Below are 61,788 nucleotides of genomic sequence, written 5' to 3' on the forward strand. Positions count from 1 at the left end.
GGGGAGCTTGGAAGCAGATCAGAAGCTGGTGGCCACCAGAGGGCTCAACCACACAATCAGTTCTGCACTACTGTGCCACACACCAGGACGGCACAGGCTGGGACAGTGGCACCGAACTCCCATGGGGACCTGCCACTCCTGCCATCTGGTGCCTGCAGGAGGGTCTGGCTCCCCTCCACCTGATGCAAGGCCTTAACCACAACTGCAGGGCTCTGGGCAGGAACTGAGGCCGAGGAGAGGCCAGCCAAAAGCTAGGAGGACAAGGGCCACCAGGCAGAGGGCCCAGGCACTCTGCTTGGGACGAGAAGCTGGGCAAAGGCCACATGCCCCCCATGCAAACACTGGGCAGTTGTCCTTGTTCAGGAAATCTGTGTCTGTGGCTGGGGTGCAGCTGGGGTGCAGCACCACGAGACCCTGAGCCCACCCCAGCCCCGCCAAGTAAACCAGAGGAATCTACATCTGATGGCCACCTGTCCTGAGCTAACAGGCCAGGATTTCACAGCCACCTGAGACTCAACCCACTCAGAAACATCACTGCAGGCAGAATGCACAGACGCGGGGGGATGCGGGACCTCCTTCCAGAACGTCCCACACGCCCCGTCTCCACAAAACACTGACAAGCACCCAGGGGCTTCCGCCGACACAAGGGCAGAGCTACTTGAAGTGTCCCTGAGGTAGACACAGGACCTCCGGTAGACCCTGTTCAGAACTCAGCATTCAGCCTGAAATGTGAAGTGGGGTGAGGGAAAGGCTGCTGGAGGGAAAGAGCAATGGAAAGCTACCAGCAGGTAACCAGAGTGTCCAAACCCACTGCCCTTGGGGGCTGGGGCTGAGGCTCAGTTGGCAGAGTGTTTGCCTTCCAGGCACAAGGCCCTGGGTTCCATCCCCAGCACCACAAAAAAAAAAAAAAAAAAATTAAATTAAATTAAAAAAAAAAAAAACTCACTGCACTTGACAAACTGTACCCTAAAACCCCCAGCCACTGAGCCAAGGAAGGGGGCAGCACAGGTACATCTAATGACCCAACAGGGGGCAGCAACACCCAGCCCCTCGGGAAGACTGTGTACCCCACAGTCTTCGGCCAGTGAGGAACCAGGGGATGGACTCTGGGCACAAAATGCAGACTGTCCCTGACCACCAGGTGCCCAACCCTGCAGGACTGTCCGTGGAAAGTCTTGCTTTCTCTGTGCTTCTGTCTCAGCCCGTCCTTTGGGTGAGCTTGTTTCTCACACGAAGGAAACCCTCAGAAGACAAGTCCCTGGGTAAGTCACCTGACCCGTGGCCAGAGCTGAAAGGACCCAGGACCATGTCTCCACCAGAGCAGAGCTGAATCCAGGAGGACAAATGACCCCAAATGAAAAACGTCCCTCAGCCAAGACGGGACCAGGGCATGGCCTGGTGGCCAGGCACAGTGGCCACACCAGCCCAGGAGAGGGGGCGCAGAGCACGTGGGCAGGGCGCGGGACGCAGCAACCTCCAGGCAGTTTGGTGAACTCAGCAAGCCACAGAGACACAGGTGACCAAACTGTCCAGACAAAGTCACGAGAACCTTAAGAGCAGCAAGAGGGACGCCCAAGTGCCCAGCGGACAAAGGCAAGGCCAGAGGCAGCAGGAAGGCTGGGGCAGAGGGCTGAAGGAGGCACCTGCTCGCAGCCTGGCACCTACCTGGCCTCGGTGACGTTGGCAGGGCTCCCCCTGCACACCCTCTCCAGCTGCACATAGACCGAGCAGTTGACCCGGCTCCAGTCTGGGTCGCAGACGGCCAAGAAGTTGGGGCGCAGACGGCCGATCATGTACTTGGCCAGGTCTGTCAAGGACTGGCTCACGGCCGCCCCGAACAAGAAGGTGCCCAGCACCTTGTAGAGGGCAGCCACGTAGTTGTTGAAGTCAGAGCGGGAATAGAGGCGATCGGTGTACACCAGGTAGGCTTCCCCAGCTGAGACCTGGCAGAGAGCAGATGAGGGCCACAGAGCCAGGTCTGGGCCAGCCCCAGGCACCCCACACCCTCAGGTGGCTCTGCTCAGCCCCACCCACTCCAGACCCTGCAGCCTTACCAGGATGACAGTGGCTGTGATGGTGACCCCGGCCATAAGCCCGTGGGTGATGGTGTCCGGGCGGTAGGGGTATCGGATGGAGTCATCTCCGCAGTAGAACCCTCGCTGGTACGGGGTATTCACCAGGGTCAGGATGGCGAAGGGCAGAGAGGCTGGAGAGGCCAGGGAGGGACGTGGAGCCCTGCCGTGGACACTGCTTGGGCCTCTCCACGACCCTCCAGTGGGACCCGGCACCACCAGAGTCCCGACTCTCCCTGGGCCACAGGCGGCCCTCTCAGTGCTCGTCCACCCCAGCTCTGCTGTCCACTGTCCACACATCCACCTGACTTAGCTGCCCTCCTGACCACCCACCCCTGGGTCACCGTCACAGGAGGAAACGCCCACTCTTCCCATTTCCTGTCCCCTGTGGAAGCAGTCATTTATGTGACACGAACACTGGACATCCCCATGTGCTGTGGTGTTCAGGGCTGGCTGTGGCCACGCAGGGCTGAAGAGCCACCACAGCCCAGGGACACAGCAAGCCAGGGGGCACAGCCCAGGCCCTTTGCCCAGCACCCATCCCTTCTCTACCTACAGGTCAGGCTGAGACCAAGACATACCCAGCTCTGTCCAGGAGGGCTAGTCCAACAGCCCAGGCCTCATCACAGTCGCCTGACCAGAGAGGGCCCCAAAGCCAAGGGAGGCCTGGAGACAGCAGCCGGCCACAGGGCTGGGCAGAGGGCAGCGCCCTCCCCCATGGCGCGGCTCCAGGGACAAGCCCAGGCAGGGTGCCCTTTGCCCCCAGCAGGGAGCTGGGTGTGAGTGGGTGCGGCTCTTCTGGGACTTGAATGCCAGAAGGCAGGAGCCACACTCCCCACAAGCCAACCTGGGGGACCTCCCTGGGGAAACACTCCAGGGAGGAGACCAGAGGTCCAGAGGCAGCCGCCCTGTGGGAAAGGGCAGTGTACCAGCTCATCAGGGAGGCCGGTGGGAGCCCAAGACAGGGTGGGGGCCCAGGGACCAGCACCCCAGGTCAGAGGCCCTGCCCAAGATCCAGTGGACCTGGGGTGAAGCCCAGACCAGCAGCCCTGCCCCAGCCCCTTCTGCTGGGGGATTCAAGAGCAGTACCCAGGGCTGGGTTCAGGGCACTGGAATCTGGCCCAGACAGGGCCTCCTCTTCATTTGGGCATCTCCAGAGCTGCTCTGTCCTCCTCTGCTCCATACCTCTACCACCTACACCTGTGCTGTCGGAACTGTTTACAAACTCAGGCTTCTCAGGAGGGAACTAACTACCTGGGCCACTGCTCTGGCACACTGCAGCAACGTACAACTGACTTTCAGCGCTGCCCTGCTGCTGTGTGACTCCACCAGGTGGTCCCACCTCTCTGGGCCCAGGCTGCTTGGTCGGAAAGGTGTAAATTATTTGCAGGTCCTTGATGCCTAACATACAGTAAGTACCACACATCTGTTTAAACAAACAACACAGGCACTCAGAAAACAGGACCCAAGGCTAGCAGATAAAGAGCCATCGGGACTTACTGCTGTTACCTGACCCACTCTAGAGAGGGTGGGCCCGGCCTCCCCAGCAGAATCAGAAGCCAGACAGGGGAAGGAAGACGGCCAATGAGGCCCAAGCGCCCGCCCCCGCGGGGGCAGCAGCATTCCGGGGCCATTGTCCACTGGGCCCCAGGGCAACACTCGGCCTTTGTTCCCAGGACCTGGGCCGGGGCGGGCGGGGCCTCGAGATGCGCCCTCCCCCAGCGCAGCCCGCAAACCGGCCCGGCAGGTTAGGCTCCGCGCGGGAGGCCCGGCCGCAGCGCGGCAGCCCGGGGCGGCTGGTCAGCCTCTGGGGCCCGAGGGCAAGAGCTAGGGATCTCGTCTGCATCAGGACGGCCAGGCTGGGCGGGTCCGGGGTCCCCCCGCCCGCCGGCGCCCCCTGGCCCCGCGCAGGATCTTGCGGCCGGGGGCGTGTCCGCCCGGGTCCCCACACCTGGGCCCGCGGCTCTTACCGACCAACACGCACAGCACGTCGAGCAGCACGAAGACCCACCTCCGCTCCATGTCGCCCCCGTCCGGGCCGTGCCCGCGACCCCCGGAGCGCGTCCCAGCGCGTCCCGTCGCGTCCCAGGGCCGCAGGGTCACATGGCCGCGGAGCCGCCCCGGCGGAGGGGAGGGGCGGGGGCGGGGCGGTGACGGGGGCGGAGCGGGGCGGTGACAGCAGGAGGGGCGGCGGGGTGGCCGGGGAATGCGGCAGTGCAGGGATGGGGGCACGCGTGCGGGGTGCGCGGGAGGGGAACAGGGTGAGGAGCGCAGAGCACAGGGATCTCCGAGCTGAGAAAGGCCGCTGGACGCTCAGGGACAGCGGGCTCGAGGACACGCAGGGTGTTCCCCAGGGCGTCCCCCAGGGCAAGGGCGGCGGAGTACGAGCAGGTGGCTATAGGCAGAGTTTGGGTGCACAGAGGCTGCAGATATGGGGTGTGGACAGCTTGGAGCCCACCCCGAAGGACACCTGCTCTGGGCTTGGCCAAGCGACACTTTACGGGGAAGGGCACCGGTGCTGGACACCCTGAGCCCTGCAAAACCAGGAAGTACTGGGTGGGTGGTGTTCTGGCTCAGTCTCAGATGTCACTTCTTTCTAAAACTATGATCCTGGAGTGCTTGGGATACCGGGCAGGTGGGAAGGTCCAGTTCCTCCAACACCCGGTTGTGTGGGTGGAAAGATCTGGATGCACCCCTTGGCACACTGTTGTCCCCACTCCACGGAAGGGCACAGAGAGATGCCCAGAGGTCAAAACTTTGATGAATGGAGCAGAGCCTGCCCTGCATCCACACAGATCCAGGGAACCCTGGGACATGGGTGCCTGGTGGGTGGTGGTCAAGGGCACCCTGATTGGGGAAAACCAAGGCCTGAGGGACCAGTGGCAAAAGCGTTCGGTGTCTAACATCCACATTGGATCCTTTTGTCTGGGACCATCTGGAAAGCTGACTTGACTCTTTCCAGCAGGTGAACCTGGTCACTTGATGCTCACAGTGAGAGTGCTAGGTCTGGGACTTGAATCCAGGGTGCTCTGCTGCCTTGACCACCAAGGTCATGCCCCTGAGCACCAGCAGTCCCCCCCGCCCCCCAACAATCTCAACAACCTCAAGCCAGCAGCCCAGGTCCAGAGGAGGGCAGCTTGGCCCAAGGTCAAGCAGCTGGGCTGGACTGCACTCAAGAGCCCCCTCAGCCCACTTCCTGCATATACCTGGGGTGCAGGTGGTCCTGGGGAATCCTGAGAGCACCCAGGTGGACAAGGCACAGCTGCCCTGTGGGGGTGAGGGAAGGTCCAGTGCCCAACTTTGCACAGGCAGTTTAACTGGGTCCACCAGCAGGGCAGGGTGAGTTTCAAGTGCCGCCCCAGCTCCAGGTTCTGCAGCATCTGGGGAGGCACGTAAGGGCACCCAGAGCCCCAGGCCCACTGCACACCAGGGCAGCCAGGTCTGACCCCCTGTGCATGAAGATATCCCTTGTTGCACGGTCGTCATGAGTGGGTTTCAGATTCAAGCCACCCAGGAGGGCTTGGGCTCTGCCCACCTGGCACAGGGCAGGGGGCCCCACCCCATCATGGCCCATTTGTCGGTCATGCCCACAGAGCCATGGATTCTATTGTGAGAATCTCCCCCAACGTGAAACCCTGGGCCAGGCATAACTGTGATGTCCATGTGGATGGCACCATTACGGCCCCCATCTCTGCTACCTAGGACAGGGCCCTCGGGATGTGTAGACGCCCCTCCACACTTCCTGCAGAGGGAAGGGGTAGCAGCTGCTCAGGGGCTGCTGGCAGAGGCTTCAGGGCAAGTGGGGCAGGGAGGGTAGACCACAAGTCCTTCCTCTTGGTTCAGGATTTGGGTCAGTCCTTAAAACCCTGGGCAGGGTCAGGATTAAAACCTGGTGGGGACAGCAAAAATCAGGATTAGGGTTTGGATTTGGGTCAAGGTTCCTACATCTGTTACCTGGGGTTGTCCACACCTTGAAGAGCTACTTCCTTAGAGTTCTCACATCCAGAACAGACTGCCAGCCCCAGCTGCCCATTCCCCCTCACAGGGGAGGCCCTGAGGGGAGACGACTGGGCTGGAAGTCCGCCCTCCCTCACCTGCAGATGGAGACCTGGAAGGGATGGACGGGTGCTGGGGTCCAAGAGAAGACTAGTTCCGGGGGCCTGGTGGTTCCCAAGCAATGGAGCTCAGTGCCACCTATGCCCACTCAGGGCCTCACTGTATCTTACAGCCTCCAGATGGCAGTGGGGATGGAAGTGCCCAGGCAGTGTGTGGAGGGCCTGGCACTCAGTAGGTGCCAACCAAGTACAGACCGCACTCTACCTGCACCCTCCTCTCTTGGTGAAGTTGCACACCAAAGTCAGGGTTACAAGATTCCCTACCTCCCAGGGCCATGGAGGCCACAGGTTAGAGCGGTGGGGAGGGGGGGGGGCTGCCAACAGGACTCAAAGACAGTTGGTGGGTAGGCAAAGCTCCGAGGAGCTGGTGTGGGAATAAGTCTCGGTGTGCTGGATCTCCTCTGCCCAACTTTAGACCCCATGGCTTGCAGCAGGCACACTGGGAAGCACTGTTGCAAGGCCCAGGAGGCAGACAACAGGGCTGGGGGATGTGCGGGACACCTTCAGAATGTCCTGCCTTCAGATCCAGGGTCCAGCGCCAGTGTCCTCGGGGTCCAAGAACCGCACAGTGGCACAATCCTTGGAGAGCCCCCTCATGTAGGACCACACCTCAGAGTCAGGGATGGGATGAGCTCCAGGGTCCTGGGTGAAGACACGCTGGCCACAGGCTTGCACCTGGGTCCCCTGTGGGCCCAGACACACCACCTAAGCTGTGCCTGTGCCCAACAGCACCAAGAGGGCAAGGCCAAACACAGCAGAGGCCTGGGAAGTGAGCAGCAGGAGCTGAATGGAGGCCTGGAGGCCCGGAGCCTGAGGCTGCAGGGCCACTGGACTGAGCCCTCACCAGACAAGACAGGAGCGCAAGGAGGTACCTCAGCAGTGTAGTGTCGGTCCAGTCCAGCCCATTCACACTCTCCAGGCCCACCCCTGCCGCAAGCTGAAACAGGGCAGCAGAAGCCATCGGCAAAGCACAACACAGGACCCACAGGCTGAAGACCCAGCTCTGAGGCCACTGTGCTCAAGGGTTAAGGGCCTAGGGCTGGGGATGTGGCTCAAGCGGTAGCGCGCTCGCCTGGCATGGCGTGCGGCCCAGGCTCCATCCTCAGCACCACATACCAACAAAGATGTTGTGTCCGCCGAGAACTAAAAAATAAATATTAAAAATTTTCTTTTTTTTTCTTTTTAAAAAAAGGGGCCTTCTGGTGACCCTCCTGGTGCCTCCCCAGGTGCCAGCTCCTCCAATGTGGGGACAATCCCCAGTGTGCCCTGTGGGCCTTGTTTCCAACTCTCCCCTGCACAGGAGTGACTCCTGGCTCTGCAGTCCCATGGGACACCTTGGGCCAGCTGTGACTGGAGCACCTGTGCCTGTAGGGCAGGACCAGGGACACCCTCTGCGGGAAACAGGCACTAACATTCCCAAGGCACTTGAAGATTCCCTAACATCCTCCTGAACAGCCCAAGAACGGTCTGTATTAAAAATACAGTATGGGGCTGGGGAGGTGGCTCAGAGGTAGGGTGCTCACCTAGCATGCATGAGGCCCTGGGTTCTATCCTCAGCACCACATTAAAAAATAAAATAAAGGTGTTGTGTCCACCTACAATTCAATAAATAAGTGTTGTTTTGTTTTAAATATAGTATGACAACACAAATCTGAATCCTAACAGGGCAACAACCATTTTTTAGTATACGTATATCCCAGATATTATATGGGATACACTTCTATCAGAATTATTTATCTGTACAGAACCAAACTGGGCACCCTGTTTTACCTGGCAGCTCTCCCTGGGAGTACCAACTAGGAAAACAAGAGCTGCATGGTCTCCAGGACGCGGTGGTCAGGTCAACGAGGCCAAGATCCTGGGGCAGTGGCCAGCCAGCACCACCAGCTCTGGAACACTGGCCACTGCTGAGAAGCCCTGGCTGTTGCCTTCATGGCAACCATCTGCACTTGTCCAGTGCAGGTTCTCACAGGGGTCATGAAAGGCCTCTCTTTGCCCACTAAAGACGACCCTGGAAAACCACACAAGGCTGAGGACAGAGGGCTGGACCTGAAAGCGCAGGGGCCAGGCCACCCCAATGACTGGATGCCAGATGGAGCTGGTCCCTAGGCACGCACCAGGGGCTGGCTGGAGGGCAGAGAAAGTGTGGTCAGCAGGAACAGCTCGGTGCCTCCCTCAGAGCTTGAAACCCGAGTTGAGCCCCAACTACAGGGGGGGGCCCTCCCAACCAGCCCGAAGGCACTGTACCCACCCTGGCCAAGACTACACTCATCACCCCCGCCCCCCCCCCCGTTTTTCCACATATGCCCAGAAAGCAATCAGAAACCCAGGACACCATCCGCAGGAACAGGAAACAGATGACACCCCAGTTTGGCACGGCCCTGCCCTCTCCAACCCACCCCACCCTAGGTCTTCAAGTTCCTCAGCCTGAGAGAAGTACCCCGATGCCTCTCACCCTCAGGGACAGGCACACCACACTACGACCTGTTGGGGCCTGCACTCCTGGCCCTGGCTGTTCCTTTCACCCCATGTCAGTTCCTGCTCCAAGGCCTGTCCTGCCACCTCAGGTAACAGAAAATCACTCTGCCTGGCAGCCACCTAGGGGCCCAGGAGTTATGCCTTCCACCAAGAGGGGCTGTAGTCTCGGCACCACCCCGGCCACAGAGGGAAGCAAGGCCCCAGGGATGAGCTCAGAACCACACGCCGCCCTCCCCACTGTGCCCCACCTCTGGGGCAGAGCCCTCTCCACCTGCTGCCGCCTCTGCCCTGGCCTCCTGCAGGGCTTGGCACAACCCACTTCCGGAGGTAGCCCCAGCCCTAACCCAGCACTATGCTGCAGTGTCCATCATGAGGACCACTCCACGGTCCCCATGTCTCCAGGCCACACCCCCTGCTGTCAAGGTCACCGGCTGGCCCAGATCCTCAAGCGGGACTCAAGTCCCCTGCAAGACGATGGCCTGAGTCTCCAGCCCCCAACCATCACCACGAGGCACCTGGGATTCAAATCAGATTTAATAAATAAAACAGCGAAGGGGTGAAGGCAGCTTCACTGCACGGTGTGGCCCTTGGTGGGCCAGGTGGCCATGTGCGGCTACAGAGAGCCCACAGGACCCTGCCCCACAATTCCAGGTGAGCTGTACACCTGGCCAGAGGACCACTCTGACTTGTAAACACCAACATAAATAGAGGGAGGAGGCCGGGAAGAAGACAGGATCCCGGCCATCTGCTGGGACACCTTGACAAAGAACTGCAGGGGGCGGGGGGCAGGCAAGCGCGCCGGAATCCGGCCTCGGTGCAGGCGACAGCAGCACTTCTGAAGCAGCCAGCCTTGGTGCTGAGGGGGAAAGGGCAGCAAGGGGGTGGGCCACCAATCTCCTCGAACCCTCCCCACCCCGGGGCTTGCTAAGGACCCCACCAGTCGCTCGGGGTCAGGATGGGTGGAAAGGCGGGAGGCAGGTAGGCATAAAGTGCGGCATTTCCTGAAGTGGAGACGTGGGCAGGGGCTGAGGGCAGGGGCCGTGGGCAGGGAGGCCGGACAGAAAGCGAGGTATATGGCTCTGCACCCCAAGATCCGGCACTAAGCAGAGCTGGCACCAAGCCCAGGCAGGGCAGCCTGCAGCCCTGTCCCATCAGGGACAGAGCTGACTGGTGCTGAGGCCACCCAGGCAGAAGCTGCTGGTGCAGGCAGTAGGTCCTGCCCACCTCCCCGTGGGCAGTGATGTCTGCCCTTGCCTCTGCTGGCTACGAGGGGCCAGGAGGCCAGCTCTGCCCTGACTCCCGAGGGTCAGGCCCTCTCTGAGACCGGATGCCCAATGGATCCCAGGGTGCAGTACAGCCTGGAGCTGGGTGGTGGTGGCCCAGGGTCCAGTCTGGGTGGAAGGGCAAGGGCCAGAGGCCCAGCCACCTCACCCTGGTCCCAGTATTCGTTCGAAAGCAGAGAAGGTGGCAACCCAGCCCAAGCTGGGGAGGGCTCAGGAAGATGGGGGCAGGCCGGGTGGTGCCCTCAAGTCCCTTGCGGGCCACACAGCCGGCCCACGGCAGGGATCAACAGGTCATCACGTTGCAGCTGCAGAAGAGACGAGGACCAGAGTCAGCCGCGCCTGTGTGGCTCCACACGGCTCCCCCTCACCTCCCCCAGAGCCACTCTGTCCCCCAAACCCCTCAGGCAGCGTGCACTGGGAGCCCAACACCTGCCCTCATTTGTACCTTTACACGTTTTGGACATGTGATCATATTACCACGTCAAAATGAGTCAGATGGTGGAAGAGAATAAGACTAGGAAAGCAGTCACGACCCTCACAGGGCCACCACCCTTTGGCTGGGTCAGCCCAGCTCTGCCTAGGCAGGTGGCACTCACTGTGACAGGGGCTCCGAGTGCAGCCCGGGGGCCGGGCACGCTGGATGGCCAGCCAAGAAGGGATTCACGTCCCCGATGCCAATGAGTCCAAACTCAGTGACCGACAAGGCCACCTGCGCCGGGGCCGCAGGCTCCTCTGGGTCCTCGCTCAGACCCACATGGCTGGAGATGAGGGGCAGCTCCTCCGGCAGCGTGAAGTCCACAGCCAGTCTCGGGCTGGCACCTGGTTCTGGAGCAGCTGCAGTAGAGGGGTACACGGCTGGGTCGGCCAGGGCTGGGGACGGCTGGGGCAGGGTCACGGCAGGGGGTTTATCCAGCTGCGGGAACGGGCAAGGCCCTGGCTCCGAGGACAGCAGGCCTTCGGAGCCCACTTCAGGCTCACCCAGGCTCCTGGATGTGCCATCTGTGCTCAGCGGCTCTGTGGGAAGAGAACACAGCTGGGAGACCCCAACGACCCCACTCTCCTGCCTCGGGCCTCACATGCAGCCAGGCGGCAGCTGTGGTGCCTGCCCGGCTCCTTCACAACACACTTCCAAGGCCAAAGATGCCTGCCACACTGCAGTCGGTGGACCCAGCTCAACAGCCCAGCAGCCCAGCCTTGGAAAGTGTGAGAGCAAATGCAGGCCACAAGCCATGTCTCCAACAGCACAGCAGCAGCAGAGGAGACCACAGCAGCTGGGGGTGATTTCCTGGAGACTGTCCCAGCCAGCAGCACACAGGCCTGTCACACCTGCAGGCCTCTGGGGCAACCACAGAGAGCAGACATCCCTCTCCAGCTCAACCTCCATACACGGCCCCAGGAAGCAAAGGGCCTGGCTCCTGTCCCTTAGGGGCACCACCAGCAAGAGCATGGAGAACTCATGGGGCCATGTCTGGCTCCCAGATGACCCCAGGGCCCAGGATGCTGAGAGCTCAGAGCCACTCCTGTCCTCCCCAAGTGGCCTGGTGCTGAGGACTAAGCACCCACCCCAGGGACGGGCAGGCGCTCCAGTGACAGAAAGCCTGGGCCTTCGTGGGGGGCCACCCAGCCACTCCCCAAAAGGCCCAGATGACAGACGTGACCCATCCTCAAAAGCATCCCTCCTGAGATGACCTCAGCCACTTGGACACCCCCTGCTCACTGCAGCGACTGACCCAGACAGGTGCTAGAGGCCCCTTGGCTGTCCCCACAGTCCCCGACCGGCTGCCGCCCACTCTCTCACCTGTGCGCACCCCCGCCAGGGTGTCCTGCTCAGGGCGGGGACGAGTGGGGCCATCAGGGTCACTTCCCTCCAGGTCCTGGTCTGGGTCCCTGTGCAGAGCAGGCTGTGAGGTGTAGGGAGGCAGGCAGGACCACCTGCCCAAGGTGCTGCCCAGATGCCCCCCACACCCACCCCCAGGCTGCAGTGGGCAGCCCAGCCTGGCCGACGCGGACGTTACTGCTACAGCAGCACTGCACGCACGTGGTTCCAGACGGGACGTACTTCCTCCGGCCCAGCCGCGTCTGCTGGGCAAAGTAGTCATAGCGCTCCGACTTCTTCCAGAGGTAATAGTACTCCACACACTCGCCCACTGATCGTGTACGCACCTGAAGATGGACAGACAGGCATCCTTGGCCCCACTGCCCAGCCTCAGGCCCCTAGGGCCACTGGGTCGGAGCAGGAGTCTAGGCTCCAAGGTCCTTCAGAGCAAGAGTCCAGGCCCCCAGGTCCTCCATCTGGGGCTCGTGGCCACTGCTGCTGGCCAGAGCCTTATCCTGAGGCCCCATCAGAGACCCCACCTCCTAGCCTGGGACCCTTCTTTTTCTCTGTGGTACCAACATCAGACCCAGAGCCCCCACCCAGCACCTGCCTCCACAACCCAGAGGCAAGCGCCAAGGATGGCTGGCAGCCCTCTGGTCGACCAGCTCCTCCCTGTGGGCCCCATGCAGTCAGCAGGTGCAGCCCACAGCCAGAGGATGGCACTTGAGCCAAGGGACACTGTACGAGCCCCACAGTGACACCCAGGAAGGGGGTGGTCACGCAACACCCCAGAAGCCCTGAGCTGGGGATACACAGCTGCCTGATGAGGGAGATGCAGGCCCCGTGGCTCGGTGCATCACACCGGGAGGTACATCCCGCTGCAAGCCTGGGGAAGACGTCACCCAGGCCTACTGCTAGCCAACACGTGGCACTGAGGAGCCCAGTGACCCCCATACAGGAAAGCCAGGCGGCCTCTCTGGAGGGCGGCCTTGCATGTGCACAAGGCAGCTGCTAGACGAGGGCCAGGCAGTGGGCATTCCGTGGAGTGCTGCTGTCTCCCACAGCCCAGAAAACACCCAGAGAGGCATGTGGCCACAGATCCGTGCTCCTGGCTCTGCACACCAAGGTCTAATCAGGAGTGGGCAGCACTGCTTCCAGTCCAGCACTGGGAAGTCAGCCTACGCCCAATCACAGGTCACGGCCTCCTGCACCATGACCCTCAGAAGAGGGTCACGAGACACCAAGACACCCCCCACCTCTCCTCACCCATCCACCTGGACCCATCAGCAGGGACATCTGCCCCGAAAGGGTCAGGAAACCAACGGGAACAGGGGAGAGGCTCAGGGAGCTGCCAGCCAGGCCAAGAAAGCAGCCAGTGGCACTGCCATAGGACCCTGAGCGCCCCCAGAGCAGGACAGCCATGGAAAGGCGGGAGGACAGTGTCCCTGGATGAGTCAGCTGACCCCCAAGGCCAGGACATGGGCCAAGGTGGGGTCTGCGCTGGGGCTGAGCCAACAAAGGTCCACTTGGGACATGGAGCCTCAGCGATACCCACAGCTGGCCAAGAGGGTCCGGTCCACCTTTTAGCAGATTCACTCCCACGCCGGAGGCTTCTGCTTTTGAGGACAGGAAAGGGGCCTGGCAATGTGAGGAGAGGACACCAGAGCAAGAGGTGACCCGTGGGCCTGCCAGAGCCTCTGCCTTCTCCCCAGAGAGGGGAGATGCACCTTGTTGGCCTGTATCAGGTGGAAGTTCTTCCCATGCACGCGGAAGCCGTGCTCGAAGTTCCGGCACTCCTCCTCACTCCAGGCACACAGTCCATCTGCAAACAGCAGGGGATGGTCAACTGGGCCCCAGGGGGCAGCATGGACCAGCAGAGAGGCCAGGGCTGGGCTCACCTCGGATCACCTTCACATTGAACCTCAGCCTCCGCAGGGCCTCCTCCACGTTGAAATTGCATTTCACCAGCTCGTACAGTGCCTAGGGGAGAGGTACCGTTTACTCTCCTCACACGTCCACCTGGACCCAACAGCAGGAACATCGTGCCATCTCCCAGGAATGACATCAGGGGTGTCCATGCCACCACCAAGAGTGGCACAGGTCAATTGTGCCACTGCCCAGAAGTGACAGGGGGCAGCAGCACCACCGCCTAGAGCGACATCTCGACAAGTGGCCCTGACGTGAACTTGTGACCACGGTAGCCCACCCTGGGTAGGTGTTCCTGCCCACCCTGCACAGCTGGTAGGCCTGACCCCCTGGCACTGCGGCCCTGCCCGACCTGGAAGCCCACCTGCTCGCTGTCTATCACAGTCTCTCCCTGAGGGAGCTGAGAACCCGCCATCTCCTGCCACCTGCGCTTCGCAGCCCGATACAGGAACTCTTCTACCTCCCTCTCAGGGAGGACATTGGGGTCCCAGAGCAGCTGGTCTTCATTCTCATAGACTGCCGGCAGAAAAGGGCGTGGGTCAAGTCACGGGCCATGCTAGGAGAGCTGGAGCAGCCATCTCAGCACCTCCCAGTGGGGTGGATACCAACTAATTCCTCACACTCTTGTGGTCTGGGCCCACCATCTCTGAGCCTCTGCAATTCAAAGTGACAAACAGGTCCAGGGCCAGCTTTGGATGCCCAGGAAAAGGCCGGAGCCATCGGGGCCCAGAGTGGGCCAGTGGACACCTGACCCAGCCAGGAGCTCAAAGGAAACTTCCTAGAGGAGTCCAGAGAGCTCTGGGGAGGGCCCACAGGAACGCAGGATGTGACCAGCTTACAGCAACAGGCAGTACCACCAGAGGCAGTGGCAGAGGAAGCCAAGAAGCCCCCAAGCAAGGGCAGGGGTATCCTGGCCACTATAGCACAGACCAAGGGACTCAGGTCAGTCCTGCCACAGTGGTGGGTGGGTGGCAGGCACACTCAGAGGCAGAGGAAAAGCAGCAACTGGCTTCAGGACAGGGAGGAAGAGCTCAGGTGTGGCGGGGACAAACCAGCACCTGTACCCCTCAGCAGTCCCGGGCTTGCAGGGACCAAGCACCAAACCCACAAGGCCAAACAAAACCACAGTGCACCGGCAGGACATGGAGCACACCCAGACAGCTGTTCTGCAGGACAGTCAAAACAAAGCCACCGCACACCGCAGGACATGGAGCACACCCGGAGAACTGTTCCACAGGACAGTCCAAGGCAGCTTCAACCACACCCAGCAGGCTACTCCTGGCGCCAACGGCCTGGGCAGACGCCCTCAGATAGCACAGTCCCTCCTGCAGCCCACACTCCAGCCCTGCCTGGACCAAGGGGGTCCCTGAGAGAAGAGTGGGACAATCTCTGGAGAAGACAACATCACACACGGCCTGGAACATGGTCAGGAAAAAATGTAAGAGGAATATGAGGCACCAGCAACCATGAGGCTGATATGAAGCCAGCATGCCAGGACCGAAAGCTCAGACAGGGCCCCCAGGCAGAGGAGGATGAGAGGGAAGACCAGCAGGGGCTCTAGGCAGAGAGTGGAAGTTGTGCTGAGGGACTTCCAGGACTGTAAACCCAAACTACAATACGAGCGGGGGGGGGGGGGGGGGGGGTGTTCCCACAGCAGCCTGGACCAGCACAAGACAGGGCTCCTGGAAGCGAAAGATGCAGCTCAAGCGTCCTGAGAAAGAACAGAGTCTGCAGGGTAAGCCCTCCAGCAGCCCAAGGATGTGCCCATGCCTCGGGAAGCAGACACTCAACTGATGAGCTGGCCTGGGAAGGCAGCACCCACAAGGAGACGAGCAAGTAGGAAAGCACACCACTGCAAAATGCTTTGGAAAAGGCAAGGGAGACCCTCACTCACACACAGGGAAGGGTAGAAGGACAGCAGAGGCCACAGCAAGCCGCTGGCCAACAGACACCAGCCAGAAGGCGGGGGACCTGCCCGTGGGTGCACAGAGCAAGCCAAACACCCAGAACTGGAGCTGTTCAGACAACACTTGACCAGCCCTTCAGAGCCATCTCTTGCACCGCAAGGACCACGAGAAGCGCCTCAGCAATGCTCAGGCCGGCAGCGCCATGCACACTGCCAACTGGTGGAAGTCACCAGGGCAGGGGTAAGGGCAGCACATCGTCAAGTGACACTGTGAAAGACTGGTCATGTGACCTTAGGAGGGCATTCCAAGGTCATTACAGACTAGGCTATGTGGCTGGAACCAGGAGACCGACAAATGAGTATTTGAAAAATCAAAAGGAAACCAAGAAAAAACAAAAGCAAACAGAAAGATAGGACCCCAAAGCTCATGGTTTCATGCTGAAATGATGGGTCTTCATAGTACCTGAACACACAGGTGGACTCGCCATTACACTAAAACACCAACACTACCACAACAGATAAATAAGATCCAGTGTGCCAAGACACACAGCTGGTGTGGACCGGAGCTAGCAGGGTGACCTCAGAGACACACACAGAAGCCTCTGCCTATAGCCAATAGCATCTCTACAGCAGTCTAAGTCTGGCTCGTGGACACACTCAACCAGCTACAGGGAACTTCAGTGATGCTCTCTGTTCTCTGACAGACAGGTAGACGGCTGCCAACAAAGGTCACTATAAAATCCCCAGTATTTTGAACTTAAACAGAACTCCTCTGAGAACCCACGCATCATCAAGAAATCACAACAGAAACTAGAGAACGACAAAATGAGTTGAAATAAAACACAAGAGAATAAAGATAAAAGTAAAAATTAAATGGAAATCAGACAGCAAAGGAAGTCAAGAAGCCTAAGTCGACCCTCTGTAGAGTAAGACAGTTGATGAACCCCAAACAAGACTGATTGAGCCGGAGAACAAAGTGAAGACATAAATGCCAAGTCGGAAACCTGGGGGTGTCACCAGAAACCTAAGACACTTCCAGCAGGAGGGCAGGAGGGTGCCACCAGAGCCCACCACCTGCAGCACGGCTCACCAGAGAGGGCGCTCCAACAGATCCCCACGGTTCTACCAACTGAAGTTTTTATTAATGACCTTCCAAAAAACGAAGCAGAACCAAACCCCAGGTTCAGGGCGCTCCACTGAAGTGTTCCTGCAAACTTTCAAAGGGGTAATTACAGCCACACACACACACAATCACACTCTGTCCTGGAGGCTGAAGAAAGGGACCCTTCCAGATACAGGGCAAGAGAGCAGCCCAGCTCAGGGACACAGGTGCTCGGCACACAGCAGCAGGCCAGGCAGAGCATAGCAGGCCCATGGGGCTGCTGCACACGCTTGCAGTCAGCCAGCAAATCAGCAGGTTCCCAGGTGTTGTTTCCCGATTCTTTCACACCCTGTAGCACCTGCAGCAGGAAGCTGGCCCAGTGCAGCACTCCTGTACTCAGGGAAGTGATGCTGAGGGGCCGATGCTACGGAAGGCGCCCGCTGGCCATAGGAAAGAAGGGGTGGCAACAGTCTTGCCGCGGGGCGTGCATGTCCAGACCACCAAAAGAGCGCAGTGCTGAGCCTGGTGCACACACATTTCCACAAGCAAGCAACAAGGAGGTCGGACCACATGAAGAGGGGCTTCAGCACAGCACAGCCACTAAAAACAAAACAGAGGGGATGCCCGGCACACAGCGGAACCAGTGCCACAAGCCTAGCGGCAACAGCCAAGATGGTCCCACAGGGAATCTCACCCATGGGAAGTGTGGAGTGTGGGTCCTGAGTTGAGGCTGAAGGCGAGGACAGACACCATCCACTCCTTTCCCACCCTGACCTGCACTCACAGGGACACAGGTCAAGGGAAAACAAGACAAAGACTGGAAAGAAAGAGGCTGCGTTGTCCTCAGCAAACAGCACGATGGGGCAGTAAGAAACTAGCAGATCTACAAAGTTCTAAACTGATTACGTACGAGATCAGTTAAAATAACAAACTGCAGTTCTACCAGCAAGAATCCAGCAGGAAGTACCAAGTTTGGAATATCCTTTGTGACAGCACCGTAACTGAAGACAGAAGTGCCACCCTGGAAAGCACACAAGCACTGTCAACGCCGGAGGCCCAAGGGCACAGCAACCCAGACCCACAGGCAGAACTGCTGCCACTGCTGACCCAGCACCTCTCCCCCTACCCTCCAGCTCAGCACAAGCCTCCTCAAAACCCTGGCAGCTTCTTGAGGCAACTGACCAGCCAACCCTAAAACCTCAGCAAACATGCCAGAGCAGAGCCCAATGGTCAGAGAGGCCCTGCCCCAGAGGGGAAAGAATGTGCTTCCAGGCAGGCACACCTGGAACAGCCTCAGGCCCCACCAGCAGCAGCTCAGACAGCACAGTCTCCCATGCCAGCGGGAAAACCTCCAAAGGAAAGTCTCCCAGGACCTCAGCCGGCCACCCCAACACACTGCCAAAAACACAAACCAACAGTGCCTCATGAAAACCCAGGCATCAGCCAGGGCCAAAGGGCACTATGGCAGTGGAGATACCAACCCCAGACAGTGGCCCCCTCAGAGAGAACCAGGCTACAGGTTGTACACCCTTGAACATGCACCATGCCTGAGTACGTCCAAGTGGCTAGTGCACACTGCGCACAAGCGAGAGCCGCAATGAGGCAGTCCCCTCCATGGGAGACTCTTGCAGCAAGACAGCATCCCTGCTGAGGTGTGGAGCAGTGCAAGGCCAGCACTGGAGGGATCTCCTGCAGAGCCTGCCCACGCACAATAGAGACACGTGGGGAAGACAGCAACACCAACCAGCAAGGAAGGAACACGCTGTGAGGACACGCAGGGCACGCTGCCCAGGCCGCGCAGATGTCCTCCCAGATGCAACACTGGCCAGCGGCCACAGGAACAGCCCTGGCTGCCCCAGGAGGGCACAGCTCCGGGGCAAGCTGGGCCAGGAAGGGTCTAGCTGGAGTCTACACCAAGGCTCGAGCCCCTCAAGGGCAGAGCCAAGGAGTGCACAGGGAGGGCCCTTTCTAGGGCAGCACCCCTCGTCACCTCCGGCCCTACTGAGGCAGGCACATCCCAGGCTCCCGGGAGAGACCCCTCTACCCTCAGTACTCTGCTCTGTCCCGGACCCCCATCCCACTGCTGAGTCACAGGGAAACAATTCCCCAGCAGGACAGCCTGGGCCCTGCAGGGCTCCAGGGCAAAAGGACAAAACCCAAGCCAGCAGCAGGTGGCCAGTCTAGAGGAACAAGAGGGCTCCAGATGGGGGGGGGGGGGGGCGGCAGAAAGACAAGCATCATATCCCAGAACAGCAAGCACCTAGAGAGGAACAAAGCAGGGAAGGAGACACAGGGACCACAGGAAGGTATCTGCAAGGACATCTAGCTGCAAGAGAGGGAGAAGGAGAGGGGAGGGGCTGGGAAAAGGGTGGCTGGGGCCAAGTCTGCACAGAAGGAAGGACAGCTCAGCATGTGGCAGCACAGCCCAGGCTGGGCCCTAGTCTCCATACAGACCAGCTGCTGAGCTGGGGTCCCCTGCTGCTCTGGCTACTCACTCTTCTCATGTCGGCTCAGGTGCAGGTTGCTGAGATCAGCCTGGAACTGAGGTCCCACCATGATCTCCTACAGAGGAAAAGTCAGTATCAGGAGCCCAGCCAGCCTCCAGCCCTGCCTGGACTCTAGGCTGCAGACCACGGCCCCAACCCGCCTGTGCAACCTGCCAGCAGACAGTGGGAGAGCCAGAACATCCTGACCACAGCCCAGCAGGCCCCAGACAAGGTGTTGGCCCCACTGCCAGGCCCAAGGGTGGACCCCAGGGCAGGCATAGAGCACAGTCCCAAGACCCTGCTGCTGGTCCGGCCCACCTCTTGGGAGCTGTGTGGGCCATTCCCCGGGACAAAGGGCACAAACCCAAATCAAGGGCTCAGCTGGTCCTGGCTTTGGCCAACAGGGTCAGGAGCTGCCAGCTACGTACCTTCTTACATTTGTTGACAGGAAGAGCATCCTCCTCGGTGTCAGAGGAGGCAGAGGAACCCGGCTCTTTGCCGTCACCAGCCAGGAAGCGGGCTTTGGGAAAGAGAAGTGAGCTGCACCTGCAGCCCTGGGAGTGGGCCGACCCCTGCTCTCAGGCTGCAGCCTGGATACTCCCTTCTTTTTACAACCCCATCCTCCACTATGACCTTCCTCTTAAGCACAGGGCCAAGAACCACCTACAAAGAGGGGCCTCTCTGCTGCCACAAAAAGCCAGCACAGAGGCAGGCAGGTCCTGGAGTAGGATGGTGGGGGACAGTCTAGGAATGCTATCTCTGGACCTGCTAGAAAAACTAACAAGTTCCCTCCTGGTTTAAGCCATGATTACCTTGAGGATTCACAGGCCAGGACAGAGGAGAGCTCAGCATCCCAGTACACCTGGTGCCCTCCACCCCACATCCCAGCTAGAGCTCTGCTCACACAACCGAAGGCCTGTTGCCTGCATCCCCAGGGCCAGGCACAGGCCAGGCTGGTGGAGGGAAGCACGGGGACACCTACACCCACTTTGGTTGGGGAAGAGGACTGAGGCCTCATGGGCAGTGACAGATGGGGCGAGGTCATCAGCAGAGGACTGTGTCTCCTCTTCTTCTCCTGAAAGCAAGTCCTTCGCTATTTGTTCCTTTTAACAAGAGAGCAGAGAAAATGATGCAATTTGGTTTGTTTCACCATCAACACAACACATCGCTGCTGACACCCTGGCCACAGCACAGAGACGTGGGCGTGCCCACTTTGGAGCTGGGCTTGTGGCACACTCTCACTTCGTCTGGTTCTCAACTTCCCTGACAGAGACCCCATGCTCTGGAAGCCCCAGCATCCTGTCCCGTGCTTCCCCTGGCATCTCCTCTGCCCGCTCCATCCACCCAAACCAGAATGCCAATGGGCCAGCCCAGACAGGAGCCTGGACAGGAAACCACAGGTGGACAACAACCCTCCCTTGGCCTTGGGCTTGTTGACTGCGTCTCCCTTGTGGGCACAGGGCCGCCTCTGCTGGCTCCCACATGGAAGCAGTCAGGGGCCATGTGTGAGTTCCCCCTTTACTGGGGGCCAGTTCTGGGAGGGACCCTCACTCACCTTGTCCAGAGTCATGTCTGGGAGGTTGGGGGCTGATTCACCACCTTCACTCTCCCGCTCTGAGATGGGGTCAGATGCCTCGTAGCCGTAGAGTGCCAGCAGCTCGTCCAGGGGCATGTCACTGCTCTGCACCGGAGGGGATGAGCCCTATTAGGAGATTGCCCAGGGCTCTGGTCCCCACTTCTGACTGAGGCTCCCAGGGCTCCACCACCAGGACCATTTGTCTACTTCTCAGCAAGACCCCATGTGGCTGTGCTGCCCTGCCAACCCTCAGGCCAGCCCTTGGGGACTTCTCTACAGCCCAGGACAGGCACAGGTGCCCAGCCCTTGGGAGCTCTTCTGCAGCCTGGGACAGACAGAGACATCTGAGCCTAGAGGCTACCAGTCCAGAACAGGGACAGGTAGGGACAGCCTCTGTGCACACCACACTGCCCAGCTCCTGCCTCCCTCCTTATACCCCAACTCCTGTCCTCATGCTCAGGGCCTCTCCTCACAGAGAACCAGCAGCTCCTTCCAGCCCTGGCCCTTGAGACAACAGGCAGCATCTGGGCACGGCCATGGGGCTCCCAATGACATGACGGAGGCTGGTAGCAGGCTGAGACCCCACTTCCCTGGATACCTTTGCAGCAGGCCTGAAGTACCTGCACCCTCCACTGCGCTGACACACAGGCCAGTCCTGCAGAGCCTGTGGGCACAAGACCGGTCCAGCACAGCCACAGCAGTGCACCACAGAGCGGGGCTACCATTCTGAACACTCAGGATGAAGTCAGCAACCTCAACAGCTCTCACCCTGACAGGCATGATAGCTGTGCAGGGTGCGGAAGGCATACAGAGCGCCTGCTGTGTAAGTAGGGAGGTAGCCACTCCAAAGCACGGGACGGATGGGGCAGGCAGGAGCCCACCGTCCACTTCTGTCTGGAAGAATAGCTGGCAGACACTCCACAAAGTTCCCCCTCCTGCACAAATTCTTTTGTTTTTAAAAATGGAATAATTTTCTCATCTGCACAAAAATGTTATTTCCAGGGGCTAGGGCTGAGCGGTAAAGCACTCGCCTGGCACGTGTGAGGCACTGGGTCCTCAGCACCAAATAAAAATAAATAAACAAAATAAAGATATTATGTCCAGGGCTGGGGATGTGGCTCAAGCGGTAGCGCGCTCGCCTGGCATGCGCAGGGCACTGGGTTCGATCCTCAGCACCACATAAATATAAAATAAAGATGTTGTGTCCTTCGAAAACTAAAAAAATAAATATTAAAAAACTCTCTCTTAAAAAAAAAAAAAGACATTATGTCTAACTACAACTAAAAAATATATTTATTTTTTTAAAAAGGTTATTTCCATTAACGTATATTTGGTGCCTTTTCTGTTGTTGTTGCTGCTGGGATTGAACCCAAGGGCCGAAGTACTCTATCACTGAGCCACATCCCAGTACTACTATTATTTTCATGAACTAGTGAACAAATATTGTCAAATACTTCAGTTTTGACGGAAAATGCAGTAAAAGGCAAGCTTCTCAGTCCCTCCCTGACTTCAGGAGCACAGAGAACCTCTGAGAACAGCAGACCTGAGCTCAGTGCAGTCATGTCCAGCTGCCAAGGTGGCCTAGAGCCCCACAAGAACAGGGTCAGGCTGGCATTCTGTAAACAGGTGTGCCGTGGTGCTTGCACAGAGAATCCAAGAGAAACCTCAAGCGTGCCCAGGAGGGCACAGCTAGCCACGTACCTGGGATATGAAGTCTTTGTCCAGCTCCTCCTCAGGCTTCTCAGGGCACCGCAGGGGCTCTGTGCACTCCTCCCGGAGACTATAGTTCTGCGACAGGATCTCTGCAAGGTTGAACTGATGGTCTGCAGAGCCCATGGACACCACTGTGGAGGAGACCCCAGCCTGGGTAAGCACCTCCCAGTGCCCATCTCCAACCAGCTGAAGACGTCCAGGGTAGGGAAGGCAGTGGTGGCCTTGCCATCCCAAGGACGGAGCACTCAGTGTGCATCCACATGCATTCTGGTGCACACAGAGGATACCCAGCAGGGCCAGCTCCCGCATGCGAACCCAAGAGTCTCCAAGGACCATGGGGTGCTGACCGAGGAGCACATTAGTACACACACACACACACACACACACACACACACACACACACTTTAAGGGTCTGGGGCATGCGTTTCTTTCTGGGGACTGCTTGGTCCTCCTGAACACACAGATACCCACGAAGGCCTGCGGGAAGGTAAATGGCCTAAGAGGCAGCTATCACTGAGGTTAGGGTGGAAAGAGCAGAAGGGCTCCCAGGTGCTAGGGCCAAGCCTGGCCCCACAACACAGTATAGACACAGGAAGGCCCTGACTCCTAAAACCTGGGGTGGTGGGCTACACAGCTCACTACAGGATGGAGCTGAGCTGTCAACACACCAAGAAGCAGCACTGTTAAGTAGGGCCCACAGGACAGGACCCATTGCTAGACTTTGGGTTTTCCCAAAGGTCCAGGGTGTGTCCACTGCACCTCCGCAGTGATTTTCAGCAAGTTACGATTCAAAATACACACAAGAGGGAGCTGGGGCTATACTTCAGCAGCAGAGCACTTGCCTCACACATGTGAGGCACTGGGTTTGATCCTCACACCACAAAAAAATAAATAAGGATATTTTGTCCATCTTAAAAAAAAAAAACACACACACAAGAGAAAACAGCCAGGGCTCAATTAACCCCAGGACAGGGGTGTGGGAGCTCAGGGGGCCCAGGGCAGTGGCCTCTGGAAGACAGCTACAGAGTCAGCACAACTGGCTAGGCAGCTGCCTGCAGAGTGGCACCCAGTACAGGTGAGGGAGCCAAGAGCTGCCAGTGCCCCGAACTTCCACGGCCAGTCCTGGAGGAGGTGGGAGGGAGACAGGGACACTGCCACTCCTGCAGGGCTACAGCTGGAGCGATGGCCCTCTGCCTAGCCTGCAGCAAGGGTCCAATCACAGGGGCTCTCCTCTCCTGCAGCAACACCTCCACAGGGCCAGGGCAGTGGCCAGCAGGAGAGGGCCTGGGAGCTTCATCCCCGCCCAGTGGGTGCAAGTACCTAGGGTGTCTCCTGCCTAGCCCTTCAGCCGGTTCTCCCTCAGCCAGTCACTCCCGGAGGCCACAACAAGCAGATGCCACCCCCAGCCCCAGTGCAGACCTGCACTCTAGTCCACGCAGGGTCGCAGCTGGCCCTGCCTGGGAACAGGGGGTCCTGAGCACTCTGCCACACACCTCCACCTGACCCAGCAGGGGCTGGAAGCCACCAGAGGGTTCTGCCTTTCACAGCCAGAGGCCCTGCTGGACCTTGGCAGGAAGACAGTACCTGCTGTCTGCAAGCCGGGCTCCCTGGGACACAGGCTGTGAGCGAGGCAGGAGGCCACGTGAGGACTCTGCCTCCCCACCGAGGAGGCCTGCAGAGACAGAAAAGCAAGGTCAGCTCCACAAGCCCAAGGCCCGGCTCCCACCTCCCCTCGGGTGGCTTTCTCTCAGCCTCCAAAGGCTGGGCAGGGGCACTGAGAATGGAACAAGCAGCATGCACCCACACAGCCCACTCCAGGGCCCAAGCACTCACACAGGAGAGCTTCCCACATGGCAAAAACTGCCCACCACCAACCCCACAACCCCAACCAAGCTGCAGCATGCACAGGCCTAAGGATCTCACACTCAGCAAGAACCAGGCACAAGGCCACAGCGTGGGACCCAGTAACAGGAGACATCCAGGACAGGGGAGTCCAGAGACAGGATGTGGACTCATGCATGCCAGAGGCTGGGGAGGGGTGGGGGACTGACCGCTCACGGGAACGGTGTTGCTTTAAGGGATGATGGAATGTTCTGGAACTAGACAGAGGTGCTGGCTGAAAAACCACTGATTCTACATTTCAGGTAGATTTCACAGCATGTCAATCTAGCGTGTGAAACTAGGGACAGAAGGGACTCTCTCAGCCTGATGAGACACCCAGGAAGCCCACAGCCACACCCAGAGACCAGACTTGAGCTTGCCCTCCATGTGGGGGTGTGGGGGGCTATCTCCCACCACTCATACTCAGCACCTCCCCAGGGGGTTCCCGTCCACGCAAGAAAAGGAAATAAAAGGAACCCAAATGGATAAGGAAAGAACAAAACTATATCGCTGGTGACATGATCTTGTGCCTATAAAATCCAAACTAAAAACTATTTAAATGAATAAATGATCTAAGCAAGGTTGTAGGGTACAAGGTCAATGCATAAATATTCACTATATTTCTATATACTAGCAATGGATTATCAAAACATTAAGACAATTCCGTTTACAACAGTGTCAAAAGTTGCATAAGACATACCCCTTAAGAACACAGCAGGGGCTGGAGTTGTGGCTCAGTGGTAGAGCACTTGCCTAGCATGTATGAGGCACTGGGTTCAAGTCTCGGCATCATATATAAATAAATGAACAAAGTGTCTATCAACATCTAAAAATATATTTAAAAAAAAAAAAAAAAACAGAGCAGAACCAGGCCCAATGGCACATGCCTGTAATCCCAGCAGCTCAGAAGTTCAAAGCCAGCCTCAGCAACTTAGCAACGCTCTAAGAAACTTAGTGAGACCCTCTCTAAAAATAAAAGATATAAAGGGCTGAGAATGTGTCTCAGTGGTTAAACCCCCGGGTTCAGTCCCCAGACCAAAAAATAACAAAACAAAACTTTCATACTTCATTATCAATAAAGTGAAACAACTCACAGAATAGAAGAAAACACCTGCCAATCAATCATACACCTGGCAAGGGACCTGCATGTGTAAAGAACTCTTGTAACTCAGTAACAAAAAGGCAAACAACTCAACTTAAAAAAGGACACAGGATGGACTGGGGCTATAGCTCAATTGGTAGAGTGCTTGCCTTGCATGCACAAGGCTCTGGGTTCAATCTCCAGCCCCACAAAACACATTTCTCCAGTGAAGACCTGTGAATGGTCAATCAGCTCACAGAAAGACACTCAGCATCCCTCAGCACGCAGAAGCACCAAGGCCCAGCAAAACACCCCTTCTCAGTCACAGGATAGCTTCAATCAAAAAGACCGATAACCACAACTACTGTCGTGGACTAGTCCTGGGGAATGTCCAACTGAAGTCTGGACATGAACGGTCACAGCAGGGTCAGACTCACATGGAAACTACGTGGAAATCACCTCGACATCCATCAGCTGACCAACAGAAACACAAACCAGCCTGGAGCGTCCTTGGCCAGGGCAGTAGCGAGGTGACAGATGCAATGTAGAGGGACCTGAGGACCTGGTGCTAAGTGACAGCCAGACACACAGGCCACAGTTTGTGACCCAGTGACAGGGGAGTCCAGAGACAGGACATGGACCCGCAGGTGCAGGGCTTTTAAGATGATAAAAATATTCTACAACTATCTGTTGGCAGTTATGTAACTCTGAAAATACTAAAAACCATGAAGTTCTACGCATTACAAGAGGGCCACTGCGAGGCAGATGAACTTACCTCAGTAAAGCACTGCCAAACATAAATAACTAAAATGTTTAATAAAATAAAGCTTAAAAGTTTGGGAAGGAACTCCTTTGTCACTCGGTGCTCGGGAAATCCTCACATGAAGTGTGCTCATTCTCTCCTTAAGGAAAACCAGGAAACCAAAGCTCAGAGAGATCAGGGCACTAACCTAAATTCACACAGTAAGCATGTGAAACCAGTACAAATTCAGTTCAGGCCTTATGTCAGAAATCCTCGTCACCCTCTGCTCAGAATACAAGGACAGTGCACACTGATGTTGGAGGGAGAGCTAGGAGGCACAGGGTGCCCTCAGCACTGCAGAGACTTGGCAATAGGGCTGCAAGGTGCATTCACCTGACTGAGGTCCAGAAGCCCCTGAGGGTCTGGTGGGAAGGGAGCAGACCAGCCCAGCTTTAGACAGTCTACCCAGCGGCGGCAGAGGGCCATAAACAGAGCACAGGAAGCAGCACCCATGGTGCTCAGAAGCAGGCCAGGGACCTGCAGCCCAGGGGCCTCTCACACCTCATGCCCTGGTAAAGCAAGGTGGCTTCACCTCCTTCCTGGACACACAGGTATGCCAGCCCTGTGGCCACCTTACACAGCCACGTGCATGGCGAAGCATGACGAGAGCACCCAGGGTGCCAGGAGCCCTCCTCAGCCCTCTCCAGGACCGCCTGGGATGGGGGGACAGGAGCTCCCTAAGCAACCTTCCCACCTATGCCAAGGGACTAACTTTCTGTTCTCACAGCCAAGAGGCCTACGTGAGGTGGGGGAGCATCTAACGAGGCCACAGTTTGGAAGACAGGTTAACAACGGCCCCCACAGGTTCAGTGTCCAGAAAGAATGAGAATAACTTTTGGCCTCAGGAATGATGGCCTGGGGTCCCCGAGCAGGGTCTGAAGAGGACTCAGCCCTATCTGACTTGCCATCTAACAGGGCTCAGGCATGAGAGCAGAGATCACCAGCCAGGAACAGCCAATGTAGAGATATCTGAGGACCCGAGGACCTGGGGCTAAGTGACAGCCAGACAGTGAGCAGCTGGCTCCCCCAGGACCACCAGCCTCAGATCCTACATGCATCTCCAAGGGACTCCAAGCTCCTCAACACTTACCAGGGATCACGGGTCATGGCTGGCCTTCCTCCCCCACCCGTTTCTGGTGCCCACACAAATGGCAGATTCCCAGGTCCTACTTCCATTTACTTAGAACATACTGGATATCCCCCACAGCGTCAAAGGCCAACAAAAGTCAAGCCTCTGCTCTGTGGAGAGGAAAGGAAGAACAGAACAGGGGCTGGTCAAAGGTGAAAGAGAGGACAACGAACAGCACTAGAGAGGCAAAAGAGAGGATCACAGACAAGGGCCCACAAAGGTCTTCTAGGGACAGAGGAGGAAGCAAGCTGGTATACACGAAGACTCCCAACTTCTCACAGAGCATAGGACGGCCCTTCTCTCAGGGCAGCACCCCATTCCAGCTCTCCACTCTTCAAAGCTTGACCCAGAAGGACATTGCAACAGATTCCACACTCCCTGGAGGCTGTGCCCACACCTCCCACCCACACACTCTGCTTCCTATGTGACCACATGGAAGCACTCTCTCCAGTCTGGCCAGGCCTGGTCACAGCTGGTAGCTCAGTTTTCTACCAGGCCTCCCGAGGAACAGCCACTCCTGGAACACAGCCGCCATACTGCATAGAAGCCCAAGCCACACACAGAGGCCAGCAGCCAGGCACAAGTGAGGAAGCCCCCAGCAAGTTCCAGACCCAGCCAGCACTGTGCCAGGGGAAAGAGGCCCTACGTGAGTCAGCCCCAAGAATAAGAAATGACAATAAAGTGAGTGCTGTACTGTCCCAGAGTCGACTTCTGAGGTGGCCCATTACACAGCACCAGTTAACAACAGCGTCCTCTGGAGTCCTCCCTGACCTCACCACCCATGCCCAGCCCAGGCATTGGGTGTCCCCTTGACAGCCCTCATCTTACCCTTCCATCTCAGCATTTGCTCTGGGCCCACCCGAGGAGCAGGTTCTGCCTGTCTCCACCCACATGGAGTTGCCAGTCTAGTCCGGGCACACCTAATGAGCTGTGAATTCATACAGCAAGGAGAGAGAAATGAGGGCACGAGAATGAAGACAGGATGGGGCTGTGTAACTGAGCATCAGGGACAGCTCTGAAGTTCTCTCCAGCAGGGACCAGAAGGCAAAACAGTTCCAGGCCGCCCCACAGTCCACAGAGCACACCAGACACCAAAGGAGCCAGGGGCTGCAGGGGTCACAGGGGCCACACCACAGGGTGGCTGGTCATAAGAGATGATAAGGGCAGTGAAAAGCCACAGAGGGTCTGCAAAGGAGTGAAAGCTGGCACATTAGGTTAAAAAGATTAATCTAGGACCAACAAGAACAGGATGGAATGTTCCTGTCTTTCCTGGGTGCTGATGATTATTTTGAGACAAAAACACAACGATTAAGCAGATCAAAGCAGCTAATACTAACCAACCACCATGAGGTTACAAATGGCTGCTTTTATGGGTTAAAGACAGCTGAATACTAGCCATTTCATAAGGTTCAACTTCCATCTTTAATTCACAGAGCCAAAACCTCATGAGCTTTCTTAGATTGGGAGGTCAACATCAACTTCCCAATCTAGAGACTCAGTCCTTCTGCAAGGCTCCAGGGCCAGATAAGGCCTCCAGGACGGAGGCTGGCCCGGGCCCTACAAGATCAGCATCTACATGTGTTTTAGTCCTTCATTGATCAGCGCCTCTAACCAGTTTCTAGACAGGCCCCATCTGTTCTACGCACTGTGGGAATCCTACGGCATAGCACAGGCGACGGCCTACACAGGCTGCGGCCTCAGAACATCAAATCAAATGAACTCTACAGGGCTCCACCCCAAGCTGCTTTCATGGGTTAAAAAATACTGAACACTAGCCATTTCATAAGGTTCAACTTCCATCTTTAATTCACAGTGCCAAAACCTCATGAGCTGGTGCAGCCAGGCACCCAGACAACTACTGTCTCTCTGGCACAGACACAGAGCTTGTTGCTGCCCTGAGAAGGCCACAAACGGGAAAGAATGGCCAGTCCCACCCTCCACAGCGCCTACACACGTTAAGCCCAGGCACAAACCTCAGCCAGAGTCCCAGTCCCCGCTCCCAGGCCTGCTGCGCCTCTGGGGGTGGGTGCCCTCTCCTCCCTGGGACCCGGGAGCTCCACGCCTGACACGGAGTCAGTCCTGAGGCTGGTGGATCCCTTTCAATTTCCGCAGGACAGAGCCCGCGGGGCCGCGGGCCGGAGCCCATTTACGCAGCCCGGCAGAGGCTGCCCCTCGCACAGCCCCTCTCCTCCCCGCGGTACCTGGGCGGTGAAAGCAAATCTACAGGGTCCCGCGCACCGTCCCAAAGCCCAGCCAGCCCCAGACGCCAAAGTTCCCGTTCCCCGGGAGTTGTTCTGGGCAGCGCCGGCGGAGTCCGATGGACCGTCACAGCCCCACAGCCCGGAGTCCTCAAGTCGCAGCTGAGAGCGTTCTACACACTGCCGGCCCCAGGTCTTCCGAGAAGGAACTCCATGAGGGAGCGGCCGACCAGCTCAACCCGGTGGTCAGCCTCGCAGCCCACGCCGCCTCCCGCGGGTCCGCAGTGGGGCCGCGCGGTCCCGCCGGACGCCACCGCCCCGGCGCTCCGCAAAGTTGGCGCGCGCGCCGGGAGAGCTCGCCCCCGCCCGCCGCGCCCCCCGCGCCCGCGCATGCGCGCCTCAGCCCTCGATGTGGCAACGCGGGGGGGGGGCGGGGGGCGCCGGGCCGGGGGCGGCCGCCGACGAAAACCCGCGCCCCCGGGCCCCGAGAGGGCGGGCGCCCCGGCCGGCCCCACAGCTCCCGGCGAGCGGCTTCCACCCCGGGCCCCTAGAGCTCACCACGGCGGCGGCGGGGGGCGCGGGCGCGGGCGGGGGGCCGGCTCCCCCGGCCCGCTCACTCACCTCCGCCAAGGCCGTGTGTGCGCGGGAGGCGGTGGCCGCGCCGGGATCCCCGGATGAGGGGCCGCGCGCTCATTGGCCGAAGCCCTGGTGGGCGGGGCCGGGGCGGGGCAGCGCGTAGTAGGTGCGCGGGCCTGGCGAGCGGGCAGAGGGCGTCGCGGTTCTGTCAGTGTCGCGGCCCCGCACCCTCGGGCGCCCGAGGCGGGTGGGGTGGGTCACGCCAGGCGCGGCGGAGGCCGGGACTGGAGGCCAGCTCCGCCCGACAGGTGCGAGGGGCTCGGTCCGTTCCCGGGTCCTGCCGGAGCGGCTCAGGGACCCCCGCGCCTGCCGCCGAGTTGGGGAACCGCCCCGAGGGCCCGGCGCCGCCGCGCCCGCTCCTCCGAGCGCTGACGTCATTCGCGCCCGGGCTCTCCCCGCGCCTCGGACGTCTCGGGCGGGCGTTTGGGTCGGTTAGTTGACGCGGCCCTGCTCCGGGCGCTGGGGCGACCCAGAGAGGCAGGAGATAAACGGACAGGTGCGGGAGTGGCCCGGGAGCCAAATGAGTGGCGCGTAGAGAGGGGTTTTCAAGGTCGGAAAGTCGTTGGGGCGGCCGATTCGTTTCAGTGGAGACGTGTGGCCACCTGTTGTCAGGTGATACGCGGGAACATCACTCGTGCAGGGCAGACGGACATCCTGGGCCCCTGGGTCTGATGCCCTGAGGAGGACACCCCCTCCTGCACCCGGTGGAACGCAAAACCTTTGCAGGCAAAGCCGAAATATGAACATTCTACCAAAGTGGCGAGGAACTGCGTTTTCCAAAGCTGTTAGAGCCAGACAAGATCAGCCGGGAAGGCTTCCCGTGGAATCAGCGAAATGCAGTGGCTGCGCCTAGACCCGGACCCAGCAGAGGAGCAGAGTGACACAGCAGAAGTCGTGGAGTGTGTTCACAGGATTAGATGAAAGGACTGGATCAACGTGAAGTTTACTGAAATCAATGGCAGTTCTGTGTTTCTGTAGGAGAACATTCTTACTTAAAAATTCACACTGATTCTGGGCGAGGGGCACACGCCTGTAATCCCAGTGGCTTGGAAAATTGAGGCAGGAGGATCCAGAGTTCAAAGCCAGCCTCAGCAACTTAGAGAGGCACTTAGCAACTCAGTGAGAATCTTTCTCTAAATAAAATACAAAAAAGGTTTGGGGATTTGCCTCAGGGGTGAAGTGTTCTTGAGTTCAATCCTCTGTACAAAAAAAAAAAAAAATACACTGACCTATTTAGAGTATATGCAACTTATTCCCAAATGGTTCAGAAAAGCATGTTCTTAGGGCTGGGGTTGTGGCTCAGTGGTAGACTGCTTGCTGAGCACGCATGAGGCACTGGGTTCGATCCCCAGCACCACATAAAAATTAAAAAAAAAAAAAAAACATGTTCTCATCTACAATCAGTGATAACAGCAATGGGGGCAAAATACCAATATCTGGATCTGGAAATGGGTATGTTAATTATTCTGTAAGCATGAAATGATCTTCAAATAAAAAGCAAAAGAAATAAAGCAGAAAATAAAGACCACTTGAGGTTTGAACTGAGACCTTGGGAGAACTTGGCCAGCAGTGGGTGGGGGTGGGGGTCCCAGCAGTTGGTCAGCCAAGGTGAAAATGGAGTCCAGAAGGGACTTGTGCTGGAGAATGTGCTGGGCAAGTGCATCCCTGGAGTTTCTGGTGGCACCTCTGCTCCTTCCGACTTCAAGTTGAGGGCTTGTTTGGACCACCACAGGGATCCAGAAGCTGGGGATGAGATCTGGTTCGCTGAACCATGGAAGCCTCTAGAGTGGTGGAGGGAGAGCAGGCATGCAGGTAGATAACCGAGGCTGCAGAGAATCTTCTGGGTCTTGCCATCAGCTGAGGACAGCCACCTTGCCAGACTTTCCAGGAGGCTGCCACATCAGCCAAGATTGAGGTAGAGTGTAAAAGTCCAGCCACCAGGACCCCCGAGGCATCAGCTGGCTCCCCCTTCCCTCTGTGCAGCATGCCCCCCTGACCGGCACTGAACCCAAGGGTAACCCCTAGTTCTTCCTGCATATCATCTGTTTCAAAAGTCTGTTTCCAAAAATAAAGGAAAGAGGGAAGGGAGGAGGAAGTTACATAAGGAACCAATCAAATACAGATTAATAGATGAGCTAAAAACAAATCTAATAGAGAAAAGAGAAGCAGGGGACAGGAGGGCAAAGGGGGCTTATGAACTGAAATCAATTTTCATGCACATGAGTTTCTCAGGGTAAACCCAACTAATATGTAATTTAAAAGTCTGTTTCCAGAGGGCTGGGATTGTGGCTCAGTGGTAGAGCTCTTGCCTAGTATGTGTGAAGCACTGGGTTCAATCCTCAGCACCACATAAAAATATATACATAAAATAAAGGAATTGTGTCCACTATAACTAAAAATATATTTTTTAAAAAGTTTCCAGGAATCTAACCTGTGACACAAAACTTGAATCATGCATGTTTGAAAGATTTAAAAAACAAAAGGCCAAGCACAGTGGTACACACCGATAGTCCCAGGTACTCACAGGCTGAGGCAAGAGGATCAAAATTTTGACGCAGCTTTGGGAATTTAGGGAGACGCTATGTCAAGATAAATTTTTTAAAAGGGGGCTGGGGAAGTAGCACAGGGGTAAAGTGCTTCTGAGCTCAAGCCCCAGTACGGCCAAAAAAAAAAAAAAGTATCTTAGCCTGTCTGTCTGTGCCACTATAACAAAATACCAGAGCCAGAGGAGGTGGTTAAAACATTACCATTTATTAAAACATCCCAGCTGCTCAGGCTGAGGTAGGAGGACCAGGAGTTCGAGATCCTGTCTCACAGCAAACAAAAACCCACAGACTGGGTCATTCCTAAAAACTGGAAACTATTTCTCACAGTTCTGGAGGTTGGAAATCCAAGACGGAGGTGCAGGCAGATTTGCTGTCTGGTGAGGGCCACATTTGCACTTCCAAGAGGCCTTACTGTGTCCTCCAACAACAAGCACTGTGCAAGCATGGGGTGGAGGGACCCTGCCACTCACAGCCCTCTGTAAGGGTGCTGATGTCATTAAGTACCTGCCCAAAGCCGCACGGCTCAATACAGTCGCCTTGAGGACTAAGTTTCAACATGAATTTTGGAGCAGTTGACATCATTCAAAGCACAGCAAGAAACAATAGTCTCAGGTGCGGCACAGCATGATGAAGAACTAAAATGAGGCCCCCGGACTTCCAAGAGAGGTAGAAACTGAGCTCAGTGGCCCAGGGTGACCCAACCATTCCCTGTGAACTGGGGCAAGTCTGATCGCCAGCGTCCTACAGCATCCTCTCCGCTGCACACACCTGGTCACTTGCATGGGTCTCTATCAGTGCCCACTGCTGCCCACTGGCTCTCAGTGCCACATTACCCCCAGAACCAGGAGCCTCAGGGTGACAGGAGCCACTCAGCCACAGCTCTAGAACCTGCTGCTCATGCAGCTTCTGAGGGAAGCAGACCTGCAGGTGGAGATTTGTCGGCAGCAAGTCCACAGGGAGAGCTATCAAATGGACCCACGGAGATGAAGACAGTGGATAGGGGCCTCACACTGAGTCACCCAAGGGGCTGCCTAGGGAGAGCCCCTGGCCACAGGGAGGCCATTCCCAGATGGGCGCCAGCTGCCATAGAGTCTGCAGTGCAGTATCCACATCACCAAACACATTTTGCTTTCATACCTGTTTTTCCTGAGAACGTGGATGGTTACCATGCTTATTTGAGCGATTAAATTACAGTTCTACATAACTTACTTAATTTTGTTCCTACACACCAGCACTATGTAATAGGAACATGTGGTACCTGAATATCTTCCCATAACTGCATTTTTTTAAGAGAGAGAGAGAGAGAATTTTAATATTTATTTCTTAGTTTTGGGCGGACACAACATCTTTGTTTGTTTGTGGTGCTGAGGATCGAACCCGGGCCGCATGCATGCCAGGCGAACGTGCTACCACTTGAGCCACATCCCCAGCCCCCATAACTGCATTTTAAAAAGAAATGGAGGGCTGGGGTTGTGGCTTAGTGGTAGAGTGCTTGCCTAGCACGCATGGCCTGAGATATTAAGTTCGATCCCCAGCACCAAATAAAAAGAAATACTAAATAAAGGTATTGTGTACATCTACAACTGAAAAACATATTTTAAAAACAAGAAATGGCACTTCAATAATAAATTTTATTGAAATAAGTTTATTAAAACATTACCTGGTCATGTACAACAATAGAAATTAAAAGTTGTGCATTTGTGTTAAAAAAATAAAATAAATAATAAAAATAAGTCGTCCAGATTAGAAAAAAATTTGTGTCCAACACAGAATCAGCGAATGAAATATAAAGGTATGAATGAGTTTGTTCCACTCTTTTTTGTTTTGTTTTTTGATACCCAGTATTGATCCTGTGGTGCTTACCAAACTGAGTCAGATCCCCAGTCCTTTTTTAAAAAAAAAAAAAAAAAGTTATACACAATACCTTTATTATATTTATTTATTTATATGTGGTGCTGAGGATTGGATCCAGTGCCTTGCATGTGCTAGAGGAATGCTCTACTGCTGAGCCACAACTCCAACCCTCCCCAGTCCTTGTTTTTTTATTTTTTAGTTGGACACAATATATTTTATTTATTTATTTTTGTGGTGCTGAGGATCCAACCCAGGGCGTGGTGCACACGTGCTAGGCCAGCACTCTCAGGCTAAGCCACAACACCAGCCCCTCCCCAGTCCCTTTTATGTTTTGAGACAGGATCTCACTAAGTTGCTGAGAGCCTGATAAGTTGTGCTAAGGCAGACTTTGAACTTGTGATCCTTCTGCCTCAAGGTTCAAAGCCTCTGGAATTACAGGAATATTCCATTCTTTTTTCTTTCTTTTTCCTTTTGTGAATTTTACTTATTCGTTATTTTTCTTTGTCAGAATTTTTTACTTGTTCTACTGCTATGCATGACAACAGAATGCATTCCACTTCACTGCACACAAGCAGAGCACGACTCTTCACTTCTCTGATTGCACCCGATGTAGAGCTGTACCATTCGTGCCATCGTGTGTGTATCTCGGGTAGTGATGTGCATTCTTTTTCAAGTGGACTCCAGGAAACGGTGTGGTTTCTCAGTCTTATGTAAAATACTGTCAGCAGACTCAAGTAGCACTGCCTGAGACCACAGGCTGCAGTGACGTCGTCATTATCACAGGAGGTGGTGTGGGCTTGCTGTGCCAGGGCTCGCGTCCCTCACCGGAGCTCCTGCTGACTCAGAGTTTCCTGGAGGTCCGGTGGCTCTGCCCCTCCCTCTTCCTGGAGCTGTCTGCTTGCTGGGCGGGTGCCAGCGCATCGGTGCCGCTCCCATTTCCCTCAACCCCTCGCCCCTGGACCTGCCTCTGCCCAGTGTGACAGCCAGCACTGCCTCCTGGGGCTGCTCCGCTGGCCCTCTTCACCTCTGCGGTGCCCCCCCCCCCCAACCGTGGCCTGACTGTCTCAGGGCTGTCCTCATTTTCTCTCCTTGGGCCACCCGGGATCGTCAGCCACCCTCTTCTCCTGCTCACTCAGAGCTTCTTTCTCTGTCTTTCTACTGCACGGTGCTGGCCTGGAGGGTCAGCTCTCGGTGCTACGAGGCCACTGTCTCCTGTCCCAGCGATAGAGCCTCTGGGAACAGAGGGGGCCTCGCTGCCCTGGGCCCTTGGACTCCGTCCAGGTGGTCACAGAGCCCAGGGTTCTCACCCTGTGCGTGCTCGCGCCGGTGCTGGATCTGAGCCAGCCTGGCCTCCTCTGCTGTCAGCTCCGCAGTCCCTCAGGCTGTGTCTGGCGTCCCTTTCCACCAGCAGGTCCCATCCTCGGTGCTCCTGGAGCGCTCTCTGCCCTCAGGAGTGTGGATGCTTGCTCTATTCTGGCAGCAGTGTCTCCTTGAGGATTTGGAGGACACCGTCCATGTGTGTGGCGTCCCCTTTCCCAGTCTCCACATCCCCAGCTCTCCTGGCCTCTCCGATGACACTGCCCCCGGGTGACCGCGCCTTCCCCCTGTCCTCAGTGCTGCCGCACTGGAGCGTGAGAGCCCTGTGGGCCTGCAGCAGGCTCTCGGGTCTCTCCTGCCCCCTGCACTGGCTGCCCTCCGTGGCTCAGGGACCTGCCTGGCTCTCGGGCCCTGAGGCGAGGGTTCCGTTCATTTATCCACATCTGTGTTTTCTGTTTTGCAGTCTTCATTCTACCCACTGTGAGTTTCTCCCAGGAGCCCCTGAGCCGTGAGGAGGCCTGTTGGACCTGGGCTCAGCCTCCTCTGCCTCTGCTCCGCAGCTGCTGCTGGTGGTTCAGCAGCGCAGCTCAGGGAGGCCACGCCCCACCAGCCAGACCCCGGCTGCCGGCTCCCGGTTTCCTGGGTCACGCCGCCTCGACCCGCAGGCCCTCCTGCCCTTTCTGCCCACACCTCACCAGCTGCTGGCGGCCATCCCCCTCCTGGGCGCCCCTGAAGCTCAGCACACCCTGCCTGCCCCTCCTCGCTGCCCATTCTTTCCAGGGTCCTGGGTTTCATTCTGCTTCTTATCTGCGTGAGGCAGCCTCTAACAAGAGAGCGGCCCTGGGGGCGGACACCCTTCCATTGAAACATCTCCTTTTGCTTTGAAGGTTCCCTGTGGAAGACCCCAGCTCCGTTTCTCTTCGTTGGTCTTCGCTGGTGGGATCCTATCCCTGGAGTCACAGGCAGGACAGCCTGTGTGTCTGAGGATCGGCTGGGGGCAGGTCTCTACAGGTGGGAACCGGCTTTGGGGCTGACCTCCAGAGTCCCTTCCTCAGCCTCTCCCTCATCTTCTCGCTGGTCCACAGCCCTGCTCTGTGCCACAGTGGCCTCTCCTGGAGTGGACATACTCTGGCCCCCAGTGCTGTCCACCAGGCGGTCAGGATAATTCCCTGGATGGCCACAGCTCTTCAAAGCCTTTGCCCCCGCAGGGAACATCTCTCAGTGTCGGGGACAGGGCCTGGCTGAGCGGGCTGGTCCTGCGTGCTCCTCCTCACCATCTGCTCTGGGGGCACCCCCCCCCCCAGAGGCACAGGGATGAGCCCAGTCTCCTTCAGGGAGGCACCCAGAGCGGCCTGGTTGGGGTTTTGTCCGTGGTGGTCCGTGGCGAAGTGGGTGCGGGAGGAAGAGCAAGCCTCTGCACACACTCACCCACGGGCCCTGAGACCGTGAGCCAGCAAGTGGGGGCGTCTGGGCACCCAGGCTAGGTGGGTGCTGTTGGGTGGGCACAGGGCCACCTGAGGGTCGGCTGGAGCACAACTGCGGCCCACGGTAGGAGGACCCTCTGGGGCTGCTGATGTGAAAGGGCTGGTGGGCAGCAGCGGCAGGATGGGGCGAGACTGGGGGTCAGGTCTCTGGAGCCCCCTCTTGCTCTCTGCTGCCTGCGCCTCTGCTGCTCTTTCCACCACGACACCCTGCCTCACCTCGGTCCCAGGGCACGGAGCCCTCCCACCATGGACGGGACCTCTAAAACCAGGAGCCGAATAAACCTCTCTTCCTCTGAGTTCTTCCTGTGGGGTACTTTGGTCACAGGGAAGAAAAGCTGACCGACACAGTCCATGCGTCCCGTGGTGACCTGACCTAGGCGGAGCCTGGGAACAGGAGGGTAGCAGGTTTCATCTTGGAGGGTTCACAACAGCCCCCAGGACGCCCACGTCCTGACCCCAGAGCCTGAGGCCACGCACCGCCCAGGGCAGAAGAGATTCTGAGGAGGGATCCTGGGAGGCCCTGAGCTGGGGTCACCACAGGGTCCTCAGGGAGGAGGCAGGAGGGTGAGAGTCAGGGAGCCTGGAAGACGCTGCGCTGCTGGCTCTGGAGCTACAGGGCTGCGGCATCTCGGGAGCTGGAGGAGGGGGACGTAGACTCTCCTTGGGCCTCAGGAGGCCAGCCTGCTACAGCTGGGTCTATTCAGCAGGGTCCAGTCGTTCCCGACCAGTACCTGCTGTCCTCAGGCCTGTCCGGGCCTCTTTCTGTGGCCGCAGAAGCTTCGGTCTGTCCACACCGCTACAGCAAACTGCCATGGACCGAGCCCGTGTCCCACCATCCTGGAGCTGGACGCACCAGGCTGGGCCGCTGGGGGGCCTTCCCCTGGGTTGGCAGCAGGGCGCGGTGCTGTGGGCTTCAGCTTAGTTCACAGGTTCTGACCCCAGTGTCAGGAGCCCCTCCCCCAAGCCCCACCTCCCCACACCACCACCTGGGGGCACAGTGTGCAGGAGCGTGGGCCTCTCCAGCCTCTGGGCTTCAGCCTCCTTGTCTGTAGGCCCGTGGCTTGATCCGGAGAGCTCCCTGGGTGGGAGGTGCCATGGACCACAGATGGCTGGATGGCAGGTGGGGGCTGGGGAGTCTGGGGAGCCCCTGGTGGAGCCCACCCACCACCCACGGAGACTTGGCGGAAGTGACTTAGGAAATGAAAGGGCCGCACAAACCGCAGGCACATGCAAAAATATGCATTATTATTGCTCCCTGGGCGCCGCAGCTCGCCCCCCAGGCCAAGAAGCTCAGCGCACACGGCTGGTTACTCGGTGTTTACTGGGAGCTGGGTCAGGCCTGGTGTCACACTTTCTTGGTGATGCTCTTTGGGGTGGCAAGCTCGTAGAGGCGAGGGGACGCCTGTGCCACCAGGGAGGCTGGGGAGATGCGGTAGGGGTCGTAGTCCTCATTGAAGTCCTTGCGCACCTTGGGCTTGGCCAGGAAGACCACCCGCGGGCTGGCCACCGCCTTCTTGGTGCCGTCCAGCACTTCCCAGCGGGGATCGCGGTCAGGAACGCATTTGTCTGACTGGGCCTTGGGCACTAGAGGGTGGGAGAGAGGAACAGCAGGGCTCAGCCAGTTCCCAGGTGACGGCAGGACTCACAGCAAGGCCATGCGCACCTGAGCGAGGTGACACATTGCAGTGTGGACGGACCTACGGACCTCGTGCTCAGGGAGAGCCAGGCACACAGGCCACGTATGGCTCCAGGACAGGAGAGTCCAGAGAAGGACGTGGACATGGACCCAGGCCTGCAGAGCCCAGGAGGGAAAGGGGACTGCTCATGAGGACAGCCTTCCTTTGGGGTGATGGAATGTTCTGGAATTAAGTAGAGGTGATGATTCCCTAACCCCAAGAGTGTACTAAATACCACCCTTTAGGAGGGTAAATTGTGAAGAGAAAAGGTTTCAACTGGCTACACTTCCAGAAGTCCTCGGGCCAGCCCAGAGTCCACCCTGGGCTCGGCTCTGGTGTCACTGTGGGAAGGGGGTTCACAGAGGCCCCCCCACTGCAGCCTGTTGGGGAAGAGCGAGCCGGGCAGGGAGGAAAAGCGGCCTCCAGGCCCTGGACTTCCATCTCTGGGAACTCTGGCCCCATGCTGGGGGTCACAGCCCCCTTCCAAAGCCACTCTTTGCTTGGTGTCTCAGTGCAAATGGACGTGGCTCCCAGCCGAGGAGACCTGGCTCCACGGGAGCCCTGGGGGAAAGCCAAGCACCTTCCCTGGCAAGCAGGGCCCAGGTAGGGACACAGGCCCAGGGTCTGCAGCACGTGTGGGGCGGGTGGCCAGGACTAGCCCTCCCAGAGGGCTCGGAGCAAGGGTGGAGCCACGTGTGCACCCGCGCTAGAGACACTCTGGCCCCTAGTAGCACACCCCTCTGCCAGCCGCCTCTCTCCCTCCCCTCCATGACAGTGCAGGCCTCCCAATTCCCAAGGGTGCTACCCTGCACCATCTCGGTCATTCCACCTTTCTAAATGCGGGTGACAGTGCATGGGTAGAGCCGGTGGTAGAGACCCGCTTAGCACAAACACCCGGATTCCATCCAGCACGGGAAGGCACAACGAACAGGTCGCGGGTGGCAGCCCGTGGGTGGCCTCGTGGTAGAGACCCGCTTAGCACAAACACCCCGATTCCATCCAGCATGGGAAGGCACAACGAACAGGTCGCGGGTGGCAGCCCATGGGTGGCCTCGTGGTACAGACCCGCTTAGCACAAACACCCTATTCCATCCAGCACGGGAAGGCACAACGAACAGGTCGCGGGTGGCAGCCCATGGGTGGCCTCGTGGTAGAGACACGCTTAGCACAAACGCCCATTTCCATCCAGCACGGGAAGGCACAACGAACAGGTCTCGGGTGGCAGCCCGTGAGTGCCCTCCGTGGTAGAGACCCGCTTAGCACAAACGCCCATTTCCATCCAGCACGGGAAGGCACAACGAACAGGTCTCAAGTGGCAGCCCGTGGGTGGCCTCGTGGTAGAGACCCGCTTAGCACAAACACCCCGATTCCATCCAGCATGGGAAGGCACAACGAACAGGTCGCGGGTGGCAGCCCATGGGTGGCCTCGTGGTACAGACCCGCTCAGCACAAACACCCCGATTCCATCCAGCACGGGAAGGCACAACGAACAGGTCGCGGGTGGCAGCCCATGGGTGGCCTCGTGGTGGAGACACGCTTAGCACAAACGCCCATTTCCATCCAGCACGGGAAGGCACAACGAACAGGTCTCGGGTGGCAGCCCGTGGGTGGCCTCGTGGTAGAGACACGTTTAGCACAAACGCCCATTTCCATCCAGCACGGGAAGGCACAACGAACAGGTCGCGGGTGGCAGCCCATGGGTGGCCTCGTGGTAGAGACACACTTAGCACAAACGCCCATTTCCATCCAGCACGGGAAGGCACAACGAACAGGTCGCGGGTGGCAGCCCATGGGTGGCCTCGTGGTGGAGACACGCTTAGCACAAACGCCCATTTCCATCCAGCACGGGAAGGCACAACGAACAGGTCGCGGGTGGCAGCCCATGGGTGGCCTCGTGGTGGAGACACGCTTAGCACAAACGCCCATTTCCATCCAGCACGGGAAGGCACAACGAACAGGTCGCGGGTGGCAGCCCATGGGTGGCCTCGTGGTGGAGACACGCTTAGCACAAACGCCCATTTCCATCCAGCACGGGAAGGCACAACGAACAGGTCTCGGGTGGCAGCCCGTGGGTGGCCTCGTGGTAGAGACACACTTAACACAAACGCCCATTTCCATCCAGCACGGGAAAGCACAACGAACAGGTCGCGGGTGGCAGCCCGTGAGTGGCCTCGTGGTAGAGACGCACTTAGCACAAATGCCCGATTCCATTCAGCACGGGAAGGCACAACAGGTCTCGGTGGCAGCCCGTGGGTGGCCTCGTGGTAGAGACACGCTTAGCACAAACGCCCATTTCCATCCAGCACGGGAAGGCACAACGAACAGGTCGCGGGTGGCAGCCCATGGGTGGCCTCGTGGTGGAGACACGCTTAGCACAAACGCCCATTTCCATCCAGCACGGGAAGGCACAACGAACAGGTCTCGGGTGGCAGCCCGTGGGTGGCCTCGTGGTAGAGACACACTTAACACAAACGCCCATTTCCATCCAGCACGGGAAAGCACAACGAACAGGTCGCGGGTGGCAGCCCGTGAGTGGCCTCGTGGTAGAGACGCACTTAGCACAAATGCCCGATTCCATTCAGCACGGGAAGGCACAACAGGTCTCGGTGGCAGCCCGTGGGTGGCCTCGTGGTAGAGACACGCTTAGCACAAACGCCCATTTCCATCCAGCACGGGAAGGCACAACGAACAGGTCTCGGGTGGCAGCCCGTGGGTGGCCTCATGGTGGAGACACGCTTAGCACAAACACGCGATTCCATCCAGCACGGGAAGGCACAACAAACAGGTCGCGGGTGGCAGCCCCTGAGTGCCCTCCGTGGTAGAGACCCGCTTAGCACAAACACGCGATTCCATCCAGCACGGGAAGGCACAACAAACAGGTCGCGGGTGGCAGCCCGTGAGTGCCCTCCGTGGTAGAGACCCGCTTAGCACAAACACGCGATTCCATCCAGCACGGGAAGGCACAACGAACAGGTCGCGGGTGGCAGCCCGTGAGTGCCCTCCGTGGTAGAGACCCGCTTAGCACAAACGCCCATTTCCATCCAGCACGGGAAGGCACAACGAACAGGTCGCGGGTGACAGCCCGTGAGTGGCCTCGTGGTAGAGACGCACTTAGCACAAATGCCCGATTCCATTCAGCACGGGAAGGCACAACAGGTCTCCGTGGCAGCCCGTGGGTGGCCTCGTGGTAGAGACACGCTTAGCACAAACGCCCATTTCCATCCAGCACGGGAAGGCACAACGAACAGGTCTCGGGTGGCAGCCCGTGGGTGGCCTCATGGTGGAGACACGCTTAGCACAAACACGCGATTCCATCCAGCACGGGAAGGCACAACAAACAGGTCGCGGGTGGCAGCCCGTGAGTGCCCTCCGTGGTAGAGACCCGCTTAGCACAAACGCCCATTTCCATCCAGCACGGGAAGGCACAACGAACAGGTCTCGGGTGGCAGCCCGTGGGTGGCCTCGTGGTAGAGACACACTTAACACAAACGCCCATTTCCATCCAGCACGGGAAAGCACAACGAACAGGTCGCGGGTGGCAGCCCGTGAGTGGCCTCGTGGTAGAGACGCACTTAGCACAAATGCCCGATTCCATTCAGCACGGGAAGGCACAACAAACAGGTCGCGGGTGGCAGCCCGTGAGTGCCCTCCGTGGTAGAGACCCGCTTAGCACAAACGCGCGATTCCATCCAGCACGGGAAGGCACAACGAACAGGTCGCGGGTGGCAGCCCGTGGGTGGCCTCATGGTGGAGACACGCTCTGCACAAACACCCATTTCCATCCAGCACGGGAAGGCACAACGAACAGGTCTCGGGTGGCAGCCCGTGGGTGGCCTCATGGTACAGACACGCTCTGCACAAAGGCCCTATTCCATCCAGCACGCAAAGGCACAACAAACAGTTTTTGGGTGGCAGCCCGTGGGTGGCCTCGTGGTAGAGACGCACTTAGCACAAACGCGAGATTCCATCCAGCACGGGAAGGCACAAGGAACAGATGGAACAGGTCGCGGGTGACAGCCCGTGAGTGCTCTCCGTGGTAGAGACCCACTTAGCACAAACGCCCATTTCCATCCAGCACAGGAAGGCACAACGAACAGGTCGCGGGTGGCAGCCCGTGGGTGGCCTCGTGGTACAGACACGCTCTGCAGAAAGGCCCTATTCCATCCAGCACGGGAAGGCACAACGAACAGGTCGCGGGTGGCAGCCCGTGGGTGGCCTCGTGGTAGAGACACGCTTAGCACAAACGCGCAATTCCATCCAGCACGGGAAGGCACAACGAACAGGTCGCGGGTGGCAGCCCGTGGGTGGCCTCATGGTGGAGACACGCTTAGCACAAACACGCGATTCCATCCAGCACAGGAAGGCACAACAAACAGGTCGCGGGTGGCAGCCCGTGAGTGCCCTCCGTGGTAGAGACCCGCTTAGCACAAACGCGCGATTCCATCCAGCACGGGAAGGCACAATGAACAGATCTCACGTGGCAGCCCGTGGTGGCCTCCGTGGTAGAGACCCGCTTAGCACAAACGCCCATTTCCATCCTTCACGGGAAGGCACAACGAACAGATGGAACAGGTTGCAGGTGGCAGCCCGTGAGTGCCCTCCGTGGTAGAGACCCGCTTAGCACAAACACGCGATTCCATCCAGCACGGGAAGGCACAAAGAACAGGTCGCGGGTGGCAGCCCGTTGGTGGCCTCGTGGTAGAGACACACTTAGCACAAATGCCCATTTCCATCCAGCACGGGAAGGCACAACGAACAGGTCTTGGGTGGCAGCCCGTGGGTGGCCTCGTGGTAGAGACACGTTTAGCACAGGAACATCCCTATTCCATCCAGCACGGGGAAGGTACAATGAACAGATCGAACAGGTCGCGGGTGGCAGTCCATGAGTGGCCTCTGTGGTAGAGACGTGCTTAGCGCAAACGCCCGATTCCACCTCGTGGTAGAGACGCGCTTAGTATGCGTGGCCGGGCTTTGATCCCGCATGGGAAAGGCACAAGGAACAGGTCATGGTGGCAGCCCTTGGTGGGGAGTGCCTCCATTAGAGAGCCAGTTCCAGCCCCCACAACGCACACATCCGCTCTCAATCGAGTTGACACTTTTTTTTAATGTTTATTTTAGTTCTCGGTGGACACATCCTTGTTGGTATGTGGTGCTGAGGATCGAACCCGGGCCGCACGCATGCCAGGCGAGCGCTACCTACCGCTGGAGCCACATCCCCAGCCCGTGTTGGCACTCTTGAAAGGCCGGTGAGCGTGTGCCGACAGGCACCCAGTCCTCACGCCCACGGTGTGCGGGAGAGGGGCCGGCGATGAGGTGAGTGCTGCGCTCCCACCCTGGTCCTCGTGGGCAGAGAGCGCCACCAGGCAGAGGACCCACACACAAGAGCAGGAGGAGACAGTCTGAGGGGTCCCCTCAGTGTGCTCAGCCACGCACCCAGACCGTCTTACCTAAAGGCAGCTCCAAATCCAAAGCCAAACCAGGAATTGGACAAGTGATACTGGCCGCCACACAGACCACGGTGTGATGCAGAGCACGGACAGCCGGAAGCCGCATGGGAAACAGCGCCAGGAGCAGGAGCTGGCGGGCGGCACTGCCCCACCCCCAGCAGAGGCAAAGCAGGCAGAAGGCGGGAGCCCCAGGAGCACGGGACCCAGCTGGCCCTAGAGGGGCCAGGGTGTTGGGGCACACGGTGGAGTCTGTGCCGGGTGCTCCAGGAGCGGAGGTTGAGTGGGGGGGGGGCACTGCCAGCGGGCATGCATTGGGCAGGGACTCTGGGCTGTGGCGGGCTTCCAGGAGAACACAGTGACCCCCTCACACACGTCCGCGTGCATGCCGCCTGTGTCTGCCCTGCACTTGGTGCTAAGCGCGTCCTGTCCCCGTAGCCCTGGCTGTGGCCATGAGCATTCTTCCCGGTGCCCTTCCATTGCTGGGGAAGTGGGTGTTTAACTGGTCCAAATGCCCCCAGGTGACTCCAGAAAACCACCATCCCAAAGGGGTGACACCCTCCACTGTGACGGCATCCTCCACCCGGTCGGGCTCCTCCTCTAGGGAACCAAGCCTGCTCTGCAGACGCCCACAGCTCTGGCTCACGTCTGCAGTGCAGGGAGTAGTGGATTTGCAAAAACAGGCTTCCTATCCAGACTGGTGTCCCCACCCACAGCCTCAGGTGTGGCCGGAGCAGAGCCCCAGGGCACCTACTCACTGGCCAGTTGAAGGAGACGGCTGTAGTCTGGCACATGGGGTTTAGGTTTTGGCACGGGGTCCCACTCTTCCAACATGGTGGCTGGGACCCTAGGTTTTGCCAGCCGGAGGGTCCGTGAGCTGGGGACTGCCATCTGGGCTGCCCTGGACACCCGGGACACCTGGAAATAGGAATCGGGAAGGAGCAAAACAGTCCATGACTGCTCACTGACCCTGGAGCAGAGGATCCCATAAACAACACTGAAAGATAAGACACAAGAAATCTGTCTGCAAAAACGTGGTGGCCATCATGTATAAAGACCTCCTTCAAATCAATAATAAAAACTTCACAGGGAATGGGGTAAGTGAGATAAAAGAGTGGCCCTAAGTGGTCAACCGTCCTCTCTACTAACCAGGGAAATGTACATTAAGCATCAAAATACCACTCCATGTCCACACATTTGAGGGAAAAAAAAGGCCTGACGTTACTGAGCCCAAGCGAGTGCGGGGTAAGTGCACAGCTCTAGAGAGCTGCCACGCATGCCCACCCTCAGAGAGCACAGCACTGGGCCCAGGACAGCAGAAGTGCTAGGGTCTGCAGGCCTGGGTACACACTCAAGGCAAGCCACCGTCCACTAGCAGGGGCAGGTCCACTAGCAGGGGCTGCACAGGTCAACACGGTGATTCCTTCAGCCGGATGTGGCCCAGCACTAGCACTGCTCTCCAGCGACCCCATGGGGATCCCTGGATCCCTCGCGTGGAGGCACCGACAGGTGCTGCTGGCACACACGAAGCCAGCACCACCGTGGGTGCCGGCTGTGGTCTAGCTGTGGGTGTGGAACTGTGCCACGCCGGCCAAGCTGGGACAAGGTGGGGCCTGGCAGGAGCTCACCTAGAAACCTGACAAATAATTCTAGCGTTTCCCAAAGAATTCGTGCTCAAACAAAATTGGTTTTCCTCAACTCTGCCCTGGCTGCTCTGAGCCCCCACCAGGGCTGGCAGCTCCCAGGCAGCTGGCTGCCACCTCTTCTCCCTTGAGACCCCTTCAACCCTGGACCCTCCGCAGCCGGCCAGGTGGGGACTGAGGGACTGCAGGGAGGGCTGCGGAGGGGCAGCTGGACCAACGGTGGACGGTCGAGGAAAGAGGTGTCAGGTGTGCCAAGGCCTGGGGGTTGGGTCCTAGGTCAGAGGGGAATGCCGCGGGGAAGGAGAGGAGGGGCCGAGCTCAGAGTGCCCATCCCAGAATCCCAGGCTCAGAACTGGACCTTCTCTGGAGGTCTGGGCTGCCAAGGTCCTAGTGCTCAGGAGTAGTCAGGGGCTGGGCGAGGAAGGCAGGGCAGGGGCCACCCTCTCCAGGGACGGAGCAGGCAACCAGGGCCTGACCTCCTTTGGACCCAGAGGCCACCCACCCAGGAGAGCTGCAGCGTGGGCAGGTGCTATGGAGGGGCTTCACCCAGGTCGGGTGGCTGCTGCTGGCCTGTAACCAGCCTGGCTGTCCAGCCAGCCACGGCCAAGCAGTATGCAGCTCCACGGGAGGCTGGACGCTGCTGACCCGGCAAGAGGACGCCACCCTGGGCTGGCTGTAGCTGCTGTGGGTGCTCTGCACAGGTTGGGAGCCAGACACCCGGGACCCAGAAATCCCATCCCCAGGGATGGCCCAGCCTGCATTTCAGGGAGCCTGCTGTGGACAGTTGGAACTGGAATGGCAGAGGCCCTCCCTGGCAGCAGGAGATAGAGGGTGGCTGCCCCAGCCAACAGGGGCCTCACCCCACCCACCAAGGGTGAAGCCCTACTTCCCTGTAGTCAGAGATAAGGGTCAGGGTCTGGAGCTCTCCAGACCTGCTGGCCAGCAGGACGCACTCCCGCAGGGCCAGCAGGACAGGACGTGGGCACTTGCCGTGCTACTGCTGAGCCACGCCCAGCCCTGCACCTCGCAGCAGCCTGGCCCGGGCTGAATGGGAAGCTTTGAGATGACTCTGGGCCCACAGGGGCAGGGAAGGACCGCCCAGAGCCAGCCCCAGCCCAGAGAGGGAAACAGGCAGGACCTGCCAGCACAGCAGCAGGCCCCAGGCAGCTCCCGCCCCGCCCCAGGGCATGATCCCGCCTACCTCCGACATCTGAATGCTCCAAATGTTGTTCCGGATCTTGGGGGTGGCCAGCTCCTTCAGGCGGTTAGAGCTTTGGTACTCCAGGGTGGCCCGAGGGACGGGCCACGTGGGCGTGGTCCTGGGGGAGCAGCAGTTAAGAGGCCAGCCCTCCCAGGGGTGTGCGTCCCTCCCGGTGAGCCTGTGTCTCAGCCCTGATTCTGGGATGGGGGGAACCTGAGAAAGGGGGTCTGGCAAACCAGCCCCCAGAGGAGACTCTGTGAGCCCAGGACAGGCCTCCCTTGGCCTCCGGCGGAGTTGGTAGGGCAGCTCTTCCCAGGCACTCCCACTGCCCCGGGAGCCTGGGGAGGACACACACTCCAGGGACAGAGCGTTTGCTCCCCAGGCCCGCCCCTGAAAGGCCAGGTCCCAGGAATAAATCCCCGCTTCCCTGCTGGGCAGCCTCCCCTGGGCCTGTCCACCAAGTCCGCAGAGACAGAAGGCCCCTCTGCACGCGCAGGCTCCAGGCCGTCCACGTCTGCCTCCAGCGATGGACCATGGACGGACAGGTGCGAGCTCAGGCGGGCCTCAGCCTCGGAGGGCTTCCCTGTGGGCCCGGCTTCCAGGGTCAAGGGGCGGCGGTGGTCTGCTGGGAGTGGGCCGGAGGAGGTGGCCCGCGGAGGCAGCCCTCCCCTCACCTGTTGTTGTAACACTCCAGGTAGAACCTCCGTGGCCGTGCCAGCTCCTCCACCCGGCGGGACACCGCTGGAGAGGGAAGCCGCCCAGTCACCGGGGCCATGGGGGCCCCACGTGACCACTGCCCTCTCCCCCGTGGGGACTAGGCAGAACTGCAGTGAACTGGGCGGCTGGGCCGCCTGTCAGAGGCCACATCTGCTGCCCACAGCAGCGAGGACAGTGGGCAGCACCAGGGAGTGTGGGACCCCACGCAGTTCAGACTGGACTGGGGTCTGGCTGAGGTTAGTGCGAGCCCTGGGGGGGTGGGGGGCTAGTCCCTGGAGGGCAAGTGGATGAGCCTGCAGCCCGCTCTCCCTCCAGGGCACTGGCCACACTCAGAGTAGAGGCACAGGGAAGGAGGACAGGAGTTCCTGTGCAAGTAAATACTGGCTGCCCACACCCCTCCTCCCCAGATGGGTCTCAGGGGTTCTGGAAGCCTGGGACACGTCCTGGGAGGGAGCCCAGGAGGAGCTGCGTCCCCAGCCCCAGGGACCCACAGCCAACACACTGGCTGAAGCCCAAGAGGTCCACCTACCAGGAACAGTGATGGCCAGAGTGGTGTCCCTGAGAAAGCGCTCGGTCCAGTACACGGAGGGCCTGGAATACAGCCACAGTCAGGGTGGGAAGGCGGGTGCCCCAGCACCAGCAGTCCCTGAGGCAAGAGCAGGGGCAGTGGGACGGCCAGGCAGCGTCGGTCGGTCGGGCGCCGGGCAGCATGGGGGTAGGCAGCTGGAAAGGAAAGGTGCAGAGGGCACCGCCAGCCTGGCCACAGCCCCACTGGCGCCCTCGCACGGCACACGATGCCACTCACCAGAAGAGGCAGAACTGCAGGTTGGTCTGGCGTGGGGACATCCAGGCATAGCCCTCACAGCGGCACCCCCTCCTGTGACGAGAGGGTCCCAGCCCTGCCTGTGGCTCGGGGTTCACCTGTCCCCACACTCCTCACTCCTCTGGACCTCACTGAGGGGGCCCCAGAGCCACCACCCGGTGAGGGCCTCCTGGGTGTCCTGGCCCCAGGCTGGAGCCCACTGTCCTGAGGCCACGGCCAGGTGGGGGGCAGGGAAGAGGATGCGAGGACCGGGCTCCCCTCCATGCAGGGACCAGCTGGCTACCGCCCTCACCTGTCCCTGGGTCCCTGCCAGTTGGTCTTGGGCTTGGCCAACTCCAGCAACCTCCGCTGCCGCCGCCTCTTGCCCCTGGCCATGGAGACGCTGGGGGTCTCCTCCGTGAGCGTCAGCTGGCTGTGGGAGAGCCTGGGGTTGGCTGGCTGCCCCAGGGCGAGGGATGCCCGGACCCCGCTCTGGGCTTCCAGCAGCTCGGGAGCATGGATGTCTGGGAAGGTGGCCCTGGCCGTCACCTGGCTCTCGGCCCCAGCGCAGCCCCCAGGAAGACGGGGTGAGGCTGGCTGGTACCTCCTGCGCTGTGGCAGCCTGGCCTGGGGCGGCACTGGCCCACCTCATGTCTGAGGAGGACCTGCTGGAGGCCCAGGACCCAGAGGGGCACTGGAGGCCCAAGAACAGCCCCTGCCTCCCAGAAAGCAGGAAAAGGGCAGGGGTCTGGACACAGGCTTCAGGGGAAGCAGCTCCCTCCACGGTGGCACTCCTCCCTGCCCACCTCATCTCAGGCACATCCTCCTCGGAGTCCAGGGACGCTCCAGGACCAGGGGCCTCCAGGAGCTCCTGGCCTGCCATCTCCTCAGAGGGAATCTCCTCTTCCGGGTCTGGGAAGCCCGGCTCAGCCTCCGGAGGGTCTTGGAGCCTGGGCTCCAGCAGCCGCAGGCCCTCAGGGGCACCATCATCGGGTTCCGATCCCGCCCCAGCCGCAGAGCTGCGGTGGCTACTGAGCGAACCTCGCCAGCGCTCCCCCATGAGCAGGCCCCTCCACACCCAGGGGTCCTGCAGCCTCCTGACCCGCTCCCTCAACACCCAGGTCCGCCTCACCGTGGCAACAGGAGAATGTCCCAGCAGACCCCGCTCAGCATTCCACCCAGCACTGGGCAGCTAGGGCAGGTGGGCCCCGTGCAGGCCCCACTGGTGTGGGCTCAGAAGCCTGAAGTCCTCCTTCTCCAGGGCCAGTTCAGAGACTGTCCCTGACCTGGCTCAGCGGCCTCTAAGCTCAGCTTCCTGCCTGTGAGAGACACCAGAAGGGCCACCTGGGGCTCCTGGCTCTTGTGGGTGAGCCTGTCTGTAATTTCTGGAGCTGGGCAGCTGTCCTGTGTCTGGGAGAGTGCCGGCCTGAGGCCCCAGAGCTGAGGGAGCCTGGAGCCGGCTCTGGGTCTGGGCCTCCTATTACCTAAACACCTAAATTCTTAGTCATTGTCAATCGATTCAATTCAAGTCACTGTATCTGGGGTTTGCTCCTTAGCAGAAGGATCCTGGGTGTTGCAGACGCTTCCGGCTCCAGATGCAGCACCTGGAACTAAATCAACCTCTGTGATCCCCAGAGAGGCCACCAGCCCCTCCTGACTCCCAGGAAGCACAGTGGAGAGGACAGGTCCAGAGCAGCCACTGTGAGTTCTTGTGCACAGGTCACCCACCTAAGTCACCTCGCCAATCAACCTCCCACCACTGGAGGACACCACGACAGGATCACAGAGGCTGGAGGGGTACGACCCTGTATCCCAGAGGGAGCGTTGGGGGCTTCTGCTCAGATCAAAAGTCACAGCACAGCACAGTTGCCGAAGCCAGCAATGGTGTCTGAATGCGGCTGGGAGTGATTCTAAACAGGGAAGTGGGGGTGTGTGTGCAGGGAAGGAGGGCCTGTGGGGGAGGAAGCTGGCTTGGAGAACAACTGGCCCTGGGCAGTTCTGGGGGTCAGAGGCCAACAGGGCTGGCTCCCCCAGAGCCTCCAGGTGGGTGCCTGTGGCTGTGAGGCAGGCAGCTTCTGGGGGTCCTTGGCAGCTCCCAGAGGCGCCTGGGTCTGCAAGCCTGTGGTCATTCAGCCAGCACCCCACCACACCCCTGAAGGCATGGGTGCAGGCCTTCGGCCCACTCGGTGGTCCAGGGCGCTCTGACCACCTACAGACAGAGGTCTACTGCTGAGTCAGAGCAGCACGGCCCGGGGTTGGGGGGCACCTGCCTCCTACCATCCGGCTCCAAGGGAACTCAGGACCCGCACCAGCCAAGCTTCAAGCCTGCTGGAATCAAGGTGTCCGTCTGTCTGCCTTGGCCTAGGGAAGGCATGTGAACTGCAGGTCACGGATGGCCACTGGTAAATGGACACTCATCTGAGCACTTCGAGTTATCAAGGCACCGCAGTGTAAGGAAGAGCAAGCCACTGGTGGGAGACTGTGGGCACACACATGCTGGTTCACACCCACAACGAAGAGATGACTCCATCAACCCGAAAGAAGAAAACCACCGGGAAAAAAGGCAAGAAGACACAGGGAGTTGGGCCCGACCCCGGAAAACACTGGGCCTTTCACAGAGGTAAACCTGGAGGCCCGGGGCCGCGCAGGAGCCCTCCGCGGACTCCGGGCCGGACTCGCGCACGCCGCCGGGGCACCCGCTAAGCCCGCAGGAAGGGAGCGCGCAGGGCCTCCGCGCGTCAGGCAGAGCCGCCCACCGCCCCCCGCCCCCAGCCGGTCCCCGCGCGGCGTGGGCGAGGCTTTCAGCCAGGAGGGTGGGCGCGTCCCGGTCCAGCTGCGCGGGGAGCGCGCGGAGGGCCGGGCCCAGCCCCTCCTCCTGGCGGTGCCGGCTGCGCGCGGTGGGAGGGCGGAGGAGGTGGCGCGGGCTGCCTGGCGAGGCTGGAGGCGGGCTCTGCCGCCGCCCCCGCCCCCGGCCCGGGCCCGGGCGCCTCGCTGGACCGTCCTGGGGGCCTCTGTCCGACGTGGGCGGAGGGGTTCCTGTTCAGGGTTAGAACGGGCGGATGACAGAATTGTGTGGCATGGAGTCCAGACCCTCTAGCCGAGGGAGGAGACAGGCCTTGGAGGCTCAGGGCCTCGACCCCCGGTAGGGTTGCCCCGATGTTGGGTGTCGGGTTAGCACCAGTCAGCACCTGGGGAGGGCCTGGGAACGCTGGCGGCGAGATTAAATCGACAAAAAATTTCTTGTTTTTCGAATTTCTTTTTCTTTGTTTTTGTTGTTGTTACTGGGGAACTCAGGACCCGCACACCCAGGGGTGCTCTACCACTGAGCCACCAGCCCTTTTAATATTTTCATTTTGAGACAAGGCCTCCCTAAGTTGCTGAGGCAGGCCTTGAACTTTTTTTAAGAGAGAGAGAATTTTTGTAAATATTTATTTTTTTATTTTTTACTTCTCGGCGGACACAACATCTTTGTTGGTATGTGGTGCTGAGGATGGAGACCTACCGCACGCATGCCAGGCGAGCGCGCTACCGCTTGAGCCACATCCCCAGCCCCTTGAACTTTCGATTCCTGTGACATAAAACTCTTTTTTTTTTTTTTAAGGAGAGAGAGAATTTTTTTGATATTTATTTTTCAGTTTTCGGTGGACACAACATCTTTATTTTATGTGGTGCGATCGCGGTACCCTTGAGCCACATCCCCAGCCCAGAAAACTCTTTTTTAAATGTGATAATGAAGGAAATCAAGAGGGCCAGCTAGCTACTCCCCTTCTGGGCAATCTTCAGGTGAAAATCAAAGCAGAGCGACCTTGGTGGTAAAGTAAAGGAATGTGTCAAAGCGGATGCAGTGGTGTAGACCTGTGACCCCAGCCCCTGGGGAGGCTCAGGCAGGAGGAACGCAAGCTCTAGACCAGGCTCAGCAATTTAGCAAGACCCTAAACAATTTAGTGAGACTCTTTCTCAAAATTAAAAATTTAAATAAAGGTCAGGGATGTGGTTCGGTGGAGGAGCTCCGTGGGTGCCATCGCTGGCACAGGAAACCTCTGCCTGCACTGTAGGCATGCCACCTGTCCTGTCTCTGCTGGTGGGTTCTGACCCGCCTCCCCCCACATCCCGCTCCCCACCTAGCCTCAAGGCCCCTCTCTGTTGAGTCCTTGAGTTCTTTGGGGTTGGTTGGTGTTCTGCAGGCTGCAGAGGAAAGGCTCAGTCTTCTGAGCACCAACTCCACGTTCATCTCAGAGCAGGGAGACAGGCCTACCAGCACACTGCCGCCGACCCCAGTTCTCCCGCTTGAGGGCGGTGCCCCAGGCATCTCAGGAGGGGGTCTATACAATGGCCTGGTGGGAACGTGGCCTCCCCTTTCCCCAGTGAGTTTTACTGCTGGGGACACCAGGCTGCCCTGAAGCCAAGTGGCCCCTGGACAGCAGCAGACCCAGCAGCCAGAGCCCCCTCCCAGCTAGAAGCCAGAAGCCTGGGAACGAGGCATCTGCCACACCCAGTCCCAGAAGACGCTGGGAGGGACAGAGCCTGGCCTTGCCACAGGCAGACAGGATCCTGTACCCAGGCCTGACCTGGGGCCACCAGATGCCTGGGGACCCCAGGGGTGCATGTGGGCACACCTGCCTGTGCTGTCCTCTCTGGGCAGCGGTGTCCTCCCACCCACTCAGAGAGTCCTCAGGACTCACTTCTGGGACCTTCCCTAGCACCCTTTCCGAAGAAGGGGTGAGGGTGGTGCTCTTCATCCTATGACCTTTTATTCACCTTCTGGGGGTGGTGCTCTTCATCCTATGACCTTGAGAACCACTAGTTTCTTGGTTGGTTTTGGTTTTATGTTAGGGATTGAATCCAGGGGTACTTTACCATCGAGTTACACTTTTTTTTGGTACCCGATTGAACTCAGGGGCACTTAAACCAGGGAACTACACCCCCACCCCCACCCCCTTTTTTTTGTGATGCTGGGGATTGAACTGAGGGCCTTGTGCATGTGAGGCAAGCACTCTACCAACTGAGTATATCCCCAGCCCCCTCCCCTTTTTGTATTTTATTTAGAGACCAGGTCTCACCGAGTTGCTCAGGGCCCCACTAAGTTGCTGAGGCTGGCTTTGAACTCAGATCCTCCTGCTTCAGCCTCCCCAGCCACTGCAATTACAGGTGTGCAGTCACTGCCCCGCCACTTCCAATTCTTTTCATAAGTTTTTTTTTTTTAAGTTTGGAGACAGGGTCTTCTAAGTGGCTGAGGGTCTCGCTGAAGTGCCCAGGCTGACCTTGTTCTCCTTCCACAGCCTCTGCAGCGGCTGGCACCTCGGAAGCACCACCACCCACCCTCTGGTCCCCAGTCCGGAGCCAGGTGAGCGTGGCTGGCCGGCACACTTCTCCCGTTCCCAGGTCCTCGCGACCTAGAGGGCTGCGGGAACCGGGAGGGATGCCGAGCTGCCCACCGCCCAGTTCCTATGGAGATGCCAGGCTCCTGCGGCCTACACCGCAGACTAAGGAGGTCCCTAAGTGAGGGGGCGGGAGCAGGGAGAGGGAGCGAGCTGGGCGTGAGTCCACCAGGCCCAGGCCCCCAGGGTCTGCGCGGGCGGACCGCGGAGGCGGCGGGGCCTCTCCTCCGCTGCGCCATTATCAGTGCCCAGCAGGGATCCGCACCTCGAGCGCGGGCGGCGGCTCTCTGGGGCGCTGCAGGCTGAGCCGCGGGGCCTCCACTGAGCACGCAGATCTGCAGCGAGGCCCTGCGCAGTGACCCGCGGGGGAGGGAGGGGAGGGCGCGGGGGAGGCGGACGTCCGCTCTCATCTGAGGCGGCAAAACGTCCTCCCCGGGGCTTGAGGGCGGCTTGGCCCAGAAGAGCACAGTCCTCAGGGTCCGTTTCTAAAATGAGGCACTGACCAGGGTCGGGCGGGAGCTGAAGCCCGTGCGCAGAGCTCCCCAGACGCGGGGTGGGAGCGCGGCTCCGGAAGGGCGCCTGGGTCCGGGAGAGCCGGCAGCTGAGACCCTCCCGGCGGGAAGCCCTAGGCGGCGGGTCCATTCCACAGCCCCCAGCCCAGCCCCTCAGCCCAGCCCAGGAGGAAGGGCGCGCGGCTCGGCCTTCCCAGCAGCAGCGATGGTCAGCTTCTGTCTTCAGTTCCACACCCTTGGAACCCCCGGGTCAAAACACAACCCCTCCCCCTCCTCCTCCCCTCCTTTCCCCTCCCCTCCCCTCCTTCCCTCTCCCTCCCCCCTCCTCTTCTCCCCTTCCCTCCCTCTCCCTCTTCCCTCTCCCCCTCCTCTCCCTCCCACTCCCTCTCCCACTCCTCCCTCTCCCCCTCCCCCTCTCCCTCCTCCCATCTCCTCCCCTCCCTCTCCCTCTCCCCCCTCCTCCTCTCCCCTTTTCTCCCCTCCCCTCCTTTCTACTCTCCCTCCCCCCTTCCCTCCCCCATGAGCTCCCAGGATTCCTAGCAATGCAGGTTAGTTTTTCCTGGTTTGGGACTTCATACAGGTGGCTCTTGCACACTTGTGGGTTTTGTCTGCTGCTTTGCACTGGCAGTTCCTGTGCAGTTGACCCAGGCTCATTCTCACCCTCCCCCAGGCTCCATGCTGCAGGTCTTTCTAGGCTGAGGGAGGCTGGCAAAGGCAACCGGCTTCAGCCACGTCTGTGTGGGGCCACCTTCACACCAGGCCCCCTGGGTACTGTGCCTCTGAGTGTGTGTGCCCCAGTGCAGGAAGAACCACCCTAGAGCAGGGAGCCCTGTGGCCCAGGGGACTCCAGGACCTGTGTGTCCTGTCACAGGGTGAGGGGGAGAGGTGGTCCTGGGTTGTCAGAATGAGCTCTGTGTGATCACAGGAGTCAGAGGAGAACCCTGGCTCTGCCTCTGGAGATTGTCCTCTGGCTGCCTGCTCAGCCCCAGAAACAGGACAGAGAGAGCCAGAGCCAACCAGTCAGCTGCCGCGGAGGCTCTGGTCTGCTGGGTAAGGCTGTCCTCTAGGCCAGAGCTGTTGACAGTCACCATGATGGAGAGGAAGAGACCCTAAAGGGAGCAACAAAAGGTGGCACCCTCTTCCCAGATGCCCCCACCAGAAGCCACACAGCAGAGGGTACAGGGGCCACGCCTGTCATCCCAGCAGCTGCAAAGGCTGAGGTTCCAGGCCAGCCGGGGCAACTATGGAGACCCGTCTCAAGAGACCAGTGAGAAGGGCTGCGGTGTGCTGAGTGACAGGCACCCGGCTCAATCTCAGGCCGTGGGTGGGGAGGGTGGGAGCCTGCCTGGCCCCTTCAGTTTGGGGGACCTCCATCCAGGATTCCTCGGCTCCTGTGGGGAGAAGCTCACCTGACAGACACATTTCCAGCTTCCCCAGTTCTGTGGTCAAGAGTCAAGTGAGCCTGCTGCTGGACCAGTGCTTGGTCTTGGTTACTGGCCATGCGATTCTGAGGAGGAAAAAGGACCCAGTCTGGATCAAAATTGGTAAAATGTGCAAAGACCAATCCCTAGTAAAGGGTGGGACCACCAGCAGCTGTGCCTGAGACAAAGGAGGGAGTGAGCACTTCTGCACTGTCAGAGGCCGCCTCCTGGCCAGAGGATCAGAACCAGCTGCAGCCAGCCAGGGCGGTGCCCACCTGGCTGGACCTGTGACCGGGCAGTGCCCGGTCTCATCAGTGCTGAGGGGCAGTAGGAAAAGAGGTGTGCAGGGTTTCGCTGGGTTGAAAGAAGCATTCAAGTTCCAACTCCTGGTATCTGCAAATGGACACTTACTTGGAAATAGTTCTTCTATATCTAAGTGAAGACGAAGTCACACTGGAGTGAGGCAGGCTTTTATTCAATGATGGGCATCCTCATAAGGAGGGAGGCAGACGTAGAAAGGAGACTTCCATGAGAAAACAGGTGGACAGGGAGCAAGGTTTCTATGCCAGGAAAACAGAGGATTGGAAAGATAGAGAATGGATTCTCCCCTCTGTAAGGATCTGCCCTGCCCAAACTAGATGCAACAGTTCCAAGATTTCCTGGTTTAGGACCCATTGGGTGATCATGTGGATGGCAGACTATGGAGACATGTAGCATTGGATGATGGAGAGATGCCAGGATAGGAGGATGATGGGAGCATGTGGAGGATGTGGGATGATAGGAAGATAATGGGAAGATGATGGGATACATGATGTGAGTATCATGAGAACATAGAAAATAAATGATGGGACCCTAAGGGGATGGATAAAGGGAGATGATGCAAAGACCATGGGAGGATAATGGGAAGGTGATGGGAGGATGGAAGGAAGATGATCAGAGTGTGATGGGAGGACGATGGGATGTGTGGGGGGAAGATGACGGGAGATGATGGGATGGATGATGGGGGAAGATGGGAGGACGATGGGGTCATGATGGGAGGATGGGGGAGGACGATGGGATGTGTGGTGGGAAGATGACGGGAGATGATGGGATGGATGATGGGGGAAGATGGGAGGACGATGGGGTCATGATGAGAGGATGGGGGAGGACGATGGGATGTGTGGGGGGAAGATGACGGGAGATGATGGGATGGATGATGGGGGAATGATGGGAGGACGATGGGGTCATGATGGGAGGATGGGGGAGGACGATGGGATGTGTGGTGGGAAGATGACGGGAGATGATGGGATGGATGATGGGGGAGAAGATGGGAGGATGATGGGGTCATGATGGGAGGATGGGGGAGGACGATGGGATGTGTGTGGGAAGATGACGGGAGATGATGGGATGGATGATGGGGGAAGATGGGAGGACGATGGGGTCATGATGGGAGGATGGGGGAGGAGGATGGGATGTGTGGGGGGAAGATGACGGGAGATGATGGGATGGATGATGGGGGAAGATGGGAGGACGATGGGGTCATGATGAGAGGATGGGGGAGGACGATGGGATGTGTGGGGGGAAGATGACGGGAGATGATGGGATGGATGATGGGGAAGATGGGAGGACGATGGGGTCATGATGGGAGGATGATGAGAGGATGGGGGAGGACGATGGGATGTGTGGTGGGAAGATGACGGGAGATGATGGGATGGATGATGGGGAATGATGGGAGGACGATGGGGTCATGATGGGAGGATGATGAGAGGATGTGGGAGGAGGATGGGATGTGTGGGGGGAAGATGACGGGAGATGATGGGATGGATGATGGGGGAATGATGGTGGGATGATTGGCAGAATGCTTGGGGGGATGATGGGAAGATGATGGGAAAATGGGGGGCATGATGGGGATAATGGGAAGATGATGCAATGAATGATTGGAAGATGATGGATGTTAGGAAGATGATGGGGTGGATAATGGGAAGATGATGGGATGATTTATGGAGAATATGGGGTGTTATGGGAAGGGTTAGAGAGGGTTGATGGGAATATAATTGGACGTACAATTGATTCCATTCTGGTGGCACTCATGAAGGGTGTAAGTAGTTGGAGGATTTGGGGAGATGTCTCTCTGTTTTTTGTTTTGTTTTGTTTTGTTTTAAGAGGAGTGAGAGAGGAGAGAGAGAGAGAGAGGAGAGAGAGAGAGAATTTTTAATATTTATTTTTTTAGTTCTCGGCAGACACAACATCTTTGTTGGTATGTGGTGCTGAGGATCGAACCCCAGGTCGCACGCATGCCAGGCGAGCGCGCTACCGCTTGAGCCACATCCCCAGCCCCTGTTTGTTTTTTTAATCGTAGTAAAATACATATACCATAAAGGATACAGATCGTTTGAGATCCATGAACTTGATTTGGTTTCATTTGAACTCACATAAAGTAAAGTTAACACCATGTACAGTGGCACATACCTATAATTCCATTGACTCAGGAGACTGAGGCAGGAGGATCACAAATTCACAGCCACCCTCCATAACTTATTGAGACTCTGAGCAACTCAGCAGGACCCTGTATCAAACTAATAAATAAAATTGGCTGGGGATGTGGTTCAGTGGCAAAGCACCTGTGGATTCTATTCCTAGTACCAAAAAAACTAAAAGTTAAAAAATAAAGTTAACCATTTTATAATGATTAGTTCAATGTTTCTCAATGCCTCTACTACCCCTTTTCTGACATTCCATCACCCCAAAAGATGACCAGTTCCCATGAGCAGCTCCCCATTCTTCCCAGTCCATGGACTCATGTCCCATCTCTGGACTCTCCTGTCCGTGTGTGGCCTTGTGTGTCCGGAGTCACTGAGCACCAAGTCCCCAGGTCTGTCCACGCAGCAGATGTGTCTCCTCACTGCTGCCCTGGCCACGGAGCTCCAGTTGGATGGGCTGCTGCCGCTGTGTCATCTGGCCCTGGTCCTGGCCAAGTTATCTTCCTGTGTGTGGACAGACATGAATCTGCAGGTTTTCTGGGAGTAGCTCCTTTGGGGAATCCCTGGAGTGGAGCTGCGGGGCCTGGTGGGGATGCCGGGTTTGCCTTCCAAGGAGTCCCCCAGCCGTCTCCGCGGCAGCTACACCAGGCCACCCTCCCTCCACACGTGTGCAGGTCTGAGTCACCCACAGCCTTGTGGGCGCCATTTTCCATACTGTCTGCCGCTTTGCGACTGAGTCGTAATGACACATTATGTCTTCAGGGCTCCGGGCCCCTTGGACCTCATGGAACATCTATGAACAGACGCCACAGCAGCCACCACCCCAAGACCATCCCAGGTCCTCGAACCGTCACGCCTCACAGGCAGCTGTGGCTGTCCGCTGCCGGTACTGTCTGCAGGTGGAGGAGGCAGGGTCTGGCTGGCTTCTTAGTGAGGATGCACCACCCTGGTGGCAGAGGCTCCCTCTTCTCCTTCCTGGGAAGGTCTGGGTGTCTGGAAAACAGGGCATCTGGGTCTGCAGGTGGGAGGGACGGGGGGGGGCTGGGAAACGGAGTCGCCCCTACCCCATCCAGTGTCTGCCTCAGCCCTCTCTGCCCACCCCATAGGACAGAGCCTCAGCCCTCTCTGCCCACCCCATAGGACAGTGCCTCAGCCCTCTCTGCCCACCCCATAGGACAGAGCTTCAGCCCTCTCTGCCCACCCCATAGGACAGTGCCTCAGCCCTCTCTGCCCACCCCATAGGACAGAGCCTCAGCCCTCTCGGCCTAGCCCATAGGACAGAGCCTCAGCCCTCTCTGCCCACCCCATAGGACAGAGCAGCAGCCCGCTCTGCCCACCCCATAGGACAGAGCCTAGCCCTCTCAGCCCACCCCATAGGACAGTGCCTCAGCCCACTCTGCCCACCCCATAGGACAGTGCCTCAGCCCTCTCTGCCCACCCCATAGGACAGAGCAGCAGCCCTCTCTGCCCACCCCATAGGACAGAGCAGCAGCCCTCTCTGCCCACCCCATAGGACAGAGCCTCAGCCCTCTCTGCCCACCCCATAGGACAGTGCCTCAGACCTCTCTGCCCACCCCATAGGATAGAGCCTCAGCCCTCTCTGCCCACCCCATAGGACAGTGCCTCAGCCCTCTCTGCCCACCCCATAGGACAGAGCAGCAGCTCTCTCTGCCCACCCCCATAGGACAGAGCCTCAGCCCTCTCTGCCCACCCCATAGGACAGAGCCTCAGCCCTCTCTGCCCACCCCATAGGACAGTGCCTCAGCCCTCTCTGCCCACCCCATAGGACAGTGCCTCAGCCCTCTCTGCCCACCCCATAGGACAGAGCCTGAGCCCTCTCTGACCACCCCGTAAGACAGAGCCTCAGCCCTCTCTGCCCACCCTGTAGGACAGAGCCTCAGCCCTCTCTGCCCACCCCATAGGACAGAGCCTCAGCCCTCTCTGCCCACCCCATAGGACAGTGCCTCAGCCCTCTCTGCCCACCACATAGGACAGAGCCTCAGCCCTCTCTGCCCACCCCATAGGACACTGCCTCAGCCCTCTCTGCCCACCCCATAGGACAGAGCCTCAGCCCTCTCTGCCCACCCCATAGGACAGAGCCTGAGCTCTCTCTGCCCACCACATAGGACAGAGCCTCAGCCCTCTCTGCCCACCCCATAGGACAGAGCCTCAGCCCTCTCTGCCCACCCCATTGGACAGAGCCTCAGCCCTCTCTGCCCACCCCATAGGACAGAGCCTCAGCCCTCTCTGCCCACCCCATAGGACAGAGCCTCAGCCCTCTCTGCCCAGCCCATTGGACAGAGCCTCAGCCCTCTCTGCCCACCCCATTGGACAGAGCCTCAGCCCTCTCTGCCCACCCCATAGGACAGAGCCTCAGCCCTCTCTGCCCACCCCATAGGACAGTGCCTCAGCCCTCTCTGCCCACCCCATAGGACAGTGCCTCAGCCCTCTCTGCCAACCCCATAGGACAGTGCCTCAGCCCTGTCTGCCCACCCCATAGGACAGAGCCTCAGCCCTCTCTGCCCACCCAATAGGACAGAGCCTCAGCCCTCTCTGCCCACCCCATAGGACAGAGCCTCAGCCCTCTCTGCCCACCCCATAGGACAGAGCCTCAGCCCTGCCTGCCCACCCCATAGGACAGATCCTCAGCCCTCTCTGCCCACCCCATAGGACAGTGCCTCAGCCCTCTCTGCCCACCCCATAGGACAGAGCCTCAGCCCTCTCTGCCCACCCCATAGGACAGAGCCTCAGCCCTTTCTGCCCACCCCATAGGACAGAGCAGCAGCCCTCTCTGCCCACCCCATAGGACAGAGCTTCAGCCCTCTCTGCCCACCCCATAGGACAGAGCAGCAGCCCTCGCTGCCCACCCCATAGGACAGAGCCTCAGCCCTCTCTGCCCACCTCATAGGACAGAGCCTCAGCCATCTCTGTCCACCCCATAGGACAGAGCCTCAGCCCTCTCTGCCCACCCCATAGGACAGAGCAGCAGCCCTCTCTGCCCACCCCATAGGACAGAGCAGCAGCCCTCTCTGCCCACCCCATAGGACAGTGCATCAGCCCTCTCTGCCCAACCATAGGACAGAGCAGCAGCCCTCTCTGCCCACCCCATAGGACAGTGCCTCAGCCCTCTCTAC

General features: G+C 58.8%; 3 protein-coding genes across 19 annotated transcripts in view; all 3 read right to left on the minus strand.

Moving 5' to 3' along the window:
- Window positions 1–4,158, minus strand: part of Plpp2 (phospholipid phosphatase 2) — a 5,972-nt gene extending 1,814 nt beyond the window's left edge. The window contains exons 1-3 of one of the 6 annotated variants that reach the window (XM_026382496.2): window positions 4,043–4,158; window positions 2,055–2,206; window positions 1,666–1,943 (exon numbers count right to left, since the gene is read on the minus strand). In XM_026382496.2, the coding sequence (XP_026238281.1) occupies window positions 1,666–1,943; window positions 2,055–2,206; window positions 4,043–4,094 (482 nt within the window). In that variant the 5' untranslated portion in view covers window positions 4,095–4,158. Of the gene's footprint in view, window positions 1–1,665; window positions 1,944–2,054; window positions 3,613–4,042 lie in introns of those variants that run through there. The other 5 variants (XM_026382498.2, XM_026382500.2, XM_026382494.2 and 2 more) reach the window with 5 other exon arrangements.
- Window positions 4,159–9,227: 5,069 nt separating this feature from the next.
- Window positions 9,228–29,737, minus strand: Mier2 (MIER family member 2). 12 transcript variants are annotated; one of them, XM_026382507.2, is made up of 15 exons: window positions 24,525–24,648; window positions 24,058–24,145; window positions 22,462–22,604; window positions 20,740–20,886; window positions 20,167–20,287; window positions 19,613–19,704; window positions 19,194–19,260; window positions 14,055–14,206; window positions 13,663–13,744; window positions 13,492–13,586; window positions 11,987–12,111; window positions 11,747–11,835; window positions 10,927–10,962; window positions 10,545–10,782; window positions 9,228–10,253 (listed from the first exon to the last, which is right to left on the minus strand). In XM_026382507.2, the coding sequence occupies exons 3-15, from the start codon at window positions 22,594–22,596 to the stop codon at window positions 10,232–10,234; spliced, it is 1,401 nt and encodes a 466-aa protein (XP_026238292.2). In that variant the 5' UTR covers window positions 22,597–22,604; window positions 24,058–24,145; window positions 24,525–24,648; the 3' UTR covers window positions 9,228–10,231. The 12 variants fall into 12 exon arrangements, with proteins under 12 accessions (XP_026238292.2, XP_077651999.1, XP_026238296.2 ...); XM_077795873.1 differs by lacking the exon at window positions 24,525–24,648 and adding an exon at window positions 29,568–29,737 and having other exon boundaries at window positions 10,545–10,962; window positions 12,008–12,111; window positions 20,740–20,865; XM_026382511.2 differs by lacking the exon at window positions 24,525–24,648 and adding an exon at window positions 29,568–29,737 and having other exon boundaries at window positions 10,545–10,962; window positions 20,740–20,865.
- Window positions 29,738–38,746: 9,009 nt separating this feature from the next.
- Spmap2 (sperm microtubule associated protein 2) lies at window positions 38,747–49,944 on the minus strand. Its single transcript, XM_026382492.1, has 8 exons — window positions 49,691–49,944; window positions 49,198–49,317; window positions 48,888–48,959; window positions 48,612–48,673; window positions 48,040–48,106; window positions 47,366–47,483; window positions 45,280–45,439; window positions 38,747–38,985 (listed from the first exon to the last, which is right to left on the minus strand). The coding sequence occupies exons 1-8, from the start codon at window positions 49,942–49,944 to the stop codon at window positions 38,747–38,749; spliced, it is 1,092 nt and encodes a 363-aa protein (XP_026238277.1).
- Window positions 49,945–61,788: the final 11,844 nt, after the last annotated feature.

The sequence above is a fragment of the Urocitellus parryii genome, chromosome 3 (genome assembly GCF_045843805.1).
Source record: "Urocitellus parryii isolate mUroPar1 chromosome 3, mUroPar1.hap1, whole genome shotgun sequence".
In the NCBI taxonomy this organism is placed as follows: Eukaryota; Metazoa; Chordata; class Mammalia; order Rodentia; family Sciuridae; genus Urocitellus; species Urocitellus parryii.

What these genes read in the sequence shown, in the direction of transcription:
- Mier2 (XM_026382509.2), bottom strand. Translation starts at nt 22,596, where the DNA reads ATGGGCTCTGCAGACCATCAGTTCAACCTTGCAGAGATCCTGTCGCAG. An exon ending in CCTGAGCCGACATGAGAAGA is followed by an intron (nt 14,207 to 19,193) that starts GTGAGTAGCCAG and finishes TTCTGCCGGCAG; the next exon opens with TCTATGAGAATGAAGACCAG. An exon ending in CCTGGCGGGGGTGCGCACAG is followed by an intron (nt 10,963 to 11,746) that starts GTGAGAGAGTGG and finishes CTCTTCCCACAG; the next exon opens with AGCCGCTGAGCACAGATGGC.
- Spmap2 (XM_026382492.1), bottom strand. Translation starts at nt 49,944, where the DNA reads ATGGGGGAGCGCTGGCGAGGTTCGCTCAGTAGCCACCGCAGCTCTGCG. An exon ending in GAGGATGTGCCTGAGATGAG is followed by an intron (nt 49,318 to 49,690) that starts GTGGGCAGGGAG and finishes GCTCTCCCACAG; the next exon opens with CCAGCTGACGCTCACGGAGG. An exon ending in TGGCAGGGACCCAGGGACAG is followed by an intron (nt 48,960 to 49,197) that starts GTGAGGGCGGTA and finishes CTCTCGTCACAG; the next exon opens with GAGGGGGTGCCGCTGTGAGG.